The 66,664-nt window shown below is 49.9% G+C and overlaps 1 protein-coding gene and 3 long non-coding RNA genes across 6 annotated transcripts in view; 2 read left to right on the forward strand and 2 right to left on the reverse strand.

Annotated features, from left to right (window-relative positions):
* Window positions 1–17,507, reverse strand: part of LOC118012536 — an 81,150-nt gene extending 63,643 nt beyond the window's left edge. Inside the window, exons 1-2 of one of the 2 annotated variants that reach the window (XR_004679742.1) lie at window positions 17,232–17,507; window positions 1,314–1,530 (exon numbers count right to left, since the gene is read on the reverse strand). This is a non-coding gene — a long non-coding RNA (uncharacterized LOC118012536). The remainder of the gene's footprint in view (window positions 1–1,313; window positions 1,531–17,231) is intronic. The other variant, XR_004679741.1, reaches the window with a different exon arrangement.
* Window positions 17,508–24,405: 6,898 nt separating this feature from the next.
* EN1 (engrailed homeobox 1) lies at window positions 24,406–29,968 on the reverse strand. Its single transcript, XM_035008175.1, has 2 exons — window positions 28,608–29,968; window positions 24,406–25,500 (listed from the first exon to the last, which is right to left on the reverse strand). The coding sequence occupies exons 1-2, from the start codon at window positions 29,452–29,454 to the stop codon at window positions 25,184–25,186; spliced, it is 1,164 nt and encodes a 387-aa protein (XP_034864066.1). The 5' UTR covers window positions 29,455–29,968; the 3' UTR covers window positions 24,406–25,183.
* On the forward strand, window positions 29,114–45,937 carry LOC118012538. 2 transcript variants are annotated; one of them, XR_004679744.1, is made up of 3 exons: window positions 29,114–29,175; window positions 42,629–42,691; window positions 44,880–45,937. It is a non-coding gene; the product is annotated as an uncharacterized LOC118012538 (long non-coding RNA). The 2 variants fall into 2 exon arrangements; XR_004679745.1 differs by lacking the exon at window positions 29,114–29,175 and adding an exon at window positions 40,369–40,510.
* Window positions 45,938–51,180: 5,243 nt separating this feature from the next.
* On the forward strand, window positions 51,181–60,036 carry LOC118012537. The gene is made up of 4 exons (XR_004679743.1): window positions 51,181–51,252; window positions 58,210–58,307; window positions 58,720–58,947; window positions 59,459–60,036. It is a non-coding gene; the product is annotated as an uncharacterized LOC118012537 (long non-coding RNA).
* Window positions 60,037–66,664: the final 6,628 nt, after the last annotated feature.

A 66,664-nucleotide genomic window follows, 5' to 3' on the forward strand; every position in this document is an offset into this window, starting at 1 on the left:
CATGTGAATCCAACCGATGAGGTGAGTTGCACTGTGGCAGGTCCACGAATGTATACAAACATCTATGGGTTGCCAGGGCCTGGCGAGTCAGGCCCATGTGTGGGGGGTGATATACGTCAGAGGATCTGCGTGGCGGCAAGAAGTCGCTCAAGTTGGTGTGACCAGAAGTGTCTGAATATGTGTACACAGGTGAGCTGATAGACACGCACTTGCCCTTCAAGAATCATAACAGAATCACAACAATCCGTGTTCCCTGTAGATGTGAGCCTGCCTACTCTTGGTGGCAGCAGGGATGGAGAGACTCCTGAGAGAAGGAGCAGTGGCCAGGCCCTGGGAACCCAAGGAAGCTCACGAATGGCCTGGGAGAAGCTGCGCCAGCCTGAGGCCTGGCGGGTCCATGGACACAGTCATTGATCGGGGGAGCCACACCAGGAGAAGAAAGGGGGGCATCCAATGCCCAGCGGACCCACACACACACACACACACACAGAGCCCCAGCCTTCCTTTCCCCCTATGCCTTGGACGTGGTCCTCCACCCAGGCTTCTCCCAGGTTCCTCCCCAGGTCTCCCCTTTGCCTCACGGTCACAGAAACATCACAACTGTGGCGTCTCTTCCAAATGTCTCATTGGCCATAGCATGTACTCTATTTATACCAATTCACATTCTAGTTCACCCAATAGGACCCAGCACGTGTGACATTCCCGGATAGGCCTGATCACGCCTGGGTCTGCCATTCATACTTACTGCTTCCTCTAAAAGATTTTCTAATGTCTAAATGCCTACACCCTGAGCCCGACCAGGGCACCCCAGTCCTGCTGAGAGCCTTCCAGTGACTCCCTGCACTGGAAATCAAACCCTGAGGGCACAGGCCCACAGGCCCTGCCTGCTCAGCCTCCCAGAGCCCTCCCCCACACACCCTGCCCCCTCTTCCCACACCTCCCTGAGTGCTGGCCATGGCCACACACATCTTCCCCCAGAACTTCACGTGCTGTTTCTTTCTCATCGTGCAGAACTTAGCTCAGACATTAATTATCCCCTCAACAGTGTTGGCATGAGAGGATGGGCTTTGGGGAGGGCCTACATTAGCTTCTTCCTCCCATAAAATCCTAAATGGCTCCCTCCCAAAGACACATCCAAAGAAACTCCCACCTTAAGAAAAAACCATTTTTTCCCCCTGGCCCTGCTTTCCAACCAAATACCCCTCCAGGCCTTTCCATCTAAAATTCAGTTGCCACCCCTGACCTCCCAATTTAAACATCTGGCATCCTTTTATAGAACTAACATTATGGGACATTCTTATCTTTGTGTTTACCTGTTTATTGGTTGGCTCTCCGACGAGACTGTGAGGTCCATGTTGGCAGAGGTCTTGCCTGTCTCATTCAGGCCCACATTCTGGAACATAGCAGCTGCTCTGCAGACATCTGTTGAATGAATGGGTTGACCATCGTTTTGCCAGGCCCATAGCTAAGACCTCCTTATACAGAGATCATTGTATCCATCATCAATACCTCCGAGTTGCTCAAGACCATCTGAAGGAGAAAGGAAGGAAAGAGCAGTAAGGGAACTATGTTTACTGAAAGCTAGAAACTTTGCAAACATGATCTCGTTCAGTCCTCGTAATAGTTGCAAGAAATAAGTATCAGCCCCCCTGGCAGCGCCACCCCGTTCTCCTGGCTCCCACCAGCCGCATGTATCCCCCGAGGTATCTCTGTCAGTTGACTTACTGCCTGCCCCGTCCCCCTCCCCAGGCAGCCCAACCCCTCTGTGTTCTGCTCCCACAGCCCCTGCCCACCTCTTGGGTCTCTCAGTGATAAGAGCAGCAGGAAAGGAGCTCCCCCCCACCAAAGAAACAACTAGAAATGCAGCCATGGTGAGAAGCTTCTGTCCATCAGGGTTCCCCCGGGGCCCAGTGGGATATAGGCACCCATTGATAATTTTGTGACAACGTAGGGGAAAAAAAGTTTCTGATATCAAGGTCAAAAGAAATAAAAGGTTGTATCTACCCAGTGTTTACAACCGTCAGCCTGATGGGAACAAATGGACAAGAGCCAGAAGGCGCTGGAGAAAAGCGGAAAATTGCGGTTTGGAGTGGTGGGGTGGGAGAGCTACACTACGAGTGGTTGGTCTCATTCAGTTTTATTCTTGCCTAAATGCTAGTCTTGAAAAGAAAATATTAGGAGGGACAGAGAAAAAGAAAGGGAGGGGGAGAGGGAGGAAGAAGGGAAGGAAGGAAGGAAGGAAGGAAGGAAGGAAGGAAGGAGGGGAGGATGGGTGGAGGGGAGGATGGGTGGAGGGGAGGAGGGAGCAGAAAAGTAAATCCCTGGCCAATTTTTTCCTGGAATCTGACTGCTGTCCACAGAGTAGGAGTCCCAGAGCAGCCCTTGCCACCAGTGGGCAGAGAGGTAATGGTAGCCAAAGAGAAAGACAGAGCCAAAGGCATCGGAAAGAGACAGGTGTCCAACCATGTCACCTATTCCCCAAGCGGCAATCATGAGGCATCACTCTCAATCTGACGCTCAGGGGGCTCAGCCTTCTGCCATCACCCCAAAACCAGCATGCCGACTCTCCCATCTCTCCTGCACACATGCGGCCCCCAGCTCAGTCCACACCTTCCCCTTCAATCCCCTGTTCCCTGTTCCCTTTCCCCTTCAAGAGCCAACTCAAAACTCTCCTAAAAACAACAACAACAACAACAACTCTCTTCTTCCCGGAAGCATTTCTGGATTACCTTTCACTCTGTGACTCTTTGGGAACTTGCTAATGTTTGTCTTCCTCATACTGTGGGATATTTCATCAAATCGCAACAAATCTTTAATATTTGGAAAGAGCATGGGCTTTAAATCCCAGCTCTGCCACTATCTAGCTGTGTAATCTTGGGCAAGTCGCTTAACCTCTCTGAGCCTCAGTGTCTGAAATCATCAAATGGAAATACTGATACACCCTTCAGGGCTTGTCTAAAAAGTCAGTGAGATAATATATATGCTAATATCCCAGAGAGCGTTGGGCAAATAGGAAGCAGTCAATAAATTGTAGTTCTTATTATAATGTGTGGCATAAAATTCTATGAAAGAGGGGGAGAGGGAGACAAACCATGAGAGACGATGGACTCTGAAAAACAAACTGAGGGTTCTAGAGGGGAGGGGGTGGGAGGATGGGTTAGCCTGGTGATGGGTATTAAAGAGGGCACATTCTGCATGGAGCACTGGGTGTTATGCACAAACAATGAATCATGGAACACTACATCAAAAACTAATGATGTAATGTATGGTGATTAACATAACAATAAAAAATTTTTTAAAAAATTCTATGAAAGCAATTGTGCAATTGCACTCTGAATCACATCACCTTGACGAGGAGAGGTGAAACTCGCTGAGGAAGAAAACCGTCCCTCGTAAGTCTTATGTCTCTCCCTAACCCCATCCCTATTCGTGTCAGACCTTGCAACCCGTAGTTAGCAAAGGATCAGGCAGCCAGGCTGTTGAGGTTCAGTCTCAAGACCCTGCCCACCAGAGCTGGACTGCCAGTCCACCCAGCAGACGGGGCCAGCTCAGGACTACGAAGGAACTGGGGGAAAGGGTGGGCTCTACATGAAATAGGGCTGGAGACTCTGTTCCCTGGGGTTCGGTGTCTTGGGATCGCCAGTCCTCACGTACCCACCCTGCCCTCCTGCACCAGGAGCCTGCAGCCAGGAGAACCTGAGATCATATTATTTCTTGGAAGGGTCTGGAAACCAGCCCCCTGGGCTCCTAACTGTCTCCCCATGAATGTCCCTGCTTATAGCCTACGTTTTAAAAGCTCTTGCCAACCAGATAAGCTAGAAGAATATTAATAATAATGACGACTACCATTTATTAAGGGCCAACAATATGCCAGGTATCTTATAAGTGTTACTGATTTTTAAATATTTATTGAATAACAATACATTTATTTTCCCATTTTTATTAACCAAAGACACATGTAACTGGCAGCCAGAGCTCCTGGTCAGCATGAAACAGCATCCATGAGCCCAAGGAACTGCTCTACCTCCCGCCCAAAGCTAGGAAATGCCAAGTGTGGTTGGCCAAGGCAGCCTTAGCAAGTGGAGGGCGGAAGTTTCCAGCAGTCGCCTGAAAACAATGGGACTTACTATAGGTCCCTCCTCCCCAGGATACTCCTGTCAAAGACCTCAAGTAGGGAACTGCTGAGCTCATCCAATCATTTCATCTTGCAAATGCTAGGCTCCCATCCAGAGATGATAAGAGTCCTACTTAAGATCACACAGCTGGAGGCAGAAGCTGGCCTCGTGACCCCAGCACCATGTTCTGTGCCGGAAAGCGCAGCGTGGCCTCCCAGGGGTAGTGGTCAAGCCTGCCAGAGAAGTTGCCCCATGCTCTACCCCTCCTTTGGGGAGCCCTTGTAGCCCCGCCTCAGCCTCTCTAGGCATGTACTCACACCCCTGGGGCTCTCTTTGACTTGGGACTCCTCCTCCTACAGGCACTGAGCATAGGGATCCATCATGCACTGGCGGGGGTAGAGTGCCTACAAAAGCAATCCAAAATAAAACAACCCAACCAGAAATTTATGTATAAGGAAATGTCAAATATCAAATTACCTCCCCCCAAATTGTTTTAGGAGCCCTTCCTTTACCAATGCCACAGGCTCAGAGGTACCAGTGTAGATGCCCTCCTAATTAGCCCTCTTCCGGTGTCCTAGTAGAAAGGGTGGGGCATCCTGGGGCTGCTTAAAATATATACATATTACATACAAACTATAGACATATGAAACATATATGTAAGAAATGAATGGAAACGAAGAAACCTACTTGCTAAGGATTAGGTCTTCCCTCACCAACAATATATTCTCAGAACATGCTTCATGGCTAATGAATTTTTATACATCATTGTTATCCACACATCTATATTACCAGAGAAGTCTTAAAGATGCAAATAGAGTTTGTTAAAGACATACCATTACCAGGTTCTCCGATACCAAACATTTTACCACGTCTTTAAAACCAGGCCTCAGATTTTCATCTGAGGAACCTGCTTGAAATTCAAACAAATATTTACTAGTTGTCCAGCTACCAGTGGAGCAAGCTCCAAGCTGGCTTGGTGGGGTGGGGTGGAGTATGGCAGGTCTGCTGGCTACATTGTTTTGAGAATGGAATTGTCACCAACCCAGAACGTTCACATCCAAGGTGTATTTTGTCGCCTTTCAAGAGATGCCCAGGGACTCGTAGGTTTATTCCAATTACAACTGCCATGCTTAAAACCCCTAAGAACTCTTCTGGAAGTATGTCGGGGCATGTGGTACACTCTTTTGAAAATCTCCAGTGATAGAGAAGTTTCTTGCTTCAAGGAAGATCTGAGTTTGGGAAAGAGTCAAAAGTCCTTCTGAGCCAAGTCTGATGAATAAGGTGAGTGATCAGGCCGGGAAAAGCCATTTTGAGCAAGAGCAAGGTCTGGATATAAAATCACAAAACGGCTTTTATTTGTCTGTGACAGGGCGTGTGTGTGAATATGTGATTTGTACACTAACTCACAAAGGTCATTCTGAAAGAGATGCTCTTCGAAGATTGTGAGTACTTACAGTCTTGTGGGAAGAAGGGCATATCTGTTCAAAGTCCTTGCTTCGGAGAGGGCAACTGTTATTTAGAAATACACAGAAAAGTGTATAAGCCCAAGTGTGAGATCATCACCTTGGAACCCACTTGGTGACCGGAAGCCGAGATCCCACCAGAGCCTGGAGTGGAATCCACTCTGAGGCCAGGCCTTGGGCTGCACACGTGTTTTCATGTCCCCTCAGGTGGCAAGGCTGGGAGGGGGCCAGGCGTCCCCCCCCGACCTCCTCCCACCCCCCGACCTCTGGCTTGTGGGCTCTGTTCCCAACGACACAGCTCATTAAGGTGAGTACTACCACAGCTCCAGGCTGGAACTGCCCGAGTGGGCTAGACTTCCTTGTGTCACAGCTTCCAGAAGAATCCATAGTTCAGGGGTTAACAGCAATCTGTAAATAAAATAAAATGTCCTCTGGGCGGCAGCCAGGTAGCCCGGCCCTGCCTTTGGCCTGAATGTGATTAGCACGTCGGGATGGAGGCAGGCAGCGAGAGGGTGAGGGGGTCAGCGGGAGGAGGGAGTCAGGAGGAGATTTTCAGGACCTCTGAGGAGGGACTTCAGTGATTGATTTCCAAGAGGGGTTACACACCACACACACACTCTCTACCTCCCTAGCCCCCCACTTTTGAAATTAAGAGACAAAACCTAACATAATACATTAACTGCTTACTGCTCGAGGCCCCAGAGCAGAAATACGAGGACAGGGGCACCAGACAGGCCTTGGACTAGGAAGGGAAGCGGGGGGCGGAGAGGGGAGCCGTCAGGTTCTGCCCCAGTTGTGGTCAGATCTCAAAGGCGACACGGAGAAAGACACAGCAAGCTAGCAGGAATCGTGTCCACAGAAGCAGACAGGCTGGAAGGGAGGCGAGGTGAGACCACAGGGGCACCTCCTTGAAAAAAGTCCATGCAAAGCTGTTCCTTTGACGAAACCTGGCTATTGTTTTAAGCCATCGGCTACCTGTATACACTTCACTGTCGTTTCATTTTCTAAACCCATTTTGTTCGTGAAGCCCGGTGCGTCTTCTTCAAGGGAGACAGGAACCCTAACGAAGAAGCTGCACAAATCGCATCAGATCTAACCTCAGCAAGAAGCCTTCCGGCTCTTGAGAATGAACTCAGTAAGAGTTGTAATTTTTACAGTAACCCTACAAATAGGCAAGAGTCTCCACCACTTTCCTGCGGACCTAAAACCCTTCAAAGGGAAAAAGCTGCTTAGAAAAATAAATAATAATAATAAGGCGACATCCCTTAGGTGTTACATACGCTCACGCAGCAAATAACCAACAGTCACACCGGCTTATGTTTTGTTTTAATTTCCCCAAATACCCTCGGCATGTGAGCAGGTGATATTTTTATGTCTATCTTATATGTCTATCTATTTAGCCTCTTTAATAAGCTTGAAATGATGATGCATATGGGTTACATTAAGGGCTTGAAAAGTTTTCTCACATCCAGCAACACAAGAAATTGCTCCCACTATATCTAACTTGTCTGCTTGTCTGCTCCCTTGTGAGCATTCCAGCCACCTTTCCTTTCCTCCCCAATTTCAGCATGTGGTGAAGGCATTAGCCAGGATCACAACACATTATTTCCCGGTTCCAGTTAGGTGAGGAGGAACAGTGGACTGTACTTTGAAAAGTGCAGTCGGCTTTGGAAATTATGGTCTTTCTTTCTTTCTTTCTTTTTTTCACAAACAGGTCCAGCTGTCAGAAGCCTATCATTTCTGAGCCGGGCGTAAGACTCTTAAAAGCCAACATCTTTAACAATTGTTTTCCTACACTTTGGCGACAAAGAACAAAAACAAAGAAGCACACCCACACAGACACACAACTCAGCGCTGCTATCACCTTCAAAATATTTCTAACAAATGATTCCTCCATCGAGAGGGGCAAAGGAAAAGCTCTATAGTCAGGGGCCTGTCGAAAATCGAAATCTGCACAGGACTTTCCTGCTTCCATGAAAAGGTTTCTAAGATGGGCGCAGAAAATGAACTTCCAATAATTGTCTCCACAGCATTAATGTGTATCTTCTGTGGGGAGAAAAATCTGTAACCTCATCAAGGAATAGAATTCAAATAAATTTTCATTGTCCCACTGCACAAAGCTAAGCTTAGGCGAATCCTAATTTGTTATTCATTCTTCTTGTTTAATTCATAATTTGATGCTAAACGTGATGACACAGCAGCATCCCACAAATTCAATGGTGTCTGTCCTCAGACACATGTCTTGTAACGACACAGGTTTGTGTTTTATACTAAAAATGTTTTTAAGCTCACAGATGTGCAGCATAAATGGAAGGTGAGGACATTTCTTTTTTCTATGCCCAGTGAGCCAACGTTGATTTCCCTCTAAACTCACTTTTTACTTTTTTTACTCTTTTTTCCACTTTGATTTTCCTTTCAGGCTAACTGTGCTCCTCACTATTTCCCGAATATGAAGCAAAAATTCAGTCTGACAAATGCTTTCGGTTTAAAACTAATGTTTGTCCCAACTGGGTAGGAGCTGTAGGTATAAAAAGGCTTTTGCAAAATATTCCACAACCTGATTTTTAATTTCCTGCATCATCAGCTACTTTTATGATAATATTTAATCTAGTGAAACAAAACCAGCCTTGGGGGGTGGGGGGGAAGCAAACAAACAACAGCAAAGAAGAGAAAGAGAGTTTATTTTTAGCACCCTGCTCTCAAGTAAGGTGGCTAGTGGGAACTGAAATAGCTTCACCTACGGGAACTAGTTCTCGCTCTCTCTTTTTCCTTTCTCACTTTCGTTCTTCTTTCCATTTATTTTTTTTCCTCTCCTTTTTTTCTCCCAGTGGCTGAGCAAATCATGTTAAAGGTTATATTTCACTACATACAGCTAATGAGTCTCAATAAGCAGAAGGCTCCAAGAAAGAAACTATTCCCTCCCACAAAAAAAAAAAAAAAAAAAACAGTATAGAGTGATGAATTGTGTAAATATAAATAGTCCACACCACGGCCCAGATGTGCAAAACCCCGAAGTGAAAAGACATTCAGCGAAGGCGTCACCTCATGAGATCAAGTTTGGAAAATTTGGCTCAGGTGCCCCAAGGGCCAGGCCGCAATGGTGATAATGTCATTATTTGTTAAGTCAGGAAAATCAAGAAGAGAGGTAAGAAAATGCCTCGCATTTCAGTGGGCTCCTTTAACTGGGGCACTTCAAACTTTTTATTCCAGCGCCCCTTGTTTTAGAGACGACTCAGACGAGAGAGAAATCTGGGGGCTTCGGGGTCTCTATTTCCTACGTCTGTTAAATCAGATTTCCTGGCATCTAGAACTAATGATGTAATGTATGGGGATTAACATAAGAATAAAAAATAAAAAAATTTAAAAAAAAAATCAGATTTCCTGGGAACTGAGCACTCCAGTGAGAGACAGCTCAGTGTAGCACGGTACAGACGAAAACATTCCTGAAAAACCATACCCTAAAGATGCAACGGAGCCAAGCCAACGGCCCCCTCCCTTAAAAGAATTGCTCCCAACCATAAGGTGAGCCCCCTCACAAGCCTCCACAGTTCTAAGCCCTGGCCTGGATCCCACAGCTCAAAGCCATTAGAATGGGCCCTTCCTGGGTGGGAAGGCATTTCTGGACGTTTTGCCTGTGTCTTTGGGAGAAAACGGTCCTTTCCAGGAGCACTGTGCTGGTGGCTCCTTGTTCAGCGAAGTAGGAAATGTCACTCGAGCATGAGCCGTGACAACAGCGTGCACATGCCCGCACATACCCTGTCCTCTGCCGAGCCTCTGCTGCAGCTGCAAACTGTAAGACGAGCTCCAGAGGATGAAAGAGGCCAACAGACCCTCATCCACAGCGGCCGCAGTCATGGACCGCTGGGAGACAAAGTTCAGGTTCTGGTAAGGATGCTTCCCTGGAAATGAAGGGGAAGTTTCCTTTAAGCTCCATAATTAGCTTGTATTAGCTCTCTGATACACCTCCCCACCCTAACTCTTCCTATCATGAATTTTGCATCATTCTATGCACAATAATGCACATAAAATTAAATAAACAATTTAGTTGATTTAATTAAAATTAAATATTAAACATATTGTGTATAAGGAACCTGCGCTTTTGATTTAATTGGGCGGGAGTACCCAAAGCAGTTTGGGTAACAGCAGAAAATAATTAAAACCAACAAGTACGTTAGCCTCTGGGTACAAGAAAGAGTTGGGAGCCTCCTCTTGAGAAAGGTTTATTTAATTAAAATTAAACTAATCTTTGGAAAACATTTGATAAGCATTTCATAATACAAATCATAATCCAAAAAATGAGGCTCAGTCTGACTCTCCACAATACAGGAAAATCATGTTAAATAATTTATCTCTGGTGGTAGCTACCTTTTTTACACACACACACACACAAACACACACGTGCAGTAATTCAAAAGACAACATGTTTGCCAGGTTCGAATTCTAGGTAACGTTCGATTCTTCCAGAATCTAGATAAACATTAGCAAAGCACACTAAAGCATAATAGGTCCATAGTGAGAACTGTGGAGACTTGGTGCTTGATTTTAAACTGGGTGTGGATTTTCAGAGCCGACAAGCCCCATCGAAAAACATTTTCATGAATTTATTTAAAGAGGAAAATGCAAATGTTTTGACAAGTCAATATCCCGGTCCGAGTGCTAAAAGAGCCCCAAAATACAGAAGGAGCTGGGTCCCCCGGTCATCCTCAGAGACATTTAACCCACAAGACAGGGAGATTAGTGCTTCAGACCAGGAAAGGAAGACCATTCAGATTCCCACTTGTTTCCTCCAGTTGGTGTGGCTAGACCTGTTACTCAGTTGCAGAGCATCAGATAAGATTAGACACAGACCACAAAAGAAAGACAGCAAGCAGGCCCATGCACATGGCTCCCCGGGAACTATTCCCAGGCCCTGACCTGCCAGAACCCACAGACATCCATCCACTGTCTTTACCAAACTAAGGCCCGTTTTGACACCTCTGGCCGGAGCAGGAATATCATCAAAATCTGTTTTGCGGTCCAATTCCAAAGTTACTGAACACATACATTTTGGCTGACAAGTGCTTCTAGGCATAACTCTGAGCCTAAATCATGTAAATTCCAATTGTCCACCCCTTAAAGATCCCGTACCCCTAAAGGAGGAAAATCAAAGTTACACCATCCATTTGCTCAAATACTCTTCACTTCGATTTCTGTATATAGAATAACCGAGTCTTATAGAGGAGTTAAGATATTTTCTTATATTCTAATAATTCATAATGGATAAAGCAATTATATTCACCTCAAAGACCTGCTAGTACATAATACTGCATAATACTGTCTTTTATTCTGTCTTTAGAGCAAAAGATTTTCTGTACATATCCTGACACTAAATCATATTCTTCAGTGGTCATATGTATCCTGAAAATCATTGCTGTGGACTGAACGTACCTACAGGTGTCATGCACGTAGAAAAATCTGAATCAAAGCTTAGCTCTGCCTATAGCAAGGTTATTTTGTCTTCTGTGCTCTGTGAAGAAAGCTACAACAATGTACAACATGCTATTTTATAAGCAGTAATTCATAATGGCAACTAATAATTATTCCTGCAATATCAAGCATTCCTCAAAAAATTCCGCTAAGCTTTTAACCGCTTTTCTGTTGGGTTGAACTTTTCTTTGATCAGAAGAACAAAGTACCTTTAGAGGCTTCCAGTTGGGCCCAGAGACACAGCGATCCAAAGGGTGGCCTGCCTACTGCCAGACTTAAATTAAAAAACAAAACAACAACAAAAAAAAACACACGCACACAAAACAAAACAAACAAACAAAAAAACCCCACAAACCTGGAGATTTGACAAAGCTAAGAAGGATGCAAGCGAAAGATCCTAAAGCAATCTCCAGCTCAATTAACTCTTTCAATTATTAGAAAAGGGTGTTTATTTCAATTATTAGAAAAGGGTGTTTAACCCTCTAGAAAACGCCCAGCAAAAAGCCTGGTGTGGCCCTGGCTTCCTCCGGCCAGGACCACAGCTGCAGAAGGGCTTCCCCTCTGCCATCCAGGGCCTGTCAATGGTGCCCTTCATTTGCATGTCAATCCTTTTACATGATTAATATGTATTTATTGACCAGGAGGCCTTCCCAACCTAGGACAAAGGAAGAGCGGCAGTCCCCTTTTATAAGGCAGCCATAACTTTCCTAGCAGGACGGACAATTGTGCACGAAAATAATTCTCTTCCAGATAGAAAGTTCCCACCATTCAGACACACGTTGTGATAGAAAGAAAACAGTCCAAATCGAGTGCCAAAAGCTCAAGGGCACCCCTCCACTCCTTTTTGCATAAAGTCATTCCGAGGCATTTCCTACTACTTGGACTCGGGGGAGAGGAGGGTGGAGGACAGGCACTTGGGAGACAAACGTGACCCATGGACCCAGGAGTCTGGCCAGCTCCTCCCTCTCATGAAGGCCTACGAGGCTGAGGCCTGCCCCGGCGTTACCTGAGGGGAGAGGCCTGCCTTCTTCAGAATGTGACTCTAGACACGAAGGAAGCTGCATCCAACACATCCCGTGATTTGACTCCTCATGAATCTTTTATCCACCCAAATACACGTCACATTTCCCAGAGTGACACGTGCAGTTTTATTTATTAAACGGCAAATTCCATTTTTTAAAAAAAGATCAGCCTATGTCTACCATTAAAGGCTCCCAGAAATCCTCTCCTCCTGTAATCTCTTCACTCCCTCCAACACAGGAAAATAAATAAACAACAGCTGAGATGGTCAAACAGTGGCATAAACTCCCATTTTCACTCTGGCATCTGCCTGTCAGAATGTCAGGGATGAGACTCTAGGTAAGTTTGGAAAAACTGCAGGGATTGGGATGACTCGTTTGTGCCGACGCCAAAGATAAGGAGTCAGATCATCTAAGGGGGCCGATTTCGTCTTGATCCTGGGTGGTTCTGCAACTTACTCTGCTTGATCCTCCGCGTCCCACCTCTGTGCATATTAAATCCTTGGCCCCACAGAGAGGCTGACAGCTCACTGTCTAGGGTTCCCAAGGCAAAGTACACACAGCCATCTCTTTTATAAGGTCTTTAACTATAGAAATTAATAAGAGAAAAAAAAGGACTTTCCTTGAGGTTGAAGTAGTTCAAGTGTAGCTTCTGTGTAGGTCCCATAACCTCTTGGAGGAAACACACACGCTTTTCAAGGGCCTAGGATTTGAGTTTCAAACCTGAGCACCAAGGAGATGTGAGTCATCGTCCGGCTCAAAGGCCAGCTCTGAATTCCTCCCCCTGGGATCCGACATCCTCCGATTGTATGAAAGGTATTCACTTAGGGTAAATTCACTTGATTTCAAAAGGGAATTAATTCTGGGGTGTCAGTCCCCCCAGTCCGTCCCCTACCACCCTATTAAACCCCAGGAAGTTGCGCACACACGGTACACTTGGTAGGAAGACTGGCCACAGGCCTGCTCTTCACCCACAGCCCAGTCTGGGCAAGGGGTGGGAAGTAGTTTAAAGAACCACATTGCTATTTGTTTGACTTCAACCGACTCCTATTTCACTGTGTCATTTTTACTCAAACTGGTTTACATGTATAGACTGTGCCTAAAAGAATCCCAGAAAGAGCCCCAGAATTCCAAGAATGTATCCTTCAAGGGCTAGGCCTGCAACAGTGAACTTACAGCAAGCTTTTAAACATAAAATGGCCCCAGTAAGACGTTTCAAATTTCTGCCCCAGTTTTGCCCATTCGGAAATGGGATGCTTATGATGAAGAAGGTATTTGCCTTGGTAATAACTCTGAGGAACATTACCCCAAAATAGACCCTGAGCCATTTCAGGGATGCCCTTCCGGCTTCATCTATATCTTGTGACAACCAGAATGCAAAGTCACCCTGCATTCCAGCCCTTAATGCCCCGTTCCAAACCCAAAGCCTAAAGCTGTTGGACACCTCCGTACAAACACAATTCCCAGAAAAATCCATCCAAAATGCCGGCACATGTATTGACAACACCCACGAACAAATACAAGGATAAGAAGGAAAAGTATCAAGGAAAAGCAAACATAACCTCGAAATTCAGTAAATCTGTGGTGTATTTTACTATCCTAAACAGATTCAATGTGGGGGAAGTTGGAGGCTTTTTTTTTTTTTCCCCTGAAGCTACCGACATCGGAAACTAAGGTAGGCTCACCTAAACTTGACTTTGTTTTCTATTTCACAGGTTATTAAGTTCAGCTAAGTTAACCAACCAAAAATGGTCCCAGAGGTATTGTCTCTGACATTCCTGAAGTTAAGAGATAGGCTCCGAATCTGTTTACAATATTCCAAACACCCAGGCATAGGCTTCAGGAACCCATTTGGCTGACGTGAAAACCTGGGCTTTCGCACACCAAAATGAGCACCTAGAACATAAGGAATCCGTTCCCACTGGTGCCCACTTCTGTGGGTCACGGGCACTCGGTGTAGGCCAGGCTGAGGGCCTGAATAATTGATCAGAAAACAGCAGAAGGTTTTCCCTCTGACGCTTGTCATCATGAGACTCCCACCTCTGTTCACGATGAAATACCTTTTGTTTTAAGTCTTCAAATTACAGACCACCACCTCAGGCATTGCTGAGGCATTTCTGCGGGGGGGCAGAAAAACCAAAACCACCCAAAAAGCCGTCTGGATTTAAAAGAAGGGTTGCATAGTCCTGAACACCTCAACTCTCATTTTGGCCCCCTCCTCATCTAATTTTGCAGGCCATTAATCCAGAATGGGCACTAAAGCATTTTGGTATTTGCTTTCACATTAAAGTGACTGAGTAATTAATGAAAGTTGGCAACTGTTCATGCAAGCAGCAAGCCCTCTTTCCTTCTTTCCCGACTCAGTGTGGTGTGTTCACACATACTTCATGTGGCACCCTGGCCCCACCTGGGGAGCCTCGCCTTCCCTTTCTGCACGGAACCTCTGCAGGCTCTGTAGGGTGACCTTGCTCTCAAAACCCATTTACACTGCCCCTCTTGGCCACTGAGGACCTCTGTGGTATAAGAGCCATCACCCATTAAGGGCAGAAAAGGCACCTACATAGGCCTGACTCCCAGGCAAGCTATAGACAAGTCACCAGCTATACACTAAGGAAAAGTGCTTTTTTTTTTTTTAGCCTGGTCCACTGACACTGGAGGGCAGCTCCCACTCTCACACTTCCATAGGCTATCTTCTTAAAAAAAAAACAAAAACAAAAACAAAACACAAGCCCCTCTAAAACAAAAGCAGCACTTTCGCTTTCCTTGCAACCTGGGAGCTGGGTAAGGTGAGAGGAGGAAGGGCTGATGGCCCCTCCTGGTTATCCACACCCCCCTCCAAACAATAGCTTTTGTGTCAGAGGGGTTCCCAGAGTGGGCTAGCCGGAATGTGGAGACGCCACTGTGTTGGAGTTAATAACACAGTGTCACAAAGGAATTTCAGCCTGAACTCGGGAAATTCTCCTTCCAGAAGCTTATACTTTTCCCTCTTCAAACTTTCCTGCTCTGTCTCAAAAGAATAAGAACTCGCTGTCGTTTTTCTCCTGGAGGCTCTCCTTGCTTCATTCCAACTGCCCCTTGTGAAATGACCAAAGAACCCCTGATAAGGGAGGAGACAACCACCAGGTCACTAGGTGACTTTTGTATAATCAAAGGTTAAGAGGCTCTGGATCCATTTCCAAAATGACCCACCCTTTCCAGAAGGGACTACCAGCCCTTGGGGCGGTGCATAGGTACCAAAATAAAACTGTGGAGAGAGAACTGTCACTATGAACACAACCACTTGGCCCAGCATGGAGAAGGTCACAAAGGCTGGTGTAGGGTTGGAATGGGAAAGGGAAATGAGGTCAGGAGGCGGCACATGGGTCTCCTGGTTCTCTCCTGCAATGCACCCCAAATCCCACTGTCAAAAGGAAATGCAAGAGAAATCCAGGCAGTTGAGGATAACCAGTATTTCGGGATCAGGCATAAATTCCATACCTCAAGGATCCTCAAGGGTAACGCTCTGGACACCCCCCCATACACACACACACACACTTCCCTGGTCCCAAATCTCTCAGCTCTCCAGTCCGGGGTTTGTAGCTAGGTCCTTTTCCCATCCAGCGGGAGACTGCTGCCACAGACCCAGCAAAGGAACTCTTCCCTTCCCCAGGTAAGCCCACTGCAGGGGCTTTCCCCGACGCCCCGTCTCACAGCCAAGTGAGCTTGTGAACACGGAGACGGCTGAGGATCCGAGACAAGGAGCTCGCTCGCTCGGTTTTTCCCGGGGCCGTGTTTGCCATTTGCGGGAATAAATGAAGCATCGGTAATCTCCATAAAAGAGCTTTCACGCTTCATTCTCTGAAACTAAGTTGGGGCTTAGACGGAAGGAAAAAAGGGACTTTTAATTTAAAGTAATGATCATCAACACTCTGGCTCTAGAGGGTCTCTAGGGGAGAAGGGGGTCCCCCACCCCACCCCGGGAAGCTGGAGGGAGGACCGCCTAGCGCCTCGCCAGGCAGGTCTTGAATTGCTTGGATTGGTGGGCCAAATCCAAATGCGGGCAGCTCTCCTAGGAGGAGGGCGGTGGTACAAACAACTCTCCCTGGGGTAACAGGGGGTGCGGGAGCCTAGGGAGGAAGAGATCGAGAGTTGTCGTCCCGGAGAAAGGCAAATGAGCAGATTCGATGGAGACGTCCGCCTCGCCCAGGCCGCGGCTGGGAGCAGCGTCTTCTTCCCTCGCACGCAGGAACGTCAGCCGTCAGCCGTGGTGGTGCCTTCGCCAGCCCCGGACATCCCTGCTTACTTTCACTCGGTGGCTGCTTCTGTTTGGGGCCGAAGTTTGCACGCGGGGTGCACAACACCCAGGGCCTCCTTTCCCCACACCGCACCCCCAGGTCCTAAGGGGTCGGAGAGCCCCAAAAGTTTTATCCCCCAAAGGGCACTTCGTTTACTTTAGTTGAATGAAACTGGCCTGGGGAGACCGTAGCCTTCAAATTCATTCCTCCGCCAACACTCACCCAGCACCTTGGGCCCCTCACTTCCCTGCCATTGCCAAACCACCCCACACTAGATATGCACCGCGCATGAGCTCGGCCCTGTGAGGGCATTTCAGACAATAGATAAGGCACTCGAGGCCTGATGAGGGTGGAACTGGGTCCAACTGTCCTCTCTGGGGTATCAACATCCCGAGTCCCCCTGGCTTCCGCCTAATGAGGAGGAGACGCCACTGGGTCGGAGCCCGAAGCGAGGTGGCCCGCGGTGAAGGCCGGAGCTCACTCTGCAGGGGCGGGGACGGCGGGCGTGGGAAATCGAGCAAAGAATCGAAGGACGCGTCCCAGCTAGGCCCAGGCCTCTCGCGTCCTCCTTGCCCGACCGCGCCCTTCTGGAAGCTCCGCAAGGCCTGGGCGGAGGCCTGCCCAGAGAAGACGCAGAGCGAGGGCAATTTGGCGCCGCTGGTTTTAAAGAAATTCCAAGTAAACAGTGAACCCGAGTGGGAAACCGCAGCTGTGCATAGGGAAGTGACTTGGCCAAATTATCTCCAGAAGAGGAGAGGGAAGGTGGGCAAATATCTGGGCCCTGAAGGTGCTAGCTTTACTGAGGGAAGAGGCAGCAGGGAATTGGGCTGCTACTTGCAACTTTTTCTCGGCCCTAAAAAGGATCCCGCGTGGGGGATTTCGGAAGGCGCTCACCTAGTCCGGGAAAATTCAGCTGGCGGCCCTTCTGGGGTCAGGGCCGCCCCAAGGGCGCACGGCGGAGGCAGGCGCGGGAGCCCTCTGACGCCGGGGCCTTCAGGCGGGCCAAGGGCGCGCGCGGCGCTGAGCCGGCGGGTCCAGCCAGCGAGCGGAGCCGGCGAGGGTTTGGACTCCCCGTGGTGTGTGTGCGCGAGCGCGCCTCGCCTAACCGTTCGGGACAAGTTGAAGCAACAAAAATAAAGTCGGATCTCCCAGTCTGGAGGTCCACCCCTCCTCCTCCCTGGTTTGATCCCAGGCCCGGCTGCTCGGAGCCGCGGCGTGCGCAGCCAGGATTGCAAGCCGATGCGCGTTACTGCCAGAGCAAGGGCGCCGCCCCCACTCCCCTGCCACCAGTGGCCAGGACTTGGGAACCATCGAGTCAAGGAGGGGAGGGGTGACATAACATTGGGGGAGCAGCGTGGCGGCCTCCAAGGTCAGCGCTGGTCCCTCGCGCCGGCCGGGGGAGGGGGACAGGAAGGTCGGAACAGGCCGGCCTCCCTCGGAGCAGCGGGGAGCGAACTTGAGAGCTGGGCCGGGTGAGAGAGGAGACGGAAGGCGGGGAGCCCCAGGGACGCCCGGGCACACCCGCAGCGGAGGCCGGAGAGGTTGGCCGCAGGAGGGTGCCCTCCGGAGCGGAAAACGGAAACCTCGGAGCAGAGGACGTGGAGGAACTCAGGGGCTGGGAAGCCCATAGAAAATGACAGAAAGGAACGCGAACCCGGCCTAGACACAAATCGAAACTGCACAAAGAACAGTCGCTTGGGAGAACCCAGTGGGGCGGGGGAGAGGCTGCGGAAGGAGCGCGGGTCCCTGTCGCCTGCACGGAGGTTGGGCGCGAGGACATGGCCGGAGTGGCCCTTCCCTTCGCGTCTCCGACGAGCGGAGGCTCAGGAGCCGAGGCCCGAGCTGGGCGAACAGAATTGGGGTTTCGCGGTGCCTGGAGGGAAGGCGAGCCCCGGATGAGTTCCCATCTGCAACACCCCACTGGACAGAGGACTCGGGGAGATCAGGGCCTGGGCCACGCTGACCGGAAGTGCATCTGCGAGGGGCCCTGAGCTCAGGGCGCAGGCCGCTGCACCCGGCTGGAGCAAGGCCAAAGTCGGAGACGCCTGGCTGGGGCGGGCTCCTTCCGCCCGCACCCACCTGGGTACAGGTGGGAGAATAAGGAAGGAGGCAGACACTGCTGACTGTGGAGGTCTGGGGTCCTTGAATGCAGAAAAGACGGAACCCCCGGGAACCTAATCTGAGACCTGGGTGGAGTGGGGTTCGAGAGCAGGAGTTCAGCCCTGATTTAGGAGCTTGGGGTGGGGGGGAGTGCAGGGTGGGGAGATGGGAGTTGAGGACCACTCCTACTTGAGACTGCAAAAGACCGACACTAGCCCTGAACCCAAGCCTGTGCCTCTCCCTGCCATGTGCCAAGTGTCCGTATGGTGGAGACTTGATACTGCGAGGTGCCAGGGCCAATCAGTCTGGTAGTTTAACGATGCATGATTACGGTATAAGTTTTAATGTGGTTTGGTGTGACCTTGGCAAGAAGACCCTGGGCCTCAATTTTCTTATCTATAAAATGGGGATGATACTATCCAACTCAAAGAAATGTATGAGGTTAAATGAGGTAAATTATGCTAAATAGCTAGCAGTGTGAGCTGGCAATAAATAATGATTGTTATTACTAGTTTTAAATTTCTGGAAGTGTCCTCTTCTGAACTGTCTCCATCCTGTCCAATGGACAAGTCCTGCTCATGGAAGTGAAGGGAGTGGACAGGGAGAGATCTGCTGTGGTGGTTTCTGGGACTTGCTTTGTTTTCTTCAGCATCTAATTACCTTCAGCTTGGAGACCTGGAGGCTATTCATGGTGGCTTCTCCCCAGCCCCGCCTGCCAAGCAGCAGCAGAACTTTATCGGTCAGGTTTCCCATTGTGTCGGCTTTATCAGATGGCAGAACTGGGAGTCTTTCTGCCTGAGTTGGTTGGTCTCTGTCAGGGCCCTAGCCCACTCTTGCAGCCGTTGTGGCCAAATTTTAAATACTTGTGGGTGCCTCTCTTCTGGGGACTCCTTCCGTCTTGCCCGCAGGGGTCTCCCTCCCCTCTGCGCTGTAATTGTATTCCTCTGGCCCCGCTGCACGGTCTTCAGGCCTCGGGGAGGATGAGCGGACCCCTGCTGGAGCTGCCAAACACTCTCCAGTGCGCTTGCGTGGTGGCAGGGGGGCAGGGAGGAAATTTGCCGGTGGCTGTTTGTCCCTAAAAGCTTGCGGGAGTTCTACCCCATTCCCCAACAAAGTTGAGGAGGGGGGATGCTTGTGCTCACCACCTCCTCTATGCAACTCTCTTACCCACTTCTCCCATCCCACCCCTCCCCACCTCCTTTCTACCCCACCTCCCTTCTACCACCCCACTTCCTACCTATCACCAAGAGCCCAATGGGGAGTGATTGATACCAGTTCTCTTTTCAGGATAAGATGTGTGTGCCTACACACCCACAGTAAGTCCTTGCTTTTCTACAGACTCGCCTATACCTAGAGTCTTCCATCACCATGGCCTGAAATCTTCGCAAATGTCCCCAAAGCAACCCACTCTCATATCTGTGGGGAGAATTTCAGAGTTCCACGTCCAGAGTGACACCTCAGCCTGGAAAGACTGCATTGAGAAGCAAATCCAAGGAATAAATTGTAATGGCCCAGGATTTACCAAGCTCTCTGGGAAATCTGTTTTTAGAAACTTTGCCCCCTGCTGCCTGAGGCCTGCTATTCCCCCAAGAGAGGCACCTGGGAAGGTGCAGGGTACGCTGTAAGGCCCGAGAGTGTTGTACCTGTGTGTCTTGTGTCTGAGCTTAGAGTCACCTGGATCCAGCTGCCTCCTGGGAGAGAGAGAGGGCTACCCCATCACTCCCCTGGCTGCCCTGATTCCCGTCTTCCTGGCCCCCACCCAATCAACCCACCCACATCCATCCCAGTTCTCCCTGGTGGCCTCCATGGAAGAGGCAGGCAGGTATGTGTTGGGTACCAGTATGTGTATTCCTGGACCGTGCATAAGTGTGTGCCAGAAGCTTCTACACAGGCAATGTCCCTGTGCTCGCTGGGAACACGCCTCCACACATCAGCCCATGTACATTTCTTTGTATATGTGCACATTTTCTACATGTGTGTGCACGTGTACACATGGATGAATGCATGCGTGTGCTCTTTGATGTGCAGAAGCATGTGCACGTGTGCGGAGTGGCCGGCTGTGCAGTAACTCTACCCACTCGGTGGTACAGCGGCAAGGACACTGGACTCCTAGGAAAGCTGGGGGGGGGGGCTGCCTCTCCCTTGCTGTGTGCTTTTGAATGAGGTACTTACTCTCTCAGGACTTCCCCCCCACCCTCCCCCAACCCCCCCACCCCTGCCTGTGAAATGAAACCTTTTTATTCCAGAATCCCTGAGGACCCCCTCCCAACAATGGGACTTCATTAAAAGACTGGCCTAAAGCATTTGGGGGAGGAATGGGGATTGGCAGAGTCCCCCTTCCACAAGTTGCCACAGGAGAGTAGCCCTCTCACCTGAGTTCAAATTGGGAGAAGAGCAGTCTGGGGGGGTGGGGGGTGTTCAGAGGGATGGAGCAATACTCTGCCACCTCCCCCAGAGGGAATACTCCATTTGGAACCCACCCTGAGGTGAGGCAAGGCTAAGGGAGGGCTGCTGCCCGGCCTCCCTGCCCCTCCCCGCCCCCTGCCCATGTCTGAGCATAGTGGAAGGCAGCTTCTATTACCAGAGGAATAGGGTTTTCTCCAACACAAAAAGGAAAATCTAGGCTAACCACTGGAAGAGCTGATGACCCCTCTAGAGAACCACCTTCATCCAGGGTAAGGAGTCTGGCCAGAGCCTCTCCAACCCTGGCCGTGGCCTTTGGCCTCTAGGAGTCAGCCAAGGCTCAGCCCTGCCTATGCAAGTAGGCCTTTTACTGAGGGCACTGGATGGGGGAGTTGGGGTAGGGGGAAACCGGGACACAGCGACCTCCCTGGTGAGATCATCTCTGGAAATCCCGAATAGGTCATGGGGCTGTGGGAGCCAGGTAAGGAGCAGACTAGCAGGCCACTCCCTCTCTGTGCCCTGGGCAGCCCAGCCTAGGGGCCCTGAGAATTGGCCACACATACACATACTCACAAACACGAAACTATTGGCAGCCATACACCCCAAACACACACTTTCACCTCCCAAGCCTGAACAAATATACTTAATGCCACCCCTATACAAAGGCCCCTCAGCATACAACCCACAAACATAGACGCTTACACACACATACCGCAGCCCCACACATCCCAATATCCCCTCCTCCATCTGCAGCCCACCCCTGACCCTACTGAAGGAACAAGAATTTTGAGCAAGAAAACAGAGACCTTTGCCCTCAGAAAGAGCCAGGGATCAATACTGTTTAGACTCGGCTAGTGTGTATTTCCTTCTGGGCTGAGGAAGATTTAAGTTTATGGTTCAATCTGATCTTTTTTTTTTTAAAGGTAGAAAATGAGGAAGTTGGGATAGCACACTCAACTATTTATTTCGATGCAACCTCAGACTTTTTAATACACAGGCGACTCCCTAAGCCAGCCCCATAAATCAGAGAAATCAATGCTTGTTTATGATTATTATTACTTTCTTTTTTTGGAGGGGGAACAAGAAAGAGGTCTGACCAGAGTCCTCTTCCTCTCTCCTCAGCCCCAATCAGGAAGAAGGGGAAATGGGGATGAGGAAGGCAGGAAGGTAGGAAAGTCAGGGCCAGGGCCAGATTCCTGAGGTTAAGGCAGTTGTTAAGAGTAGAGATGACACAGAAAAAGACACACAGCCACAGAGAAGGCATGGACCAAATATGTAAGTCGTTTGAGCTTGAGTTTTCTCCACTGAACAACGAAGAAAATTCTCTTCGCCCATAGGGGTTGGAATATAAAAGGAGATATGGGGAAGAAATCAAATTACATAATAATAACAGATCCATAAGCTTTACTAATACAATCTTAGGGAGGGGTCATCACCTCCTCCTTCTCCCCCAGGGTTGAGGGGAAGAGCTCTTGGCTTTGACCTCCTGAGAGTGGTGAAGAGGAGCCTTAAGAAACAGGATGGCTCCTGGCCTTGGCCCCTGCCCCAGCCTCTCTATCTGGTGGTCTCGAAGGGCTTAGGTACCCTAAGGGCCACCGTGATGAAAGGCAAAGAAAGGGTAGCCCCATTTCCAGGCACTCAAAGGATCAGGTTCTCTGTAGAGCATAGCGCCCCCAACACCACATCAGGAGGTGGCCAGGACCCTTCCTGATGTTCTGAGCTCTGTGGATGAGGGGAAGAGGACCCTGGGCTCCAAGTCTCAGACCCTCTAACCTGAAGCCCTGGAGAGCCTGAAGATCCTGAGCCCCCTTCCCCACCAAGAAAGGCAAAGGACGTACATCCAACCACCAGAAAACCATTTTCGGGGGCCATCCGAAGGAAGGGCCACCCCTGGCCTCTGCTTCCAACTCTTCACTCAAGGAGTGGGTAAGCACCCATTATGTGCAGAGGTTAGCCTACACACCCCAAGAAGGCGTGAAGGGGAGGAAAAGATTTACTGCAATAAGGTTGGGAACCCATGGCAATATCAAATACGCTCTCCAGCTCCAGGCCATTGAACCTCAGGCTCCCAAACCCTTGAGCAGGGACTTGGAGCCTACTAGCCCTGTCACTTCCCAGGATATAGGCCCAAATCAGCGGGAAGTTTCTCAAGGAAAAAGGAAGAATGACCATTCTCACTTCTCACAGAATCAATCCTGCAAAAACAACAGGGAAGAAACTCAAGGGAATAACACAGAAACAGAGTTCCCATGCATGCACCAGCCCCATAAACACACCTGCAGGCATTCTGGTGTGCAAATACTAATGGACCATGTACATACACCGCAAGCTCACAAACATCCAAGTGTGCATCTAATTACAGAGAAATGAACACCCAGTGAGCACAATACTCAGACATGCAGGGACACACGAAACCAGGTAACTCCTCAGATGCACCTACATTTGCACGTGATCACATATGCACATGAGTCTGCAAGGACACCTACATATCTAGCCACACACGGACAGGTACATACACATATTTCAGAAGACAGGAAGAAAGGAGAAAAGGAGGATTTACCATTAAAAAACAGGTCCTGGACAAAAGGGACCTTCCTTTCCTCCTCCTAGTCCCTGAAGGTAGGGGGCCCAGTGCCTGCCCAGGAAGGGAAGGCCCCAGGGTCAGGGGCAAGAGTGCAGACATTTCCCTCTGGGAAGACCACGTGCCCTGAGGGTTCAGAAGGCTTGTGTCTGTGCCTCCTCCCCCCTCAAGCAGGAAGCAAACCTTTGTTGGCATTCGGAGAGTGATCCCGCTTAGGTTTTGGCTCTGGGCGAGGCAGGCCTGTGCCCACGTGGGAATTCCGGCCCCAAAATGATCCCAGCAGCATCGCTTCCCAGCATCCAGGCCTCTTCTCCCTGGGCTATGCCTGACCAAGAGAGGCCGCCCTCGACCTGCCGCTTCGCGAACGGAATCACTTCTCCGAACTAAGAGCGGTGAAGTCCCGGCGGCCTAGAGACCAGGCCCAGAAGCCCGGCCCAAGAGCCCCTCGCCCTCGTGGGCAGCTCAGCCCTGGAGGCAGCCCCTCACCTCTGCCGGCCTTGGGAAGGCCTTGCGCTTCTGGAGGGGAAAACCTCAAGCAAAACCCGCATGGGGTTGTAAGGGGAGGAAGGACAGAAAAGGGAAAGGTGCAGGCCGAAGCAAGGAGCGGGGCAGGGTGAGCAGGAGGAGGGCAAAGCCAGGCTGCGCCTGGGCCAGCACAGGGAGCAGCCAGACGCCCTGGCAGTGTCTCCTTAGTCAGGGCTCGGGTTTGTTGTTTTTTGTTTTGTTTTGTCTTTGGGCTCCTCTGGACGCCATCAGAGACCAGGAGTGGGCCTCCGGACCCTCCAGACCGGGACCTACCCGGCCCTGGGCCGCCTCTACCGCGGCGCGCTCGTCTTGCCGCCGGTACTCGTCGTGCGATGATCGCAAGGCCGGGCCGGGCCGCCCGGGGCTCGCCGCCCGGTGTGTGCGCGATGCGCGCGGGGCCCTCGCGTGCCCTGCGCCCACGCCCTCCCCGAGCCCGCAAGGAGGAGGGCCGCCAACGGCTCGTGAGCACAGTGTACACTTTATTTCAGACTACAGGTTTCTGAACATAATAAAATCTTTGGCTTGTAGCGGCGGTTCAGTCTCGCAGTCTGTGGGGTCGTATTTCTCAACAAGTCTCCGGAAAACGAAAGGGGAGCAGGACAGACCGACAGAAGGGGCTGGGGAGGCGGGGAAGAGGCGAAGGGCAGACACGCGAGGAAACACACTCTCACGCACACAAAGAAAAGTCCCAGAGAAACGAGGGCCAGCGATGCGGGGCGGGAGGCACCGGAGAAGCAACAACATTCAAAAGAAAAAAGGCAATGAAAACGAAACTGGGCCGGGGGCAGCGAGGCGGAGGTGGGGGATAAAATAATTATAATAATTATAATAATTATAACAATAATAATAAAGGAGATTAATAAAAAGTCCAGCAAATAGAGATCGCTACACATATTTCTTTTCCTTACCTGAAATTAAATATATACAAGGTCGTAAGCGGTTTGGCTAGATAGAGCTTTAAGGAGTTCGCAGTTTCGCCCCTTATACTGTGAATAGAGAATGGATCTTATTTTTCGATAGCACCTGTCCGAGTCTTTCTCCCTTTTTAAAAATGTTTCGTTCAAACGTGACTCTCCATTCTGAGAATCTCTCTCTCTCTCTCTTCCCTGTTGCTCCCTCCCTCCTGTGCGCGGATTCTTTCTCTCCCGGTGTGGGGCCGGCCGGGCGGCGGCGGCGGCGATGCCAGGAGGTGGCGCGGGCGCGGCGGGCGGACCGCGCGGCCCCAGCCGGCGGGCGGCTACTCGCTCTCGTCTTTGTCCTGGACCGTGGTGGTGGAGTGGTTGTACAGTCCCTGCGCCATGAGGTGCAGCGCCAGGCCGTTCTTGATGCCCGTGGCTTTCTTGATCTTGGCGCGTTTGTTCTGGAACCAGATCTTGATCTGGGACTCGTTGAGGCTGAGCTCCTGGGCCAGGGTCTGCCGCCGCTGTTCGGTGATGTAGCGGTTCGCCTGGAACTCCGCCTTGAGTCTCTGCAGCTGCTCGGCCGTGAACGCCGTCCGCGGCCGCTTGTCCTCCTTCTCGTTCTTCTTCTTCTTCAGCTTCCTGGTGCGCGGACCTGCAGCGGCGGAGAGGGCCGGGTGGGGGTGGGGACGGAGGGCAGAGGGGAGGGGGGAGAGGGCAGAGGAAGCCGTGAGAATTGCAGAGCCGAGCGGGGATGGCGCCCCGCGCTTCCGGGGCGATAGCCGAGGCCCTGCTGCGCCCCTGGCTCCCTCCCGCCAACTAGCCCCGAGATCAATCGCCTGGCTGCTGGGGTCGCCAAGTTCTCTGGGGGGCCAGAAGGGCCGCGGAGGAAAACCGGCCGAGCTTGTCCGTGCATCCCACACCCCAATTCGCGGAACCAGAGAGCAGCGTGCCACGCTTAAATCCCCTAATCCAAGATGGAGAGATATTTGGAGACCCATCCGGTGGATCCCAGAGTTGGAGGTCAGGGGCCTGCTGTCTTCACAGCCCTGGAATAAAAAGAGGCTCAAGCCGGGGCCAGTGAAGACACCGGGCAGGGCTGCCCTGAGGGAATGGCCAGCCTGCAAACTAATCCTCCCTTCCTCCTCAAGAAGCGCACCTACGCCCAGCACTTACGATGATAAGATCCCCTCTGCTTGTAGCTATTGACCCCAGAAAACAGGGGGATAGGGAGGGGACTGTGAGGGGCTTGCCTAGATCCAAAGTCTTTGGTGTATGTTCTCTGGGCTCCTCCTTTCTCTTTGGCCTAAAGGAAGCCCTTTTTAGGGTCCCAGGGAGACATTAACCACCCCCTTCTCTGAAGGCGGAACAAGGCTTTCACCCAGTTGCACACCTTACCCACATGACCCTGGTCTCCAGGGTTCTCTGCTTTGCCCCTTGGATGGTGCCAGTAAGAAAGAGAGGACCCTCCCCATTCCTCCACCTAGCTGTACAGGCAAGGTCTCCCTTCTCTCTCTTTCGAACACATAAGCTGCAGTTTCAGGATTGAAAAGTCCTGTATAACAAAAACAGGCCAGATATGCTTCCCTTGCCCATCGATGACATTTGCAAGGAGACTCCATCGGTCCTCCCCCCATTCATGAGCAAAATACGGGCAGAGGGAGAGAGACGGAGGGACAATGTGGACAGAAATCGGTGCTTTGCCCCTAAGACGGATATGGGAAGAGGCCCCAGCAAATCTCCCCAAGAATGTGAAGATTCTCCCAAAACCTAGTGTGGGAAGAGAGCTGCTGTGGAGCCCAGCCCTGGAGAGAGGAGGGGGAAAGAGGAGACAGCCTTTAAAGCTGTTCCTCAGCCTTAGACCCAAGTTTTCCGGCATTTACTTGGTGGGCCCTGTCGTGGTTATGGGAGCTTCCTGAGCCATGTTAAGTCCCTGTCCGGCCTTTTAATATCAGAAACTGTCTGGAAAGAAGGGTCTTCACCAGCATCTCCAAACCTAGCAAGAGGGGCAAGCTGGGCTGCTTGGCTCCGCGGACAGGCCAGCGCCTGGGGTCACCAGCTGTCCTGTGACAGAAGAGTCCAGGCCTGGCTGACTGCAGCGACTCAGGTCTGGGCTGAGGTTCGTCTCCCTGAACTGCCCATGCAGGGGACGGGAGGAGCCCGTCCCCTGCCTCCCCTGGCACAGAAGAGGGAAAGCGGCCAAGAACAAAGGCAAGGCCCACTCCTAAGCGCCGTGCGGAGAGAACTGAGAGGTGGGGTGGGGAGGAAGGACGGCCTTGGTTTAGATTAATAATTAGCTGAGCGGAAGAGATGGTCCAGGAAATGTGCACATCTCCGGAAAGGCCTCGCTGTGCGTTGTGCGTCCGGGATGTTGTGAGAGTGTTGTTGTGTATGTGTGTGCAGAGGCACGGATACTTGTAATAAAATCGTAGCCTCCTGGCCAGCCTGAGCCGCCCAGCCTGACAGCTCAATCACTCTATCCATCAGGCGAGTCAATCAAAGCAGCTTTTCGGAGGTTCAGGGAGCCCGACGTGTCAATAACGGGGCTCGAGATGGCGGGGGCTGATAGCGCGCATCGATCCGCGCCCGGCCGGCAACCGTGGGGAGGCTGGACACCAGCCGGAGTAGAGCGGCGCATGGCTACGCTGTGCCCGGCCTCCTACCGGACCCGGGTGCCCGAAACACCAATTGTAGGCCAGAACCCCTGCCGTCCTCCTCGCTGCGCCCACGGGCCTCTCTGGCGCTGCCGACCCGGGAGGCGGGCAGGCCCCAGCCTCCTCTCCTGGGGCCTAGGACTGTCCCAGCGCAGGTCTCTCGGCCTCGGGGTTTCCAAGCGCGAGGAACACGCGAGAAAAGGGCCGAAGGAAGTCGAGAAAAACAACTTACAGCTGGCAGAAATCTGCTAACTGGCAGATACAGGGAAGAAAGGAGTGAAAGAAGGAGAAAGGGCAGGGCCAGAGGGTGTGCGCGCCGCGCCACGGAGAAGCTGCCGAGGAGGCTGCCAATCATGCCCCGTGCCCCCGCGATCTGGCCCGAGCCTGACCGGTCTCCTCTCCACTCCCACTGTCTGTGAGCTCTAGAGAACCAGGAGCCAGGGCTCTCTCGGCACCGACCGTTTTGGCAACTATCTTTCCCTGGATTCTACCCACCCGGGTCAGACTCCCTAGCTTACCCGGCCTGGGGAAGAGGCACGGCTATCAAAGGCTTTTTTCTTCTTTCCGTGTGTCCTCCAATCTATCTCACTGTAAATGAACTCGCCTCAGAAAATGTCGAGACGGTGTTTGTGTTTGTAAGAACACAAGGTGACGATTATTTCTCTGATCAGAGCCTGGCTCCATTTCGGCCTCCGCAGGACCTGGCTAGAGGGATTTCAGACCCAGACCGCTAGGCCCACCTTCCCGCCTGCTCTAAACACCTCTCTCCCTGGAAGAAAAATCAATGGCTGATTGTGTTTTTTCTAAGAATAATAAAGGTAAAACACAAAGGCCCGAGGGGCTCGGAGTTCAACACCGAAGGAAGGATCGAGACTCGAGCTTCCCGAGCCAGGAGCTGTATAGCCTCTCGAGTGGTGGCCACAGAGGCCAGGAGCGCAGGACTGGGGGCACACCCGGCTGTGACTGGGACGGGGGTCAGGAGGAAGCAGGCGTGAGAGAAGAGAGCACCCAAGGCCGGGTCTGCTCTCCCCAGCACGGCGGCGGCTGAGAGTTCTGGGGGCGTCCACGGGCCCGAAAGACATGGCGCAGCCCGGGGTTGGGTACTCACCGGAGGACGGGCGATCCGAGTAGCGCGTGCAGTACACCCAGGCGGGCCATACGAGGGGCTGCTGCGAGTCAGTTTTGACCACGGGCCCGCCGTTGGCTGAGCCCATAAGCAGGATGGCGGGGTTGCCATGCTCCGGGTACTTGGCACCCTGCGCACTAGGGCTCCCCACGCCGCCTCCACTGCCGCCGCCGCTGTCCGAAGGCTTGGCCGCTGCCGCTGCCGCCGCCGCCACGGCCGCCGCGGCCGCCGGATTCCCGGCTTTAGACGCACCCGCACCGCCGCCGGCGGCTGGCGGAGAGCCGTCGGGTGGGCCACAGTTCACGTCCGGGGCGCATAGGAGCGAGGCGGCGCCCGGCGCCCGCGTGCCCAGCGGATGGACAGGGTCTCTACCTGCACCGGTCTGGCCTCTGTCACGCTCGACCCGGCCTCCTCCTGCGCCTCCTCCGGCCGCCGCTGCCACCAGGAGCTGCGGCGGCGGCTGCTCCTTTTTGCAGCCGAAGTCCGGCCTCAGGATGTTGTCGATGAAAAAGTTGGTGGTGCGGTGCAGCTGGGCCGCGGGCTGCGGCTGGTGAGCAGGCGCCGCGAGATGCTGCGGCGGCGGCGGCGGCGGGGGCGGGGGGTGCGGGGGGAGGTGCGGGTGGTGGGCCAGGGGCGGCAGGCAGGGCGCCGCGGGCGGCGAGGGGGGCGCGGGCTGCGGGGACACGGGCACGCTGTCTCCATCGCTGCCGCTGCTGCCGCTGGCGCCGGGGCTCAGGCTCAGGCTCAGGCTGCCCGGGGCCGCCGCCACCGCCGCCGCGCCGAGGCCCGAGTCGCGCTGACTTTTAGGTTCCGGCTGCTGTTCTTCCATGCTCGGCCGCCCCGCCGCCCCGGCCGCCGCGCCGGCCCCCGCCCCCCCCGCTTCGCTCCCCACCCCACTTTGCCAGCGGCCCGTGGGGGTGCGCGGAGGAAGGAGGCCGGCGAAGCCCCAGCGAAGGCACGGGGCGGGTGCAGGAAAAAAAAAACCCAGGCGTCTGGCCGGGATCGCTCGCTCTTATCGAGCAGATAGATCTCGCTGTCTCTCCCTCTCTCTAATTTGTAGACATCCAGATATGGAGACACTTGGCTATTTCTTTTTTTTCTTTCTGCAACCAGATTCAATGATTTGTTTTAAATGGGGAGTAAGCCACGGCCAAAAAAAAGAAAACAAAAAGAAAAAGAAAAGAAAAAAAGCTCCAAGGAATTTTTTTTCTTAAAGGGAAAAAAATAGTCTTTAAAGTCTAGCCATCTTCCTAGGCAGTAGTGAGGGGTTTGACTTCCCCGAGTGTCACGCTAAGCTGTGCCCAGAGCGCGAGGCTGGCAGCGCCTTTAATCGCCTTTGCTTTTTTTGCAGGGAGAGCGCGTCTCCGCCAGCGCCGGGGCTGCCTTTTTTTTTTTTTTTTTTTTTTTTCAAATCTCTGACAGCTCGGATCTTTGCACAAACTCTCTCGCTTAAAAAAAAATCACCCAGGCACACTTTTTGCCTTCAAACCGGAAGCACGTGAGTCAGGCCGCACGTGTGCGGGGCCAATGGCGAGCCAGGACTCGCGCTGACACCCGGGCCTCGGCCCAATGGGCGCGCGCGGGACTTTGCGGATAAATAATCCGGGGGCGGCGGCCGCTGGCGGAGAGGGGGCGCCGCGGCTAGGGCCCCGCGCGTCCGGCCCGCCCTCCCCCACCCGCGCCGAGCCCCTCCCCCTCTTTCAAGCCGGGACCGAGAAAGGGGCAAAGGAGACCAGGGAGGGGTGGATTTCGGGGTGTAGGCAAATAGAGAAGCAACTCCATAAACAACTTGTTGGAGAAATGCAGGATTATGGGTGCGTGCGCGCCGGGCACAGGGTCAGGAAGCAGGGGGGCCTCGGCTCTTTTACATCCCTATGCCTAAGAAACTCAGGCTTTTATTTTCTCTCTTCTTCTTGTTATGAAGGGTGAAATATCAGTATGTGTGTGTCTGTGTCTGTGTCTGTGTGTGTGTGTAGGGAGAGCGGTGAGACGAAGAGGGTCAGAGATGTGAAAAAGACCAAGAGTTGGTTACTTTCAGAGAAGCAGTTTATTTTTTCATAAATAGCAAACTCCGGAGGCCAGCTGCGCCTAGCTAGCGTCTGTCTGTAGGTTTTGCAGTGCATGCCGGCCAGCTGCATTGCGTGTCCTTTCCGGAGTATCCGTACTCCTGTCCTACCCTGTCCGGACCTTCGACAACCCCCGGGAGCTGTCCTGACGCCATGAAGCCAAGCCCAGAGGGCGCGAGAGAGCCCGAGCGCGGGTCGCGCCAGGCGCCTGTTCTTTCCCTGGCCGCTGGAGTCGAAGCCATCCCGGCATCGTGGAGTTGTCCTGGGCGGGCCCACGGGCTAAGCAAGTCTGAGTGCCGATGTGCGCGAGGCACGGCTTTTGGGTTCAGGGCAACCTCCAGTTAGATTTTCCTGGGAAGTGAAATCAAACAAATGAAAGTACTGCACCCTAAGTGTTAGTCCTAGCCAGCTGACGATGTGGACGAGTTTACCCCGGTTGCCCAGATCTCTCTGGAATTGCTCCCGACTCCCTGGAGGCCTCTGGCTCTAACCCCGCATTTTCTTCCCAAGCTTTGGGGGGAGCGCGGAGGCTCATGCCAATTCCACGCTCGCGGAGACCCGTCTCCATTCCGCTGGGCTCTTTTTCGCTGTTTCCTGGTCGAGGTACCCTAAAAGTTTTCCCGTCGCCAAGGATGGCGTGAGGGGAGGGGAGGCGCTGGACACCAGCAGGGTTTGTCTGCCCGGCTGTTTTGGAAGGCCAGGCTCAGACTGTCCTGAAGCCTGCGGTGCGGGAGAGTGGCTAGGAAGGCTTGGGCAACTTAGGCCTTCTTAGGGATGTTAGCTTGGAGCTCCAGAGAACCTGTTCTCCCTGTCCGCCATCCTCAACTGGGACGGCGGAGAAAGGGTCTCTGGGGATATTGTCTTACAGGACAATACAGAATAATCCCCCATGCCCCGAAAAGTCACAGAGGGTTAGGAGGAAAATAAAACGAAAACCGCAAAAGGCCGAACCACCGCAGGAGCCGAAGTTTCTCCGAGGGACTGGTGGAGAGCGAGAGTTCGGATTGCCCGCTGCATCTTCGGGTCAGCCGAGGGGCTTCTTATACCCGGGGCTCTCACAGATCCCGGTTAGACCTGCCCGGCGGCCTGGGGGCTGCCCGAACCATTTTCGGGAGCGCTGCGCTAAGCAGGCCGGCGGTGATGTCCTCAACCCTCCCAAGCTGCTCCTCTAACCCCACCTTGGAGTCTACCGGGTCCTCTTCAGTTCTACACCCAAGGGGTCCCCGAAATCTCCCGGTGCCCCCACCTTTTCTCCCCGAAATGGGGGTGGGATTTTATTTATATTTAAGTTCGCAAAATTGAAATCTTTATCCCGCAAGCGAGCGTGGGTACTTAATTAAATTCTAATTAGGACACTATCAATATCCTATTTAGCCGCGTAGCTTTTGTGCGCCGCCGTCCCTTTCAGCGCCGTAAATAGGGTCTCGACGCCTTATCTCGCCTGCAGGAGACGCCTCGAGAAGGGCTGCGGAAGATAATTTATAGGTTTTAATTACTCTTCATTCCGCCTGATCAGCTTGGCGTTCATCACAGGCCTGTGAATAAAACCCTGGTCAAAAGCTCTGTCACATCGCGCTGGCAAGACGCTTAATCAAAGTGAGCGGCCCCGCGCGCCGCGCGGCCCGGCTCTTCCACGTAATTTCCAGCCAGCTGATAAAGCCAGCTGAATAATGCGGCGGCCCTTTGGAGACACCATTTACAGAAATGACTTTATTGACGGCTTAACGTCGGTAATTCATTTTACCTTTCATGTAGTGGAGCCCGGATTTGTTACAGTAATGGGATGATAAATGCACCCGCGGCCCACGAGCTCAGGCTGGATTAGGCGGCGCTCCGGCGCGCTGCCTGGTCCCCCCCCACCTCCCCCAGGCCGGGCCTGCGCCCCCCATGCTCCGCACCCAGCACCGTCAGCTCTCCACGGCCCCCACCCGGGCCCACGCCCTCTTCTCCGTCCTGAAAATGAACATACTATGCTAGCGGGTTGGTGTCCAAGCAAGCCGGACAGTGAGGTGTGTGTGTGCTGAGAGTGAGCAAATGTTGGCCGAGATGGGTGTGTGAGGGGGTCCAGAGGACTCGGAGAGGGCTCAGGACTGGGCGTGTGGGTGAGAAAGTACCGTCAGGGTGAGTTGTATGTGGGTAAAGGGGTTGTGTGTGGATGGAGCCATGGGTGTGCACGTCTGAATACATTTGTGTGGCTGTGCGTTTGGGATACTCTTTTCTGCCTTCGAGAATTAAGGAATTTCTTCCAACTTGATAGATATCCAGGTGGGGATGGCCAGCAGGTAGATTGACAGGAAGCAGGTGGGGAAATCTACAAGGAAGAGAATGGAGTCCCTTTCTCCAAACGCCCTCTGCTTCTGGGCTAAAGGTATGGAAGTTTGGAGGCACCCAGTGCCCCTTTCCATTGCCTTGAAGTTCTGAGTTGTGCAGTTTCCCCAGGGCAAGAGGCTCCACAGAAGGCCACTGACCTAGCCACATCTGTGTAATAGATCGGCCCCAAGCTCGTTTCCATACCCAGCCCACGTTCAAGTGGAGAATAAGGAGAAAGATGTTTTGTTTTAAATGCTGAAGAGGGGAGCCCCTATGGTTTGTTTCCCCACTTGAGGGAAGGAGGGGGCCCAAAGAGGCTTTCACTGGTGGTGGTGTGGGGGGTGGGGGAAGCAGGATAGAGAGAGACCCCAACCCTACTGCCTCTCTCCCAGTCCCAGACTACTTCCTCCATTTTCTGCATTCTCTGTGGCTAACAGGAACTTCTGTGGAGCAAAAGGCACCTGGCCAAACAGACAGGAAGTATGTTTGTGTGTTTGGGGGGTGCTAGAGAAGTCTGAGGGTCATATAGCAGAAGACTGATGAGTGCTTTTCAAGGTGAAGGCTGAGAAATTATACCTTTGTTTCTCCTCTTCCCATTCTTGCAAAAACCACTTATCAATTTGCAGAGTGGCCCATGGCTGTAGGGGCCAAACCCTGTATTTTTGTCTATTTGCTTGTGAATGCGAGAACCACAAAGAGAGTCTATAAAAGCCCTGATTGTGTGTCTGTGTATTTGTGTGCATGGCAGGAGGCTCGTGTATGTACACTTCAGAGTATACACCCGATTCTGCCTCACCAGCCAGTTGGGCCTGGAGAAATGTGTTTGTGTGGGCTTGGGTGCATGCTGTTCCAAAAAAAGAGATCTCCCGCCAGCCTGCATCTCCGCAGAATTTTGGATCTCGTTTAGACAGAGACAAATGTCATGGTCCTGCCTCTTTCCCCCTCTCTTTTGAGGATGGGTGTGAGGAGAATTGTGAAGGAAACCCTTGCAGCCTGGCCAGGCGTGTGCACGATGGGCCGAGAGTGCGAGCGTGTTGCATGCACACGGTGGTAATCGCATTTCGAGTGTAGATCAGATGGCGGTGGGGCCTCGTGGTGCGGGACATGAATGAGTTGTCGCAACACAATAGCGTGCAGCCTTCCTACGGGGACTGGGTGACCAGCGGTTTTGTTGGGAGTGAATGCGAGGAGATTTCTGCTACAAGTGCCGCGGTATTATTATGAGCCAGAAGGTCAGACTATACATTGCAGGTCCCCAAAGCCTATAGACCTTGGGAAATGTGGGGCCTCGAGCCACGTCATTGTACCTGACAGTCCTTTCAATAGACTAATTCAATTAGCGCTCTTGGTTTTGGTCTTCATTTGGAGGCGATAATAATGTGGGGGGTGGGTGGGTGCAGGGGGATTCCTTGGGTATTGGTTAGGGATCCTAAGCAATTCTGCCCGAAGCTTGGAGTGGGACTGGGGGAGGCGGCGGAAGGGCAAAAACTGAAATGGGTGGGGGGATGCGTGGGAGGCAAACCATGGAAAATAGAATGCTCCGTTGACTCTCGAAATTGGGGCGGCAGCTTTGTTTGTAGATGACCCAGAAGACTGGGGGGGGTGGATGGGGGGGGAATTTCTTTTTTTTTTCCCCCAGTGGGCATGAAATACACCAGTAAATGTCCAGGTTCCTAGAAATTTGAAGGAAAGAAAAGAAAAGAAAGGAAGGAAAGAAAGAAAGGAAGGAAAGAAACAAAGAATGGAAAGGAAGGAAAGAAACAAAGAATGGAAAGAAAGAAAAGAAAGAATGAATGAGAAAGGAAGAAAAAGAAAGAAAGAAAGGAAGGAAAGAAGGAAGGAAGGAAGAAAAAGAAAGAAAAAGAAAAAGAAAGAAGGAAGGAAGGAAAGAAAGAAAGGTACGCGCTGTTGGAGGTTGTCCCCTTTGGAAATTTCAATATTTGGATTTATGTCCCCACCATTCTGCCTTCCCACAGGGTTTTCTCCCTTTTATCCGAGGGAGCAGTTCAGGGCACGGACGTTTTTTGTTCTAGAAATGGTTTGGTTTTTTGTTTGGGGATTTTTTTTTTTCCCCCTCTCAAGCTGAGAAAATTGAGCCCTTTCTTCACTTGACTGTGGGAAATGGGGGAAACATTTCAGTGGTTTCGTAAACTGCACCTGGTAGTCAGGATTCGGAAAGGGCTCCCCGGGCCCTGGTTTCCTTATTGAGCCCTGCGGACTGCCTAGCGGAGCCAGCGCCGGGCGTTCTGGACGCCAGCGCGCAAACACCCGACTGGTTGCGGCTGGCGGGTTGACGAGCCGCGTTAGGGCTGCGCAGGGGCGTTGGAGAGCGAAATGCAGGACCCCGAGGCTCCGACTACGGGGGAAGGTCTTCCCCTTCTCCTCTGTATCCCTAAACCACTCTGGAGCTGTACCACACAGCTAGCCAGGCCCCTGGAGCCAAAGATTTTAGAGCTCATGGCTCCTAAAAGCAAGGCAACCACACACACTCTCACTATATTTTTTTCTTCACTTTAATCAGACATCCTGCTTTTCTCCTTACACCGAATTCCACCCAAATGCCAAAACTGAAACGCTAATGGTTTTTCCTCCCCCACAAAAATAATAAAACCCAGAGTAAATTCAGCGTCTAAGCTAGAATTTTCTTCTCTCCTTTATTTTGCTTTTCGTCCTTTCACCCCTCCCCCTCCCTAGGAGGTTCCCTTAAGCCCAGGCACCCTAAGGCCGAGGGGGCCCCTGGCCCACCCCAGTCCCCACCTGTCCAAGTGGCGGCTCCCACCTCGATCCTGCTCGGCGCGGGTCGGAGTCCACACCGACTGGCCGTGTGCACGCCAGTGGGTACCAGTGTGGGAGCGAGTGAGGAGGGGCCAGCGCGGCTTCTGGGTTCTGCTGCCCCCTCGGCTCAGTCCATGCTCCCCGGGAGGTCCGGACCCAACTTTAAAGTTGGGGACAAAAAACAAAAAAACTCGAGAAAAGAAGAAAAACCACAGCATCCAAGTCCTTTGCATAGGAATACCCCTGCAGCTCCGAAAACCGCGTTCTTTCTGCTTGCCCCAGAGTAAACTGTCCCTCTCCTTCCCTTGACTCCCATAGGGGTGAGAGGTGTCCCTGGAATCTTCTCCCACTGACGCGGGAAAAAGAAGCAAAAGTCCGCGCACCCAGCTCTCGCTGCTCTGGCTCCTGGCCCGCGCCTTCCCGTCTCCCTCCACGCGGACCCCAGAGCGAGAGCCAGGCCGCTCCCCGCTTTCGTCCTTGGGGACGCAGCCTCCCGACCCTCATCCCGGAAAGGATGCGGGTTATGCTCCGGGCTCCAGCCGAGGTCGGCGCTGCGGGAGGCTGGCGGGGAGGTGAGGAAGGGGAAAAGTTTAGCCAGGAAAGGGAGCGGGTGGTGAAGGGAAGTCTCAAGAGCCCCAAGTGGAGAGGGAAAGGGACAAGACCCCCACCCCCACGCCACCCCACCCCACCCCACCCCACCCCACCTTCTTTCCTAGACTGGATCGCCTGCGGATGAGGTGGGAGGGGAGGGGTCACTGCAATGCCGAGGCCTTCCCGGGCCACCTTCCCTGTCCGCTTGCTCCTGCAGAAACAGGGGAGAGGGGCGAGTGTGCGCCGCGCGCGTGCGTGTTTGTACGTGACTGTGTGTGTGCAAGGCTCCAGGTGAGTGCGTGTGCCTGTGTGTCCGGGTGTGCATGGAAGGATTGTGTGCATTTTCTGTGTCCCGTTAATCCTCGTGTGCTTGCGCTATGTTCGCGTGTGCAAGTGCTGTGTGTGCATGGGCTCTGCACCGGTGTACGCGCCTGTGGGTGTCCATGCGTATAGAGTCTCCGTGTGTGCGTTTTTGTGCGAGCTGAGAATGAGAGAGCAACTCCCTTTACAGAAGGTTTGGAAGTGCTGCATGTTAAGTCGCAAGGATCAGAGGGCTCTGACCCCCAACCAACTGCTCACCTCCCATCCCTACCCTACCCTCCCCCCCTACCCTAGACCGTCCCCGCCTCCCCGAAGCTCCCCTGTATTGGAACTATGCAAAGGCAGAGGAGGCATACGTTGTTTAAACGTAGATTAAAACAGCTACTGGTTTTCTCTTCCCCTCCAAGACCCACCTCTGCAGCTTGGAAGCCCTAAACCCTGACTGGGGGGAGGTGGGCACCACGTGGCAAAGTCAAGATCAAAGGGACCTCAGGGAGCACCTAGACCCAAAACCCACTCCACAGATGCTGCAACTGAACCCAGAGAAGGGAACGGACTAGGTCAGAGTCCCCTCAGAGGCCATCACTTGTCCCAGAGCTCGCCAATCCCAGTTCCAAGCCATGGGAGTTTGAGTTTTGTCCTGTGGTCTAAATCCCAGGTGAGAGCACAGGGATGAGATGAGGGATAGTGGTCTCCTTTCCCTGGCTGCCAACCTGTTCCATTCACCTCTGGGTTCACTCTCTCCCCAATATGTGTGTGTGGTGGTGGGGGGGGGGGGTGATGGGGACCTAAGGCGGTATCTCTTGGGGTTGGGAATGCAGTGGGACTCGAGGGGAAGACACAGTCCCTCCTTTGGTAGGGTCTCACTCCAGGACCTTAGGGTCTCCCCGCCACGGGGTTAGCAACTTCCTCTTCGCCCCCGCTTACCTTCAGAACTTTCCAGGCTTGAATGGTACTGTTAGGGATGGGGGGGTCGGCTGGCCTCACTTCCTGCGGGGGAGGGGGGAATGGGGCGTGGTGGTAGAAAACCGATCCCAAAGCCATTCCATGCACGTCCTTCCCCTCCCGCGCCAAGGATGCCCGTCCCAAAATTGTTATGCAAAGGAGTCAAGTATGTGATCCTCTGGTGATCAAAGCGGCAAAGCTAAATATTAGAGGAGAAGAATGGATGAGCAGATTAAGAAACCCATCTCGCAGACAATTATCGTCGCAATTGAAAAAGCGCCCTCTTCCCCTTATTCTCCCCCCACCCTCCAAATATAAAAAAAAATTAGGTGAAGGATAGGAGTTGGGGATGGTGGCTGAGAAAGGCGGCAGCTGAGTGTGCATGAATGAGCGGGTGCATGCACGAGTTTGTTTAGGGAATATAACGCCCCCTAGGGGTGACCCTAGTGGGTCCTCGTGTTTTCTCTGGCCGAGCGGGCAGAGCCCCGCCCTCCGCACCCAATGCTCATTCACTCCTTAGGGCGTGAGGCCTCTCTGAGCCGCAAGGCTAGAATAGGGTTTATAGGGATTTTCTTTTCAAACCATTCAGCACCCAGCCTGAGCTCCCCTCGCTACACCCCTTGCTGTCCCCTTTCTCGGGGGAGGGACCCTAGGCCAGCGGTTAGGGCTAGGAGCAGGGTCGAAGAGGCGCTGGCGAATTCCCGGCCGGTTTTCCTGTGAGGAACGCGCCACCTGTCGGTGATTTTGGATAACTGCACCCGTATGGTGCTCAAGGGAGAGGTTTGTGATTGAAGTCCCTGGATCGGAGGGGGAGAAATTTGGCCTCCTTCCTGAAGTCAGCCAAAGCCGGACCGAGGAAAGACAACGGGATTCCGGGAAGGGATCTTTCTTGGGATCTCCTCGCCTCAAAAGAGTCAAAGCTAGAGAGAAAAAAACCCACGAGGGGCTCTTTGCTCTGTGATTCGGAAAGCAGAAAATGCCTGAGACACAGTGGAATGGGCGCTGCGTTGAGAGTCAGGGACTGGGTTCCTTCGCCCCCTCTGTCTGCCATGTGACCTTGAGCAGGCCCCTGGTTCTCTCTGAGCCTGTTTCTTTCTTCTAATCTGAGGGAATTAGATTAGATTGATCCCCTCTCTACTCTGACCTTGAATCTAGCATTGAATCTCAGCCGTAAATGTAGATATCTGTGTCTTATCTTCTTTCTATTTCTAGCTTTAAATAGATCCTGGACCTTTATATGCGATTTATAGCCTAATCTCTTATACGTATTTAATGTATAGTTGCTTTGATTATATCACTGTTTTCTCCGTTGTCCAAGGATTTCATTGGATGGGGGTGAGGATGTTTCTTGGCCGGAATTATCTTGGTAAGTGCCCATTTATTAAAATCTTTTTAAAAAAAGAATCAACAAAACAAGAAAACTTTGTTCACTTTGCAGTGTGAACACGCTGGGGAGGACCCATGAGGTGGATCTGTAAGGAGGACCCGTGTCATGGGGCCAGTGAGAACATAATGGATGCTAATGTGGAAGGCTTAGGCGAGAAGACCAAGGCCCCAGATTTGGGTCAGTGTTAAAGAGAGGACCGAAGAAGAACCGAGGCCAGAAACAAAGCTGAGGCCACGGACACCCTGAGTCCACCTCCACCCCCGGGACTGGACTGGCCCCTAATCAGAGGCTCCCTCACGGACAGTGTCCAGAGAGCCGAAAAAGCAAGAGTTAAGACCAATCCCTCAAACCTCAAACCACTTCCCCTTGAACCCTCCATGAAATTAATAAAGCGCGGAAACCGGAGGGGGCAGGCGGCAGTCTTTTGCTTGAGTTACCGGGAGATCGCGCATAACTTCCGCTTGGAGTTGCATGTTTGCGCAGCTGGAGGAAAGCGCGGGTTTCGTGCGCTCGGTCCTTTCCGCAAGGCCTGGCCCCCAAGCGTGGGGCAGCCGGGCCGAGTTAGGCGTTTTGGGCAGCCCCAACCGGTCCGCGCCTGACGGAGCAGCAGACGGGTCCGCTAACCTAGTCTTCGGCTCCCGAAGCAGCTCCGCAGCTGAGCGGAGGTCCCGCATCCCTTCCCCTAGGAATAAGAAACTCCCCTGGCGACAATCAGAGGAGCTGCCACTTTGAACCCTGGACCCTTTGCTTTCCGAATGGAGAGGACGTTTCTGGTCTTTCCGTCTGTGAGTCCAGGAATCGTTCTGGGAGTGCCGGCTCCTCCTCGGACGTTGGTGAATTTCAGCGTCTTGACAACCCGCGCACAAGCGGGATTCAGGCTTGGGGTTAGTGTTCCTATTTAGAGATGGAAAAATCGAGGTCGGGAGGTCTGATCATTTGTCCTGTGACCGGCATTCTGAATGCAAACCGAGGCCTGAAGGCTTACTTGGTGGCTTTCCCTGACGTCCCGATGGTCTGTGTGGTTCAGGATTTTTCACCGGCTCTCTGGAGTTCCAGTCCCACCGGTGGCCAGGGGTTTGGCGATTCTGGTTCCTGGCGCCGCAGGACTCACACAGCTTGTGATGGCGCTTTCCCAGCCGCTCAGCCTTGACTCTTGGAATTCCGAACTTCATGCCTTCTGGCGTCCGTGTAGCGGTCCTGCCGTCAACCGCCTCCCCACGAAACCAGGTCGGCCTGGGAAATCGGGAGCTGCAGGCCTGGGCCTAGCACAGTCGGCACACTGGGGTCTGTGGCGAGCCCGGCGTGGAAACTGTGGGCTGAGGGTGGTGGGCGCGTGGACATTGTCGCCGGCCGGACAGGGAAACAGCAGGGACTCTGTATCTATCCTGACAGTCGTTGTGACTCTCCCAGGCGGGCCACTGGAACCGTGACTTCAGGAATCAGGGTCAAGACCCCCGGGGGCGAATGCGTTCCCAGGAGCTGACCAAGAGGTGGGAACCTTCCAGAGCCAATTGCAAAGTGGCCGGGGCTGGAGCCCACTAATGCCAGCTACAATTTGTGCTTCTCCGACCAACTTCAGTGGGGGGACTCACATAGGAAAACGATCGGATTTATTTTAAACATTTCTCACATTTCACTCAGACCTTGCAGGTCTACAAAGGGGAGAGTGGTAGGGAAGAGAGAAAGAGACTAGGGGAGAGAGATGGGGAAAGGGAGGGAGAGGGGAAAGTTAGGGATAGAGAGAGAGAAGAGGGAGGGAGAGAGCAAGCGAGCGCAAGCGAGCCCTTCCTCCAAAAGGCAAGGGAAAGAAGATAGAGTAGATAACCAGTATTTATCGGGTGCTTGCTCTGGGCATGGCTCTCAGCTCTCCATCTGGGTTAGCTCATTCAATCTTTACTGTAATCTATTGGGGTAGGTAATATCACCGTCTCCAGCTTACAAAGGAGGAAACTGAGGCACAGATAGTCATAAACTATAGTTTATGACTATCCCAAGAAAGATCCCTTCCCTGAATCCTCAAGGGCATGTCCCTAGCAAGCCGGAACTGGAGAACCCAATCTGTCCCCAGCTCTAGAGGAGAGGTGGGGACCAGTCGGCTCAGGGACTTCTCGAAGTTGCCCCCAGGCCCCAAGGAGGACGAGGATTCTAATTTCCCTCGCACAGACGCAAGGCCTCAGGGATCCCAAGCCCTGAAGTCAGCCGCGTTCTCACCAGCCCCGCGAGTTTGGCTGCGGGGTCCGTCCGGTGAGCCCCCAGCCCATGCCTTGCACGCCGGCCCCAGTCCTGGACCGAGAACTGGAATCCCAAAGCCTTGGCCCACTGCGGGGAGACGACCTTCGGCTTCCGTCGCAGTGAAGGGCCCCGGGCCGAGAGCAGTGCGGAGGCCTCAGCCTCTCCTGGCTGGTATTGTCTGTGTTCTTTCTACGTGCTCCCAAGCACAGGGAGCGCAGAAAGCGCCCAGCATCGACTCGGCCTTGGTTGTCTGCACCAGGCGACGGGGACAGAAATGCTGGTCTGGGCAGGCCCGCAGGCCCCAGCTCCTGCCTCCAGGAGCCGGCTTCCAGGCTCAGTGGCTGGTCTAGGTGTCTACTAGGGGGTCGCCAAAGCCCAGACTTTTTCGGACTTGCTCCTGGGCAGCAGGCGAGGACCTGATTGGGATGTGCATGGAACTCTGGTCCCACAAAGACGACAAGTCTCTGAGCTTCCCCAGACTAGCGCTTCCACTGTCTTGGCAAGGATAAGAGAGGGACCCCAGGGACAGTTGAGGCCTGTGGCAAAACCTCGAGAACCCAGGGCTCCCCAACCATGCTGGGGCGGTCACCCCTCCAGATCGCTTTACTCCCAGGTCCTGGCAGTCCATCCATGGGTCGACACTAAGTCGTGTGGAGCACCTTTGACCAGGATGGGAGTGGGGATAGGGAAGGAAGGAGGGGACCTAGGTCCAGCATTCCCAGGAGACATAAATCTCTCCACCCCAATCTTGACCCCAGGTCACCGGCTGGCTAACTTCTGGAAACATCACTGGCCCCCCAGAAGCCAGCAGCAGCACCCCCCCCAGCCTGGTGGAAGGACCTTCCGGGCTAGAGAATGGAGGTGCCTGGCTTGGTTTAAGAAAGCACAGGTGTGCAGAGAGGGGCTAGCGTTACCCCTAGGGTGGTGGGAACCACAGCTAACCGCCAGAGATTTCAGTCCTCTTTCCTCACTTGGCCTTGGCTGCATCTACCCCACTTTCACCTCCCCTGAGCTTTCACCTTTAACCAGGGGAGCAGAACCAGAGGCCTTGTACCAAAAAAAAGTCTTATTTTCTCAGAAGTAGACAATAAGCCCTGGGGCTCTCATGGCCAGGAAAGAAGCCTCCATGCTGACAAGATGCAGACTTTGCTAGCCTGCACCACTCCTCTGTTTTCACAGACTGAATTAGAATTAGGATTTGTCAAATACTAAAAGGCTTCCTATCAGAGCTGCCTTAGGTTTGGGACTCACCACCTTGGGATTTTATAGTTACTTTAATGGAGAGGTTTGGAATGAGACTTAAGGGTGTCAGCAGTTTTGAATAAGAGTGAACTTGAACTTGACACAGGTGTTTTTTTGTTTTTTTTTTTTGAAAGGTGTCCGGACCTTGAGTCAAAATACAAGAGATTCCATCCCCACCACACTCCTGGAGGTTCCAGGTACCTTGTTAGTGGGGCCCTGGGGACTGGGGGTACAGAATTTGCAGGGAGCAGGGGGTGGTTATCTTGGCTGGGTCACCAGAGAGAATAAAAGCCAAGCGACTGTGCAGCATCCCCTCTTCTTCATCAACCTTTAGCGTTTCTCTCTTCCCCCTGTCAGTCTCCCAGCTATCAAGTGTGGACTCGACAGGAATGTTGCAAGGAAAAACTAATTAAATGGCAGTACAATGCTTTGAAAATATTAAGTGTCATGTAAATGCCTAATGCTAATAATAATCTTGATGGTGGTAATTATGTGCCAGGAAGCACATCCCAGACAGACCAGCTCTAAGCCCAAATGTGCATGTCTAGGAGAATCCCAGGGAACGCCCATTCTTTCTGTGGTGGAGCCCAGCTCAGAATGGCCAGGTGGAAGATGGGAGCTCCAGGTCTCGCCCCTATCACCTAGGAGGCAAACCAGGGTTAACTTGGCTGCGGGAGTCCTTAAGTTACTGCGCTCTCTGACAGGGGAGCCCCCATCATCGCCTGTAAAGTGGGGAATTTGAGATTCCTGGGGAGTGGCCACTCCCAGGAGGCTCTGACAGGCTCCACCGTGCATTCATGTCAAGGTCTGACCTTTGTGAGCTGGGCACCTTCTGTTTTCCAGAGCTTGGTGAAGACATCACTGCGGAGCCTTTAGGTAGATTGAAAGAGAAGAATGTTCTCTTAGGGACATGCATCGCTCACTCTCCTCTTTCTCTGAACTCTGGGTGGGAGGGGCACGGAGCTCTTGAATCTTCCCTTCAACATTTTTCTAGTTTGATGAAACACCAGGCCTTCCCAGGATTTACAGTTTCCTTATAAGGCAATTTTGCCACCACCCAACCCTCACCCCCATTTTCTCCCAATGGAAGCTTCCAGATACCACTACCACTGGCCTGGAGCTCTAGGGCCCTGATGTCTGCCAACACCAGCGCGGGCTTTGAAGGCAGCGAATTATAGTGAGTCACGATGGAGGCTTTGGGGAATTTCCACCCCAGAAATCACTGGGTCTTTTAGGGGTCTTGTACAATCACCTAGCTACTTTAATGACACTCCCCACCCTTGAACTTGCCCTAATTTCATTTCTTCGTGACTGGGAGAGTAGTTACAAATTTGGGTTCCGCTAGCTGCCTTTTTTTGGTCTTCCTCAATTTAGTGTGAGGTTCAGCTTTTACTGCTATGTGATGACATACCCCTGGCCATTTGGGAAGTGTATGGCTGACTTTTTAAATTTATTATTCAAAAGAAGCAAATTCTTGTCTACATTTTTTTAGAGAGGGGCGCAGGGGCAGAGAGAGTGGGAGAGAGAGAACCTTAAGCAGGCTCCACGCCCAGCATGTGAACCTAACACGGGGCTCGATCTCATGCCCCTGAGATCAGGACCTGAGCCAAAATCGAGTCAGACGCTTAACTGACTGAGCCACCCAGGCGCCCCATCTTGTCTACATTTAAAAACAAAATGCTTTGTTTTAAGTTAGGCTTCAGTAACTCAAAAACACCTTACCTTTAAAAGTAACCCTTTGAACGTATCCTATAGAAACACACACACACACACAAACACAAATGCACAGTCAAAAGAAATTTTGTAGTTTGCATTTCGCTCTTTCCTGTCCAAATCCAGACTTCCCTTTTTTATTTCTTCTTTGTAACGAGAAGCTGGGTGGCCCCGGCCCAGCCTCCTCACACATATTCTAGCCGAGAAATGGTGACGCGTGGGGCACGCAGTTCAGGGCAGGCCGACTGACCTCAGGCCAGTGCTCCGTTTGCCCTGCAGACTGCCCGCCGCTTCTTTGGATGAGGAGGAAACTTTGCATGCAAAATCCCTCTCGGTTCCCAAATGTGACCTTAGGAATGGACAGTTCCTGCAATTCAAAAATAGGATTCTCCCACTGACACCCCCAGGTTCTCAGGCAACCTCCAAGGCATTCGGGCACTTTCTAGGCGAGATGGTACAGTTACTGTCCAAGACCGTGGGACATGAACAGCAGGGTTCCTTCCCTAGCCCCTGGCTTATTTTCCGGGTTGAGGTGGCACCCCCAGTAATCCCTGCACAGGAGTGGGATCTTTGGCGTCTGAGAACCTTTGGGGGGAAGGGCAGAGTTAAGAAGCATACCATCACTTTTGTAACTTTTTAACAAGTTTGTTTTGTTGTTGTTGGTATGCTCAGCCCCACCCGAGACTCCTGCTGCCTCATGAAGAATCTGTTTCCAAATCAGATGAATCACTACGGGAGACACACTCGATGTTGCAGATAAGTTTTTACAACAGCTGTGGAGTCAGCCTGTGTGTTTTTATGAAGATGTTGTTCACCGAAAACATTCCGTCCTCCAGGAATTTCATAGCAAACATGTGTGTTTCACTTTTTGGCATTTGGGCTCCCCTTGGTTGGTGGTAGGGGAGTGTGGGGTGGAGCCCAGGAGACTGAGGGGGGCCCTGGCTCTAGATTACCGGGAAGAAGCAAGGAGAGGATGGGGCTCTGTAGCGAGAGACAAGGCTACCCAGAGCATGTAGCTTGGCCAGCTTTATTGGTGCTTTTCAACACACACACACACACACACACACACACACACACACACACGACTCCCAGTCTTTATTTGACATCTGGAATTCTATGCTGGGTGCTGTGCTTGCTGTGAGCTGTGGGTCCCCATGCATTTTAGTTAATAATTTTGGTTAACTTTAAAAACACTCTGCCCTGAGCAGGCCATTCAGGAAATGGGGCTTCTCTTCTGAGGTGGCAAGCCCTTCTCCCCCACCTCCTCATGGGCTGTCAACACAGTGCCAGGTATTGAAAACCAGTCCCTCCAGAAATTCAGATGTTTCCACACTGTAGGCTGTTTGGCTCTGAGATTTGAAATGTTCAGCATTTTCTCCAGATAATAGCATGTTAGCAGGTCCCACAATAGCCTGGGAGTTTGGGTTTACCTTCCACCTCCTATGGACAGGAGTCCAGAGTAGAGTGGGTCAAAAGTCTGACCCACCAAACTGAAATGCTCCCCAAGCCTGCAGGGCCTGGGGTGGGAGTGGGGGTGGGGCAACAGCTCCTGAAGACATTCTGTCCGGTGGGCACTGCCCCAGCATGTCTAGATGAGATGCCCTGGCCCGGTGTGAGGGTCCAGGGTGGCGCAAGACCAGGGCTTGGAGAGAAAGCAGGCTAGCCTTCCTCCTGCACGTCTCCCAGGGAAGCTAGTTTGATGGGAAGCCTGGCAAATTCAGCTGTCCCCTGAACATTCTCAGTGTGGAGTCAGGGCGGCTAATGCGGGTGGAGAGGTGGGAGAGGGTTACAAGGCTTTGAACTCTCTTTGTTATGACAAATCTCTGGTGGGCCAGAGAAACTTTTCCTCTGTTCTTTTAGTCTTTCCCATGGAGGGAGGATCGTGTGGCCCACATCCTTCTGTAAACTTATATCCCAGGTCTCTGGCCTGTGAGTGAAAAAGGAGAAGAGTGTGTCACATTTAGGGTTTAAAGGATATAAAGCTTAAAGGGAGCACATGATGGAATTTCAGGCATTATCCAGCAGGTGGCAAAAATTCTGGGCGAGTCCAGGCTGTCTCAGTGCTAGCTGATAAATCATCCTCGCACTTGGGATGAATTCTCCTTGGTCCCAACATCCCTTCATTATATGTAAAGTGCTTCTCAGAGCTGGCGCACGTGACTTTTCTCGGCTGTGCCCAGTAGTACCACTGAGCTCTGGAAATATGGCTGGTCTGACCTGAGATGTGCTGTTGAAGTAAGACACACACCAGGTCTCAAAGACTTAGCATGACAAAAAGAATAAAAAGTATCCCATTAACTTCTAAAATATTGATTATATGTTGACATAGTACTATTTTGAATATTGGGCTAAATAAAATATTATTACAATTCATATCATTTATTTCTTTTTATTTTCTTTTAATGTGGCTATTAAAACATTTAAAATGATACACTCAACTGGCATATAGGGCTTGCATTTTATTTCTATCAGACAGTACTGGTCTAGGTAATCCTTTCCCTTCTGAAACTATTTTGAGGACTTGCTTGTTAGTTTCTTTTGTTAGCAAAGTGAATGGAGGCGGCTCAGAGCCTCAGCAAAATCCTTTCTGCTGATAGGAACTGAAGGGCAGGCGCGGGTGGGAGCCCTAGTGGCTTGTCTATAAATACTGGCTTCTGGCGACATCATGTGGCCACATGTGGGTACTACACCAGCCACAGCCTACGTGCAAGTCCCCAGTCCCCTTCTGTAGTGACCCACACGGAATGAGCCAATAAATCAGAAATCCTAAACTTGGAGATGGATATCTTTCCCCCTTAATCTGTCCTCTTTTTACTCTCCACCTCCTTTCAGCTTGGCCACATCTGCAATATTGGGTCTGAAGTACTAACTCACTGGGGGGTTGCCTTCTTAACAGAGGGATGCGCAGCTGGAAGGTGGACATCCACGGCTGGCTACTTCACAAAAGATTCGAATAGTCTTAGGAAGGCCATTCAACCTCTCAGTCCCCTTTTCCCTCAAGTGCAAAATAAAAGGTGGTAGCAGAAGACCTCTAAACTCGCTTCTGGCTCCCCAAATCCGTGAGTCTCAGGATGGATTTTGAGATATCAGGGGAAAGGCACTGAGTGCCTCACTGCTGGGGACCTACAAGAAAGGTGCAGGCTTGGGCCTAACTCAAGGTCAGGGGGGTGACCCAAACAGGGAGCTGACATGACTGACAGTGATTTCTGAGGAGGTGAGAATGCTCATCATAAGCACAACTGTTACCATTTGTGGAAATGAGTTCACAGATACTCTCTCTTTGAATCCTCACAGCATGCCATGAATTAGGTATTATCATGTCAGTTTAAAAATGTTTATTAATATTATAATAATATACTATATGCGTGTACGCAAATGTGCAAATTTAAAATCATAATACTATGATGAATAGCTATGAACTACCCCTGAGAACTAGGCATCACTGCTGACTTTCTTCTATGCCTTTGTCCCCCTCCCCCATCTCGTTCCTCTGCTTCTGCCCCCAGTAATTATTATCCCAAATTCTGTTTTTCGTTTGTTTTCTTAAAAACTGGTTATTTTATATTGTTTCATTTTGCTTGCATTCGAGGTCCTGTGGGACTTGTTTGTTCACGTTCTACTACTTGTCCAAGATTCACCCCTGTTACCTGTAACAGGATTAGTGTCATGGTCACAGTTGTATGAGACTTCATTATTGGAGTATACTTCAACTTACTTACCCATCCTCCTGTCAGTGGACATTTGGGTTGCTTCTAGTTTTTTCTGAGAGCATTCTCATTCATGTCTCTCCTATACATATGTAACAATGTCTCAAGAAGACCATAAAAAGATCGGGGAGGGCAGAGGTGAAGTGGAGAGGGTATTTTTTAGAGTGGTGAAACTATTTTTGCGTAAGTGGCAGAACTATTACTAATGAGTTTCACCGCCTCAAAGTGGGATCCCGTGATGGATACACATTATGCATCTATCAAATCCACAGAACTTCACAGCACAAAGAATGAACCTTAATATATGTTGTGTTTAGAAGGATGGAAGCGCTTGGGTGGCTCAATGGGTTAAGTGTCTGATTCTTGATTTCAGCTTGGGTCATGATCTTAGGGTAGTGAAATCGAGCCCCGTGTTGGGCTCCCTGCTAGGCAGGGAGCCTGCTTAAGATTCTCTCTCTCTTCCTCTCCCTCTGCCCCTTCCCCCCATAAACAAACAAACAAACAACAACAACAAAAAAAAACATTTAGAAGGACAGAGGATCCTGTGAAGGAAGCTGATGGTGAGGAGAGAATTTAAGTGTTTTGCAAATGAATGAACAACCCCCCAGTAGGGGATGGAGGAAAGGTGCCAACTCAAGCAACTTTGGAAATAAGTTAAGACTAAGGGCAAAGGGAAGTGCACGAAAGCACCATACTCTGGTTAGTAAAGTTGTTTCACGCAATAATTATTCTGATAGTGCTAAACACGTATGCTGGAATCGAACAATGGAATAAATGGATGGCAGTGGGTGGGAGACTGGTGTCTCATTGTTGGAGTGGGAATTTACAGATAATCAAGGGGAGGAAGCCAGAATGATCCAAGTGATAATGGGTCAGACTTGGAGACACTGGTATGATCTCATGTTTAGCTTAATATAAATTCAGATGGTGGGGCGCCTGGGTGGCTCAGTTGGTTAAGCGACTGCCTTCGGCTCAGGTCATGATCCTGGAGTCCCGGGATCGAGTCCCGCATCGGGCTCCCTGCTCGGCAGGGAGTCTGCTTCTCCCTCTGACCCTCCTCCCTCTCATGCTCTCTGTCTCTCATTCTCTTTTTCTCAAATAAATAAATAAAAATCTTTAAAAAATATATAAATTCAGATGGTGATATATAGAAATACATATAGGGATATATGGGTTAGTACACACAGGCATGTTTCCTGTTCCACCAGCTGAGAAAGCCCAGAAGCAGTGATACCCCCAATAACAATGAGCACACTGGCACCCCCATCTAGGGTCCTAATACCATTGTCCTATTAAGGAACCAGGACTCCTTGGAGAAATGACTGATTCTGGAACCCGGCAAGACATATACAAGATGAGCCTGGAGTCTTTTGGTGCTAGAAAGTAATGAAGTGCTCAAAGAATTTAACACACCTGCATTGATAGAGGTCTGTCAAAGAGATCCAGGAGCCAATGGAAAGAACCCCCAGTGGTAAATCTGGAACAATTTAAGTCACAAAATAAGGTAGTATTGGATCCTGAACCCAAAGTACAAAATAAATACTGATGAGTCCACACTGATACAAATGATTGAATAAATACATGAATAGGAGAAATGAGGCAAATCTCCCTTGCAGAAAAATTCCAAATAATTTCTATCCATATTTCACCCTCAAGGAATAAAATCATACATCCTCACCCTGTAAGTGTAGGCTCTGTTCAGTGACCTCCTTCCAAAGAGTGCAGCTCACAGGGGTGGGGGGTAAGGGGAAGAATCACTTGACAGTGGCAAAGCCTGAAAAACACTCCCTCAGCTAGGTGATCAAGGTCAGTATCAGCAGAGGTAAATCACGTTAGTATGTACCCTTGATAAAATGACGAAAATGGCCCTTTACCTCTCTGGTCTTCTTCCCTAAAGCCCATAAACCCAGTCCAGTCATGAGAAATACATCAAATAAATTCCTCCTGAGGGACATCCTACAAAATATTTGATTGGTACTCCTTAGAACTGTCAAGGTCATCAAAAACAAGGAAAGTCTGAGAAACTGCTATAGCCCAGAGGAGCTGAAGGAGCTATGACAAGCGAATGTGGTGTGGCATCCCAAATGAGATCCTGAAACAGAAGAAGACAATGGATAAAAGCTAAGAAAACGTGAATAAACCAGGGACTGTAGTTTGTAACAACATATGACTATGTAACAAATGTACCAGGCTAATGTCAGATGTTAATAATAGCGGAAACTAGGTGAGGGGGCATGTGGGAATGCTCCGCACTGTTGTTGTTTTTTTAAAATTTCCCTGTAAATTTAAAACCATTCTAAGAAATAAAGCCTATTAAAAATGTTGTGGCTTAAAAAAAAGTGATAGACCAAAACAAAATTAGGCTTTAAAAATGTCTCTAGATCAGGGTTGGCAAACTTTATAAAAGGCCATTTAGGAAATATTTAGGCTTTGTGGGCCTTATGGTCTCTGTTGCGGCTCCTCAGCTCTGTTGTCTTAGAATAAGAACAGCCACAGATGAGATGTAAACAGGTGAGTTGGCGGGGTTCCAACAACGAGATTTGATTTAGCAAAAACAAAACAGAGCCAAAATGGCCCGTAAGCCACAGTTTGCTGACCCAGCTCTAGCATATATACTTAGAAACAGAATGCTACATCACACATATCCAAAGGCTCAACTGTTTTTCTAAGAGACTGCATCAAACAAACACCCATCAGAAACAAATTAACATAAACGTTCCTATTCATTGATATCTTGTCCAGAGTTTAGCATATTTTCTAAGGTGGCACCTCCCTATATTCTTATTTAGTGTTTCCATAATTCTAATGCACTTGTTTATTGTGGTATCCCTTCTGAGAAATGCCTATTCATGCCTTTTGCTCATTTTCTGTTGTGTTGTCTTTTTTTTTTTTTTTAATGTATTAGCAAGAGCTTTTTATATAGCCTGGATACTAATCTTTTACCAGTTACAGATGTTTCAAACATCTTCTCCCAGTTTATGGCTTGTCTTTTCACTTCATTTTTGGTGTCTTTGACACCAAAGTTCTTCACTGCAATGTAGTCTGGTTTCTTACTCTTTCCTTTTGGTAGTCAGCGCTTTTCTTTGGTCTTGGTGAAGAAGTTGTCTTGCACTCAGGCAGAAAGATACTTCCTGTATTTTCTTTGAAAAGTTTTGAAGTTGTGCCCTTCACCTGTAAGTGCTCAGTACATCTGGAAGTTACACAAAGTCTAGAATATATGAAGGAGGAAAAAGATTCAATTTTATTGTTTTCTCTTTGGATAACCAGGAGTCCCGACCCCAGTGCCTGGCCCCTGCTGTCTACGATGTCCGCATCTCGTGTTACCGTTCCATTCAGGGGTGAGTCTAGTGATGTGTCTCATTTGTTTTATTTGTCATGTAATCTATAATATTATGATAAGTCTTGGTATCAAATTACTCCCAACCTATTCTGCCTTCAGGAATGTCTTGACTATTTTTAATCCTTTGGACTTCCAAGTATTCTTTAACATCATATTGTCAAGTTTTATGAAAAGCAGTCCTCCTGAGAACTTATTGGCACTGCACTGAATGCATAGATTGGCTTAGGAAAAATTGGCATGTTCAAATTACTGAGTTTTCCTATCTACGAACATATGATATGTCTCCTAATATCTTTGTTTTACAGAAGAGGAAACAAATGAAGTTCAAAGGGGTTAGGTGACTTTCCCCAGGTCAAACAGCTACTTCCATGGAAGAGCCACCATTGTGACCCAGAGCCATTTTTACCCAGAAGTCCTTGCTCTAAACAGCTAGACTGCACCATTAATCTGTTTTGGGGAGGCCTTTCTCCTGGACATTTATCCCTTGTAGACAGGTGCTTTGATTGCCCTTGATGCCAGGGTGTCAGGCATGGGCCTGAGGAGAAGGTCTCAAGACTCACTGACTAGCCACCCAAACAAACATGTGAGCATAGGAGGAGCTGGGGCTGTGCACCAAGGGAATAACGTTGAGGAGAGGGATTGGTTTAGGATTTAGATGAGTCAAACCCATATATGTCAGAAGCCTTGAGTCTGAGTCCCAGCTCTTCCACTTCTAGCTCTGCAAACTTGGGCAAGTCACTTAACTTTTCTGAGGCACCGTTGTCTCATTTCTAAGGAAGAATACTTATTACTTCTCCCAGACAATGTCACTGTGGGGGTTAAATTAGATAATGCATGTAACATTCCTGGCCCAGTACCTGGTGTCCATCCAGTGATACTGTGATTAGCTCATGAGCTCTGGACTCACAACCCACCCACTTGTGATAAAGATTTTCATGGACAGGGGCACCTGGATAACTCAGTTAGTAGAGATTGCAACTCTTCATATCACGGTTGTGAGTTCAAGCCCCACGTTGGAGGTAGAGTTTACTTAAAAATAAAATCTTAAAAAAAAAAAAGAAGAAGAAGACTTTAATGGACAGAAAGACCGTAAAGAGGGCTCCTGACTACAGCAAGCTTGCAGATCCATCAGTGACAGGACAGCAGCAGAGGGGGTCTCTGAAGTTCACACCATGCCTCCTGCTGCTCAGATATTTGCTCACAGCTCTTCTTAACAGGTTCTCAGGGAGCCAACAATCAGGTCTTCACAAGGCTCCAGGGCCCCTTGAAGCAGTGGTTGGGAAATCTGATCTGATAAACAGATAAGAAATACTTCTGATTAGCACATTCAATGCAAACACAGTGATTGCACGTACAGTAATCTTCCAAACCATCAAGATAATTCTCAGACAAGTCTTCACTTATAAGGAGGCTCAGCATGTTCATTGTATATACTACCAATTTCCATGTTTTCATTGACAACAGTTAAGAACCACAGCCTAGCTGGTCTGTATGTCTGCCAAGTCTAAAAGCAAAGAATTGGAATGAACTGGCATTTAATATTTTTAAGGTATGTCTTTACATTTTTTTTTATTGAAGTATAACTTAAATTCAGTAAGTTTATGAATCTGGAGTGTCCAGCTTCCTAAACATTTTCATCTGTATACACCTGTGCAACCCCCACCCACTGCTCATCATTCAACATTTCCCACCCCCAGAGGACTCCTTCATGCTCCTCAAAGTCACATTCCCCTACAGAGGCGGCCACTATTCTGACTTTAGTCACCACAGATACGTTTGGCCTCATTCTGTAAATTGAATTATATCATGTGTGGGTTTTGTTTTGTTTTTGTTTTTTTTTTTGCATATGGCTTCTTTAGCACAACATTACTTCTGTGAGAGTCGTCTGGGATATTACATGTGGCTGTAGTTTGCTTATTCCAACAGCTGTGTAAGAACACATTGTATGATATACCACAAATCATTTTACCACTGGTGGACGTTTTGGGTGTTTCCCAGTTTGGGGCTATTACAAATAAGACAGCTATGAACATCATTGGGCAGGCCTTTTAGTGCATCTGTGTGCACCCTAAGGTTGGTATGAAACCAGAAGTCAAATTTCTGCATTACAATAGGCATTGAATGTTCTTTTTTTCTTTCTTTTTAAAATTAGCGTTATTGAGGTCCAATTTACATGCAGTCAAACCCACAAATTTTAACTGTACAACATGATGAGTTTTGACAAATGTCCATGGTTGTGTACCCACCACTAACATCAAGATATAAAACTACAGTTCCTTCACTTCCCAAAAGTTCCCCATGTCCCTCTGCAATCACTTTCCCATTCTCAGCCCTGGCAACCACCCATCTGATTTCTGTCACTCTAATTTTGCCTTGTCTAGAATTTCCTATAAATGGAACCAGACGTTCTATTGTCTTTTGTGTCTCATTTCTTTCACTCAGCATAATTATTTTGAGGCTCATCTGTGTTATTACATATGTGCATAGTTCAATTCTTTTTATTTACAGAATGATCCATATTTCATTGTGATAGACCACATTTTATTTTCCCATTTACCTCTTGATAGATATTTGGGATTTTTTTTTCCTATATGGGGACTCTCGTTAATAAAGCCGCTATTAATATTTGCTACAGTTCTTTGCATAGAAATGTGTTTTAGTTTCTTTGGGATAAATACCTACAAGTAGGGTTATTGGGTCACATGGTAAGTATAATGTAACTTTATAGGAAATTGCCAAATTGTTTCCCAAGGTGGTTGTACCATTTTGCTTTCCCACCAGCAATGTATGAAAGTTTCAGTTCCTCCGTTCCTCATCTACACTTGGTATTGTCAATCTTTTAAATTTAGCCAATTGTAGAAATGTATAGTGGTATCTCATTTTGGCTTTAATTATCTTGTCTTAGGCCTATAGACCATTTGGGTATCTTCTTGACTCAAGCGCTGTTCACATCTTTTACTCTTTTAAAAATTGAGTTGTCTTCTCATAAAGTTGTAAGAATTCTTTATGTATTCAAGATATAAGTCTTTTATCAGATATGTACTTTGAGAATATTTTCTTCCAGGCTGTGGCTTGTCCTTTCATTTTCTTAATAGTGTCTTTGAAGAGCATAGATTGATTTTTTATTCTGCTCAAGTCCAATTTGTTACTCTCTTTCTTCTATAGTTTATGTAGTTTGTGTTTTATCTAAGAAATTCTTGCCTACCCCACGACCACAGAGTTTATTGTCACATTTTCTTCTGTAACTGTCATAGTTTTAGCTATTACATTTAGGTCTATGATTCATTACAAGTTAAATCTTGTTTATACCATCAGATAAGAGTTGAAAAATACTTTTTTGCTTGTGGGATTCCATTTGGTCCAGCACATGTGTCGAAAAGCTTATCCTTTCCCCATTGAATTACCTTGGCCTCTTTGTCAAAAAATTATACATGTACATATATGATAGGGTTGTTGCGAGAATTGAATGAAACTTTGAAAGCACTAAGCATCTATAACTGGCACGTAGTAATTGCACAATAAATATTTTCACATTTATAATCATTTGTCACTATTAATTTATAATTTATTGTTGTCTTAGTTAGCTTTCCTGTAAAAGAGATGCAATATTATGCACCTTGCAGAGTTTTGTGAGGATCTGGGGAGGAGTCATGTAAATAGAACTTTCTAACAATGCCTACATGTGGAAAGTTCTCAACAGTGTCCTTTCTCTTCTCTGTATGACAGTGCTTACAAGTGAACACTCTTTTTGTTTAAGATTTATTTTTTTATTTGAGAGAGAGAGTGCACGCGAGTTGGGGGGAGGGGCAGAGAGAGAGAATCTGAAGCCGACTCCATGCTGAGCGTGGAGCCCCATGTAGGGCTCAATCCCATGACCATTGAGACCATGACCTGAGCTGAAACCAAGAGTTGGATGCTTAACCCACTGAGCCACCCAGGTGCCCCCAAGTAGACACTCTTTACTGTGTCAGTAAAGCTGTGGGGCACCTGGGTGGCTCAGTTGTTAAGCATCTGCCTTTGGCTCAGGTCATGATTCCAGGGTCCTGGGATCAAGCCACGTGTCGGGCTCCCTGCTCAGCGGGAAGCCTGCTTCTCCCTCTCCCACTCCCCCTGCTTGTGTTCCTGCTCTCACTGTCTCTCTCTCTGTCAAATAAATAAATACAATTTTTTAAAAAAATAAACAACAGCTGTTATCATGTGCAACCCTGTAACCTGTCACAGGAGGAACAACACATGAAAGGATATTATAAAACTGTCAATGCTAGTATTTCATATGAAACAACAGGGAATTATTTTCTGCCTTTTAGATTGGGCAAGATTAAAAAAAAAAAAGATGAAACCCAGTGTCGTTGAAGATGAGGGAGCATGAGCACTCTTTTATATTGTTGGTAATACTGCAAATTAGCCAAGATTTCCTGCAGGGCAGTCTGGCAATATAAAACAAGACTTGTTAAAGCATGCATGAATTGGGACCTAGCAACCCACTTTTTAGGAACTTCAGCCCAAGAAGATAATGAAGATTATGGGTTGAGAAAGGTGTGCAAAGATGTTCACTGTCATAATGTATATAATCAGAAAAACAGGTAACTATCTAAGCACCTGACACAAGTAAATCGCCGTACCTTTGTGCAATAATACACTAGACCCTTTCCTTAAAATGATGTAGTAGAAGAATGTTTTACAAGGTATATCATTTTTTCATTCAACAAACATTTGTTGCCCAGCACTGGGTCAGGCACCAGTGCTACAGCAGAGAAGTAGATGGACGTGATCTCTGTCTTTACGAGGCTTCCAGAAAGAAAAAAATGCAGTTATAATACAGGGTGGTGAGTGCCGGGATAGGTGAGGGGAAGATGCTTAAGAAACACAGACAGTGGTTACTGGGTCAGAGTTCACCTGCATTCCCTGTTTACGCAGAGTAGGCGGTCCCACAGCAAGTGAGATCTCAGTGGAGACCTGAAGGCTGGGTGGGGGCTAAGCAGAGGCAGATGTGGGGTTGGGGTGAGGAGATGGAAGAGGGTTCTAGGCAAAGGGAACCATGCTACCACAAGTTCCAGGAGAAAGCTTTAAAGCTAAGGAGTGAACTGATCAGATTCACACTGGAGAAGAACTCCTCTCCCGGTATGGTGAGTAGGTTGGAGGGGACCATGCTGGAAAGTTAGAAGAACAATTCAGGGACAGTGGTGGGCCTCAGGTAGGGGACAGAGTGTGGTGTTGGAAAGACTGAGTGGATTCAAGAGATATTTAGCAAGGATATTGGACAGGACTCAATGTTTGATTGGATATGGGCAGTGGAAGGGGGCAGAAGGAGACACCAACCAGGCTTGACCCCCTGAATCAAGAATGATCCCACCCAGGGAACACAAGGGAAAGAAACTTTGGTGGGGAGAAGGGAGAAGGTGTTGGTTTCTACTTGAGTTCTTCTGTCTACACTCAGTAGACAGGTGGGGAGTAGTCTGTAGCTCAGAGGGAGATCAAAACCAAAAGTAGCGGTTCAGAAGCAGCTCATCTCATATAGAGGAAGCAATCAGACACAAGAGAGTGAGTGAGAACACCTAGCCCAGTGTTTTTCAAACTGTAGATCTGAACCTATTAGTGGATTATAAAATCAATTTAGTGAAAGATGTCCAGCATTAAATACAAAGAAATATGGGCGCTTGGGTGGCTCAGTTGGTTAAGCGACTGCCTTCGGCTCAGGTCATGATCCTGGAGTCCCTGGATCGAGTCCCGCATCGGGCTCCCTGCTCGGCAGGGAGTCTGCTTCTCCCTCTGACCCTCCCCCTTCTCATGTGCTCTCTCTCATTCTCTCTCTCTCAAATAAATAAATAAAATCTTTAAAAAAAATAAAAATAAATAAAATAAATAAAAATAAAAACAAAGAAATATGAGAAGAAAAATTTCAGAGTGCGTTCATAATTAAGGGTAAGAGTTGGTTTATGAAACTTTCATTTTAGATTATATATGAATAAAACTCTGCCGTAGGTGCTAAGTGGATAAAAAAATTTATTTTAAGATTTTACTTATTTATTTGAGAGAGAGCGCAAGCAGTGGGAGGGGCAGAGGGAGAAGCAGACTCTCCACTGAGCAGGGAGCTTGATGCAGGGCTCGATCCCAGGACTCCAGGATCATGACCTGAGCCAAAGGCAGACGCTTAACCGACTGAGCCATCCAGGCGCCCTGAATCAAAAAAATTTTTTAGATCAATAGCATAACAGGTGAGATCACGCTGTTGGGAGGTTAATGAAGTGATGCAGATGAGCCTACACAGTAGACTGGACGTGAGTTCTGGGCCCCCAACAGCATGATGGAAATGTGCCCTGGGCCCAGCTGCAGCTTGCCTCCAAGCTGAGTGCAAACATACACAGAAGCTAGTCCACTGCAAGTATTGAAATCAATATTTGTGCCCCTTAGTAGGTTAGAGTAGGGAGGTTCAATTGGAAAAAAAAAAAGTTCACAATGAGTTGCCAAGTGAAGTCATCAACTAGTAAACAGGTATAAACATGGGAAGGCACCTGACTGCTGGATTTCATGTAAGCTCATTTTTCACTATGAAGATTTTCTTTTAAAGATAGTGGAAGTGAAGTTGGTTTGATGGAGGCACAATCCCCCAGTGGGTGTTTCTTTGTCCCTGGAGTCAAGAAACATTACTCTTACACTCAGTGATCCTTTGATGTCAACTCTCTGAAATTAACTCTTAGAGTACATTATTTATGACATTATAAATCAATCATGGCAATATAAATCTTTAGGTTCTTGGAACCCAAAGCAGTAAACCTGCACGAACTGGGTAGAGGCTGACCATGTCAGGAAGCCTGGGAAGGAAGTTTGAAGTAGAATGAGGGGGAGCTGATGGGCACCAGATACATCATAAAGGAAGCTGATGTTTGAGTCCGTGCTTTCTGCCTGCTAGCTAGGGAGGATGAACATTTCTCAGTGAGTCTCCATTGGTTCCCAGACTCATCATACAGAAACGTGAAGTCTTCCTCTACAGCTCTTGCCTTGGCATTGAGAGTATCAAAATGAGATGCAACATGGACAAGGACTTGGTGAACTGTAAGTTATGGACAAATGCTTGACAGTATTAACTTGCATTAGCAGCCCTTGGATCGACTATTTAAAAAACAGGAGGTAGGGGCGCCTGGGTGGCTCAGTCGTTAAGCGTCTGCCTTCAGCTCAGGTCATGATCCCAGGGTCCTGGGATCGAGCCCCACATCTGGCTCCCTGCTCAGCGGGGAGCCTGCTTCTCCCTCTCCCTCTCCCCCTGCTTGTGTTCCTTCTCTCACTATCTCTCTCTGTCAAATAAATAAATAAAATCTTTAAAAAAAATAAATAAAAATAAAAAACAGGAGGTAAAGCAGGGCCCCAGGATTCTTTTGGTTGTATCATAAACTCCCTTTTTCACTCCAGTGTAAGAGTATAAGTTCAGTGGAGACTCCGCACTGCTCCCGTGTTTACTGTATTACAGACAGCAACAGGAGACTGCAAGACTTCAGACTCAGTAGACAGGAGTTCAAATCCCAGCTCCACCACTGGCTCCCTCCTTTCTGGATGCAAATATGAAACGAACGACAGCACCCTGTTCCAAAGGATTGTTTGATGATACAACAATCATGGGAACATCACCTGTGTTCATGAAGTCATCGTTCTCTCTAAGGGAGCCCTTCCAAGATGGGCAGTGGTGGAGGACTTCACGGTAGGCTGACCTGCCATTCTCAGCTCCCTGCATCTCAGACGTACCTCTTCTCTTTTGTCACAAGTTCCTCATCTTTAGTGTGTAAATGTCTCTTGGTAGCCAGGTTAATAATTAAGTCTCTGGACTGGCCCTCAGGTGACTGAGACGCACCTATAACACCCTCATTAGTGCCTCCCTGTGACCAGTGGCCAATGCTGAGACCTCCAGAGCCTGACCGCCCTTTGAGGCTTTGCAGGAGCAGGGACTCTGCCTCTGCTCTGACTGCCCTTGTTCAAGGTCAGGGATAATGGAAAGGACTTACACAGACAAGAACGTGCAGTTTGCCCATCCAGCCGGCTGCTCTGCGAGGTGTTGCCCCTGGAGCCAAGAGGCCTCCTGCAGGCTCTCCAGCCAACCTTGTGCCCACGTCCACTCCAAGAGGCCATGTCCCCACTTCCCGCACTCACATACTCCTGGAATCACTTTAAGCTGGGGAGAAACAGCCCTCACACATCCTCTTTTTCTGTTTTAGGCAGAAGTACCAGGCTGGTCCTTAAAGTTTCCCTGAGAGTGCCTGCAGTCCCTGTTCACCTCTGGGAGCAGGTGCTCGATGCCCGAAGTTCTTCTAGGCATCTCCTCACGCAGGCCTTTCTGTGGGCATTTCTGCAGGGGCAGGTCCAGAACTCCCATACTGGGGGTGCTGAGTATACTAGGTATGGCAATGGGAGGGCAGGGCCTTGACCTAGCAAAATGCTGTTTTTATTTAAAGTGCATGTGTTCGATCAGTACAAATGTAATTTTCTAGAGGTGTTCCCCCCCCTTGGATAGGATCAAGAACACAGTTGTAGAGACAATATGATTGTTGTTATAACTGTTCTTGTAATTAGCACTTCTCCACAATCCCTTCTTTGTGATCATGAATCCAAAAAGGGCTTAGGAAACCATGTTTTTGCATAACTTGTTTGGCAGTAAATCCTTCTTAAATGAATGTGAAATCATTTATATTCTTTATTTCTCTGCCTTGTTTTGAATACTCATCCATTTAGTGTGTTTGCTTATAGGATGCTGCCCCAGACCCCTTGGGGACCAGATAAGACCTAGAATTGGGATGCCTGGGTGGCTCAGTCCATTAGGCGTCTGCCTTCAGCTCAGGTCATTAACCCGGGGTCCTGGGATCGAGTCCCGTATCAGGCTCCCTGCTCAGTGGGGAGCCTGCTTCTCCCTCTCCCTCCCCCTCTGCCCCTCCCACTGCTGTGCTCTCTCTCTCTCTCTGACAAATAAATGAAATCTTAAAAAAAAAAATCTAGTATTTATACCATTTACCTTCTTTTTTTTTTTTTAAGATTTTATTTATTTATATGACAGAGAGAGACAGCGAGAACAGGAACACAAGCAGGGGGAGTTGGTGAGGGAGAAGCAGGCTTCCCGCCGAGCAGGGAGCCCGATGCGGGGCTCGATCCCAGGATCCCGGGATCATGACCTGAGCCGAAGGCAGACGCTTAACGACTGAGCCACCCAGGCGCCCTATACCATTTACCTTCTTAAACCACTTCCTAAATTCTGAATTTCCAAATGCATCTGGCTCCCAGAATTTTGGATAAGGGATCATGGGCCCCATGACAAGAATGATGGTCAATGCTGTTATTTACGAGCAGTGGGGGTGTGCTCCCTGCAGACCCCTAGTGGCCCCTCTCCCCCCCCCAACTGCTGTCCTGGGAATTGCTGCTTCTCAGACACCACTGTTCCCCAGCTGCTGGACAGACTGGGCCGGCTGCACTGGCTCCATCTTAGGACGACCATTGCCAGTGCTCAAAGCCGGAGCCAGGGCCAATTCCACGGGCAGGGACCCCTAGAACTGTGCCAGTTTTCCCAGCCCACGTGCATGTGGTGGCTTTTCCCACTGGATTGCAGGGTGTACTGCAGTTCCAGGCCCCAGGCAGAGCCGGGGAGACACCAGGGTGGCTGTTAGCACCCAGCAGGGATGAATCACAGGGAATCAGATAACAAGGAGATTATCTCCGGCACCTTCATGAGAGGTGCCGTCAGCGAAAACTCACGGGAACCTGCTGATGCTTGCGAGCCGCCCCCACCCCACGGGCCCCAGTGTGTCAAGCAGGCTGAGAAGGCAGGGCGCCAGAGTCTCTCCCAAGGAGTGTCTGGATGCAAGCAGAAGCTGCTGTGACCCAGAGATGCCCGTGGGCGCCAGAAGGATAGGGCCATGCCCGTTTGCTTCTCCACCACGCTCCTGAGGCCTAGTATAGCACCTGGCATTCAGCTGGGGCTCGTGGCTTATGAGTTGAATGAATAAATGAATCTAAACGGCACTCACGGAACTCATCAGATGGAAGGAAGTCAGAAGCTCCCAGGGGGGCCGTAGTAGCTGTGGGAGCTTTAATGTGGTGCCTACTGTGTACAGAGCCCTGCTAAGCATCAGGCCCTGCCCAGTGCAGACTTGATGACACCGCGTGAAGGAGCGATTTTTATCCCTATTTTATAGATGATGACTTGAGGCACAGGGAAGTGAAGAGTCTTTCTAAAGGTCACCCAGTGAGGAGCCCTCAAATCTCAGTTTGTCTGCCTCCAAAGTCTGTCATTTCTGTCCTGCTCGGCTGTTCATGAACAACCATTTGTCCCTCACCTCACGGTAGGGCTGGACCAAGCTCTACTGCCTGCCATTCTTCATTTTCGGAGTAGAAGCTAGGACCTTGAAGAGAGACTCCAACAGCTTTCTCTTGGAGCGGGAAGCCAGGAGGCAAGGCTGGGGGAGATGCTGGAGGCGAATGGCAAGGCGGGGGGAGAGAGGGAGGAGCCGCCCTTTCCTGGGCATGGCTTCCCACTCCATTGTTCACCCTGCTTTCCAAGCACCCTTCACTCCTTCCAGATAGTCTGAATCACAGCTTCCCACAGCTTCCCTACACACTGGAGGCTTTCTCTCACCTGCATTTCTCATGGCCCAGCCCTGCCCTCCTGCCCCCTGTGTCCCTGGCTCAGTGGTCCACACAGATGAGCATCATTGCCCTCACAAGACGGGGAAAGCACAGTGCTCGGCCTTGTTTCCAGTTGAGCCCCAAGAAGCCATGTTTGTTACTCCTTCTCCCTGGTTGGGAGGCACCTCTGAGGGCCAGGTTCTGTGTAATCTCCTCCTGTAAGGGGACCTGGATTTAGTGACTCACTTCTAGGGACTAGAAGGCTCAGTGTTTGACCTTGTTGCTCATTTGTGAGAGTCACCTCACTCTGGGATCCTGGAAAAGTTATCTTAGGGGTCTCATGGAAAACCATGAACCCGCTCCCAACATAAATGTACATTATGCTCAGCACATTTTTGAGAGGTTTGTGAGCCCCTTCCTAAAGCCCCATCTTGGAAACCTCCATATATGGTCCAAGGGAAAGGGTAAGCTTCCTGAAAGATTAATATCTTTTTTAAATAGCATTGAGAATTCACCATCCACTAAGTAGGACTCAAGTCCCAGTGCTGGTAAGAGCTGGACCAGGGTTTGAATGCAGCCCATCTGGTTCTAGACTGTTTCTATATTTGTTGTTTCTTATGCAATTTGTGGAGTTTTTTGTTGCTCGTTCTGCTTTGTCTTAGGTATATTCTACATGAAATGAAATGCACAGGTCTTAAGAATACAGTTTGATAAGTTTTGACAAATGCATATAGTGTGTAACTCTCACTCACATCAAGGTAAGCAACATCTCCTGCATCCCAGAAAGTTCCCTCATGCCCTCTTCACTCAGTCTCCTTCCTGCTCCCCCAACCCACACCGGGCAATCACTGCTCTGACGGCTGTTGTCACAGATGAGTTTTGCTGCTTCTTGACCTAAATCATGTAAGTGGACTCGTCAGTACAAATACTTCTGTGTCTGTCTCCTTTCACCCAGCATAATTTCCGTGTGACTCATCCATACTGCATCTATTTGAAATTTATTCCCTTTTATTACTGAATAGAAATGTACTGTTTGAATATACCATAGTTTGTTTCTTCATTGTCCTTTGATACATACACGGGTATTTTTATTTTTTTGGCTTTTCTGAATAAAGATGCTACAAATATTCTTGTCAAGTCTTTCATGGACACACATAGACTTATTTTTTCTTGGGTAAAGACCTAGGAATAAAATTGCTCAGTCGAAGGGTAGGTACACGTCTACATTTGTTAAAAACTTCCATACAGTTTTCTAAAGTGGTTGTATCACGTTCTCTTTGGTTTCACCTTCGATATTGCATATGTTTCAAACCATCTCAAGTACTTTTTGGAAGTGCGTGGGTTTTAAAGGAAGGGATGGATGGATGACCCAACAAACTGCTCACCCTCCGACCTAACATGGAGCCAACTGGAAGCCCTCAGCTCACTGGCCTCATCCTCCTGCCTTTCTCCAACTAGTGGTGCTCTGTTTGTGCAGCAAACCATGCCAAGCACCCCTGGGTTACCCCCTCTTAGCCCCTCCTGGGATTTCAACCACATACCTATTGCAGATGCTTTGGCAGCCAAGCTAACCCTAAAGAAACAAAATTCCACTCACCAGGGGAGGCAGGAGGCAGAGACCCAGGGGGTGGTAGAATGAAATAATTAGAGAAGATATGAGTGGAGAGGGTCTTGGATCTCTGGAAAAGGAAGAGAAATCAGGGTAGATCCTCAGGCTTACCTCCAGAGGTTTCAAATGTATTCTGTTTTCTGTGTGGAAAGAGCTAGAAGCCGCAGGTCTGGTGGGCTGTGGGCCTGGGCACCCTGAAACCAGCAGGGTCACACCACCGTCATCAGCCCTTGTGAGCAAATGAAAAGAGGTAGCCTCTCTTTGTCTGGAGCGGAATGGGAGCTGGATCTCAGGTCCACTTGTCCTGTAAGCGGTGGCCCTGGGTGAGGTCCCTGGTCTGGCTGACGTGTCCTCTTGGTGGCAATCCCCAGAAGGAGCCACGATTGTCACTGATATGGGTGGTCTGTGCAGACAGCCCCACCCAAGACGTGGGTTGTACGTGGGCTGTGTTTCTCTAACCATGGTGTGGGGTCTGGGTCCTGTCCCCTTGTAGCCAGTGGAAACACTATAGTTCCCTTATGATTGATCCCAAACCACGAAGAATCGCCCAAATTCCTGGCAAGGGTTTAGGAAAGGAAGCTCACTGGCCTTCTTGCTAACACAATGCATGCAAGAAGAGTTTCAGAACCCCGATTTTTGCTTTTCGTATGTCTGACATTAAAAAACAGAGTAAGGTGGCCTCTAATGTTAAACATCCGATATTTGGAAAACTATTTCAAAATGTTCATTATAACACAATGAGCACAGACTCTGGAGGCAGCCTGGTTGGTCCCACCATTACACAATGGTGTGACTGGCGGGTTCTTTCACTTCTCTGAACCTTGACGCTCTTGTCTTTCAATAACGACAATACCTACTTTCTACAGTTGAGGTAAAGATTAAACAAGATACTGTATGTGAACCACGAGGCCCATCATAAGTGAATTGTTAATAGATCAGACATCTGAACAGCTGCTTCTTCCTTTGATCTAGATGCTCAGATAGAAGAGTCTTCAAAAGTTACAAATGAAAAGAAAGCAAGTGAACCAATGGTGCTTCTAGAAGATGTTGAAAGACCGAAGATGGACCCAATGACCCCTTCCCTGGAAAAGGCTTCAGCCCAGCATCCCCGTGAGCAGCACTGAGCTGTTTGTCTCTTCAATAAGGTGACTCTGAAATAATGATGCTGGCCAGCACTGCTCCTAATTGAGTTTTAATTATAGCACTTCCAGGAAGAATGAAGTTAAACCTCTGTTCTCCTTGCATAATTAAATTTAGGTTAGCATATCTGGAGAATTCTTATCCCACACATGTACCACTTCTCCTTGTCTGAAGAGGGATTTCAAAATTGGACATTGTTGTTTAATGGATGAAGTTTAAGAATGACACATGGGCTTTGCTCCTCTTTAATTACGAATGGTTAATTGTAGAGAGAACCTAATTAGATTGCCACCAGAGGGAGATGTAGGTGGAGATGAGATGGATCTCTTCATTAGGTATGGTTCTAAGGAAAGAGGAGCCAATAGGAATTCTGTGGGACTCTGGGGGCTTCTAGGCAGGGCCCACTCTGCATGGAAGGGAGCTGCCTTGGTGGGCCTGTTGGGTGCCTTTGAGCACCTCTGTGCCAAACACTTTGCTGGCTCTGAAAGCAGCCCAAGGAAAGCAAAAGCCATGGTCCCGTTGCTTGAGGTGCCTCCAGTGGGTCAAGGAGACAAAGTAAGCACGCCCAAGGCAGAGGAAAAGGAGAACTTCATGAAAGCCTACGCCATGATGTACTGATGACAAATTCCCAACGGCTTGTGAGAAGTCAACTCACTGGGGATGGCAAGGACTTGCAGAAGGCTGTGTGGAACCCAAGTTCACAATTCAGCTCTCCCAAGTACAAGCTCTTGGACATAGGACTTAACCTATCTGTGGCCCAATTTTCACCTGTAAAATGGCACCCACCTCACAGAGCGATAGTGAGGAATGAAGGCAGCAAAATGCTGACCGCAGGGCTTGGCATTTCTTTTGTGCTGATAAAAACAAAACAAAACAAACAAACAAACAAAAAAACCAACAGTAGCTGTTCTTATGACTACAGACTCTCCTGGTTCTGAGGATTATGAGATGAACACACCTAATCCTCATGTGAACAGATGTTGTTTTCCTTTGAGGTTTAGAGGAAGGACCTATGACCTAAACTAGGGGTGAGCTTCATAGTACCTGTGCACGTGTATGGCGGATGGAGGACCCCATGGACAAAGTTTATGGAGGGGTGCTCCAGAAAACTGGGACTTGGGACTGATCTATCTCAGCTTTCTGAACCTCACACACCGTGGGTCCCTGGGGACGGCTGCTGATCTACTTGGACAGAGTCAGTCACCACCGCCCTCTGCCATTTTGCTAACAACTGGAATGTCTGTTAAATGAATAGTGAATTCATTGAGTAGCCCAGTGGTTTTCAGCCAGGCATGATTTCTACCCCCTTCTCCAAAGGACATGTGGCAACATGTGGGAACATTTTTGGTTGACATGACTGGAACTGGGCAGAGGCCAGGGATGTTGCTAAACTGCTTACAGTGCACAGGACAGCCTCCCACCCCCCCATGACAAGAAACTGTCCAGCCCAAAATGTCAATAGAGTTGAGGTTGAGAAACCCTGGAGTAACCTATCCTGAATCCAGGGCAGCAAGCCTGGGAGAGCAGTCTCTGACTCCCTGTCCAAGTGTGGCCTGAGGGATGTACCTCACAGACACCTGCTCCCAAGCAGCCCCCATTAGCAGACATCACCGGGTGTCCCACACCAGGAGTCCCAGCCTGTGGCTCTTCTCTTATAAATGGCCTCAGGGTAGCTGCCCACCGGATCGGTCATTAAACTGGCCAGGCTATGTGTTCTACAGTGTGGCCACCAGATGGCGATCTTGGGATGCTCTTTCCCAGGTGTTCTTGCACTTGAGAAGACCGGCTTCCCCAGAGGGCGGAGTTTGCTCCTGGTCCGTTATTCTAAGCACCTGGTCAGTTTCAGGAAGAGGGAATTTGCCAGGAAGGAGGTGTAAACTGGAGAAAGGGTTTAATATCCCCTTCTTGCTTAGCAAGTCTGGGGCACAGACAGCCCTGATCCCACTTCAACCTCCCTGTGATTATCCTGAATAGTTACAGAGCTCCACTGTAATAAAATACATATATTTTATATACAAAAATATATTTTTATATATTATATTATATTATATTATATTATATT

The sequence above is a fragment of the Mirounga leonina genome, unplaced genomic scaffold, assembly GCF_011800145.1.
Source record: "Mirounga leonina isolate KUSES-001 unplaced genomic scaffold, KU_Mleo_1.0 Mir_151, whole genome shotgun sequence".
NCBI classification, from domain to species: Eukaryota; Metazoa; Chordata; class Mammalia; order Carnivora; family Phocidae; genus Mirounga; species Mirounga leonina.

Bases quoted from the DNA above. Each gene is read 5' to 3' on its own strand.
- EN1 (XM_035008175.1), bottom strand. From the start codon at position 29,454: ATGGAAGAACAGCAGCCGGAACCTAAAAGTCAGCGCGACTCGGGCCTC. The intron at 25,501-28,607 runs GTGAGTACCCAA...CCGCCGCTGCAG, and splicing joins CTCGGATCGCCCGTCCTCCG to GTCCGCGCACCAGGAAGCTG.